Source organism: Helianthus annuus, chromosome 15 (genome assembly GCF_002127325.2).
Source record: "Helianthus annuus cultivar XRQ/B chromosome 15, HanXRQr2.0-SUNRISE, whole genome shotgun sequence".
In the NCBI taxonomy this organism is placed as follows: Eukaryota; Viridiplantae; Streptophyta; class Magnoliopsida; order Asterales; family Asteraceae; genus Helianthus; species Helianthus annuus.
In genome coordinates this window covers 25,520,344-25,592,432 of record NC_035447.2, presented here as the reverse complement: position 1 = coordinate 25,592,432, position 72,089 = coordinate 25,520,344, and the positions used below count along the sequence as shown (strand labels likewise).

The 72,089-nt window shown below is 37.2% G+C and overlaps 1 protein-coding gene across 3 annotated transcripts; it reads left to right on the top strand.

Moving 5' to 3' along the window:
• Window positions 1-59,509: 59,509 nt before the first annotated feature.
• LOC110911009 (transcription factor TCP5) lies at window positions 59,510-64,990 on the top strand. 3 transcript variants are annotated; one of them, XM_022155575.2, is made up of 2 exons: window positions 59,510-59,813; window positions 63,647-64,990. In XM_022155575.2, the coding sequence occupies exon 2, from the start codon at window positions 63,716-63,718 to the stop codon at window positions 64,757-64,759; it is 1,044 nt and encodes a 347-aa protein (XP_022011267.1). In that variant the 5' UTR covers window positions 59,510-59,813; window positions 63,647-63,715; the 3' UTR covers window positions 64,760-64,990. The 3 variants fall into 3 exon arrangements, with proteins under 3 accessions (XP_022011267.1, XP_022011268.1, XP_022011266.1); XM_022155576.2 differs by lacking the exon at window positions 59,510-59,813 and adding an exon at window positions 62,763-62,910; XM_022155574.2 differs by lacking the exon at window positions 59,510-59,813 and adding an exon at window positions 62,923-63,412.
• Window positions 64,991-72,089: the final 7,099 nt, after the last annotated feature.

Here is a 72,089-nt window from a genome sequence, read left to right as displayed (position 1 = left end):
TTGAAGGTATACGTCATAAGACGACAAAATATGTGAAAGTTCGGCAAAAAACTAGACGTATACGCGTCAAACCGAGGGAAACACGATAAAACTAAATTTGAAAGAATGCCATATACGATCGTATATGCCTATGTCGTATCGTATATCAGCTTAATACGCATTATATAGGCCTATACGATGCGTATTAAACTTTCAATTTTCTCAAAAATACCCCTGAATTTATCAGAAAACAGGGGCATTTCAGTAAATTCATCGATTAATACGCATCGTATAGGCCTGTACGATGCGTATTGAACTATAAATTTCTCAAAAATATTTTTCAAATCAAGGGTTCCATCATTACAACCACTTGTTTTCAACGGGGATGCAATGCAATGATTCTTCTCAATTGAATAGACAAACACTTGCTTCATAGGACTCACTTGAATCGTCTCGGAAGTACTGAACAACAAAAATAACAGCTTCGGTTTCATCAGCTGCATCGCTTACTGTGGAATGCATCCTTATTTTTGTAAGTCGCACAAACAAGCATGCCTTGAACGAGTCTAGAACACTCGTAATCCTCAACCGGCTTTGAAACCAGACGGAATCTATTAAGAAACTGTTCGACACAGACATGCATCAGGAAAGAAGCATATAATGATTCCTCTCAAATGAATAGACAGACACTTGCGTCATAGGATTCACTTGAATCGTCTCGGAAGTACTGAACAATAGAAATAACAGCTTCGGTTTCATCAGCTGCATCGTTTACCGTGGAATGCATCCTTATTTTTGTAAATCGCACAAACAAGCATGCCTTGAACGAGTCTAGAACACTCGTAATCCTCAATCAGCTTTGAAACCGGACAAAATCTATTAAGAAACTGTTCGACACAGACATGCATCGGGAAAGATGCATATAAAGAACCTTCAAAAGTTAGATATATTTTATTAGCTATTATACCTTGTTTAATAGCAAGATAAGAAGGATGAGACATCGGCAGTTAGCTCGAAGAAGTTTCTCTCGATCAGGTGTTCCAATAGATTCCCCCTTTAACAATATCCTGTTAATTGTTTCAGATGACATGCTTGGTAACAAAGACAAACTGTTAATGTTAGGTGTTTGAATAGATTCTCCCTTTTAACAATGTCCTGTTAATTGTTTCAGATGACATGCTTGGTAACAAAGAGGAACACTTTCTTCTGTTTTATTTTTTTCTACTTTTAGAAAGGTTTGACCACCTCTAATAGATTCTCCCTTTTAACAATGTCTTGTTTTTTTATAATTTTACAGACGATTTAGAGAAACAGAGAATACGTTACGAGATTCTTCGAGAATTAGAAAAGGAGAAAATACGGAACGTCAAGGGTGCTGGTCTTTTCTCCCACGTGTGATCCAAAGGTCGGTCTCGGATGGGCATAAGATCCGTGGGCCCTATTGTCGGATCTGTGACTCCATGGAAGATGTGATTAAGGTAAGCGTGCCGTATCATGTGTCATAAAACGGAACATAATCCCAGATTGTCTAAAGAAGCGCTTTTATCATGTGTCATATTAGAGTAGTATGAGTCTGAGTCCATTGTGGTTCGTGAATGTTTCGAAACATCATAGAAGACGTGCCGGGTTTGTATTTCGCATAGCCACCGTTTTCGCAGTAAAAAATGGTTGCGGTTTGCACATTCAATCTTCATTGCTTCATTATAATTAATAATGCGGTCTCGATTGAAGATGTAATTGCAAGACTGTTGGTCGGGCTTCCAATGGTTACACAGGGTGATAAACCACTAGTTTTTTTTTTAATTTTACAGACGATTTAGAGAAACAGAGAATACGTTACGAGATTGTTCGAGAATTAGAAAAGGAGAAGATCCGTGGGCCCTATTATCGGATCTGTGACTCCATGGAAGATGTGATTAAGGTAAGCGTGCCGTATCATGTGTCATGTGTCATAATACGGAACATAATCCAGATTGTCTAGAGAAGCGCTTTAATCATGTGTGATCCAGAGGTCGGTCTTGGGTGAGTTGTGGTTGATTTATAGGAGGAGATTATGAAACGAATATATGTTTATTCGAACTTAAAGGACAATACTGACAAGGGTGCTGGTCTTTTCTCCCACTGTGCAAACTTGAAAAATCTCACCATAACACATTGTAGACTGGTGGGCTTGAATGGTTTTAATATATTTCATCCTGGACTATCTAGTCTAATACTTGAAAATGGATATGGTCGTGTCAAGATCTTTATCTATCATGTCATCGACCAACTGCTCGAAATCCCTTTCGTTTCTCGGGTTCGCATTCGACACAACACAACAAAAAATTAACTTCAAAAAATCAGTGCCCTGATTGTCTAAAGAAGCGCTTTTATCATGTGTCATATTAGAGAAACATAATTTTACAGACGATTTAGAGAAACAGAGAATACATTACGAGATTCTTCGAGAATTAGAAAAGGAGAAAATACGGAACGACAAGGGTGCTGGTCTTTTCTCCCACGTATTTTATCAAATCAACTGTCACGTGTGATTATCAAATGACAACTTCAGGGGTCTAGTCCTAGCTAGTTTCTCCCACGTGATACGCATCTAATATGACACATGACAAAAGCGCTTCTTTAGACAATTTGTGATTATGTTCCGCAAATTGGGAATCACATATTCGTGTGTAAAAGCTTGGAAAGATGACCGAATAGAGATCTGTATACACCCTTGGTATTTGTTTACCACATGACACATGATAAAAGCGCTTCTTTAGACAATCTGGGATTATGTTCCATTTTAACACGCCGCTTAAATCTCAGTTATGTCTCATTGCATTATGACAATACTGACAGGGGTGCTGGTCTTTTCTCCCACTGTGCAAACTTGAAAAATCTCACCATAACACACTGTAGACTGGTGGGCTTGAATGGTATTAATATATTTCATCTTGGACTATCTAGTCTAATACTTGAAAATGGATATGATCGTGTCAAGATCTTTTATCTATCATGTCATCGACCAACTGCTCGAAATCCCTTTCGTTTCTCGGGTTCGCATTCGACACAACACAACAAAAAATAAACTTCAAAAAAACAGTGCCTTGATACGCATCGTATAGCCCTATACGATGCATATCAAGCCCGCCGCCAGACATAACCTGCACCTGTTAGCCTACCATGTCTTTTACTTTATTTCAATAGCATCGTATAGGCCTATATGATGCGTATTGAATTGAAAACGTGTGCGGATAGACAGGGGGTGTGCCATTAGAAAACCCCTTTATAAAATAAAATATGAGTTCTATTTTTGAAGAAAAATATGAGTCGGACCCGTTAGTTGTAATTGAAAGGGAAAAAAAACTTTATAGTAACCCTTAGATTAAAAGGTTTTATTTTGCCACTAGGTTAGATCAAAAGAAGAAAAAAAGGAACATGGCCAAGGAAAGTGAAGGAGACGGTGTAGGTTTTTGTTGATGGATCACAAGCCCTTGAATCTGCTTCTTCTCTTATGTCGATACTTCGTCACCTGTCGATTATTTCATCTCACTCGCGTATCCAAAGTCGATTCCATCTCACTGTATGTTTAGATGTTTACACATGTGTAGTTAGGCATAGATTTTCTAACATCTTTTTACTATTTTGATCAATGCTAATTAGATTTTGAAGCAACTGAGTGGCGAGTCCCTCATTTTTTTACAGAGTTAACTGTCATTTTCGTCCCTGAAGTTTGTTCAGTTATGAAAGGTCAGGACAAATTTCAAATTTGTGTTATTTATGTTCCTGATATTCTTGAAACATGTCAGTTCCGTCCAAAAAAATGAGTTAATTGTCATTTTCATCCCTGTGGTTTCTCTAGTTATTCAATTCAACCTTAGTTTTTTTGGACGGAATTAACATGTTTCTAGAATTTCAGGGACGGTAATGGTACAAATTTAAAATTTGGTATGAACTGACATAATTAAAGAAACCGTAGGAACGAAATTGATGTTGGTGCATATTTCGTACGTCTACCACTGTGCGAATAGTTAGATAGAGCGTGTGTTGAATATTGTATAGAATAGAGAAAGTTGGACAGGTTTTGTAAATGTCAAAGGTCAATTCGATCGGATGGCAATCCGATCGGATAGCAATCCGATCGGATGGACACATGGTAGGAAATGTCTATAAATAGGGGCATGGGGCTCCTGTTGGATAAGCTTTTGGTTCCCAGAGGGGACATGCTGTCCAACTGGTCTCGTGGTGCTGTAAACGTTGAATAATCAATAGAGACCAGATTATAAGTGACTGCTCGGTGTCGTATTCTGTTTCTACTCCTTTCTTAGTCGTAATAAATGCACCGAACACGTCGGATCTGGACCGAAGCTCCGTCAAACTCACCGGTTCCTGGAATCAGCAAATGACAGTTAACTTTCCAAGTAGAAGATCCATTTTACTTCTTTATTCCATTCTTTTTATTTTGATTTTCATGTTAAATAAAAGCATCGTTTATTATATTCCAGGTTGTTACTCATTTTTTTTAGAAGTTTAAATATATTGCCGAGACTCATGTAATAATCCAAGCGAAACATGTGAGTTAATTGTAGTATGTTTCCATTGTTTTTGTTTAAATTGTCGAATCCCTAAAAACGTGAGTCCGTCGATGGAGACTCGTCGGCATTCACTTCTACATCGGAATAGTTCCTGCAAAAAAGAACACTGTTAGCCTCGTTACAGAGGGCCCGTGGGGTTATCCGTGACCAAGCTCCGTCGTGAGAATAAGTTTCGTGCCAAGATTATAAATAAGGAACCACTACAATTAATTGGTCGAAATGTTGGTGTGGATCTTGAATTGAATGTTCGAATTCAATGCAGTTAAGAGAAAGTTCTCTAGTGTTTGTGTATCAAGGATGTTGATAACTTACCTTTTCCTGATCCTTTTCTAGGCATATAACACGAAGGGTAACTTATCGAGGTGGTCCACCATCTGCCAAGAACCGTTGGGTTATTTTCCAGACAACTCCGGGTCATTGTTAGGGACTTATTCCCTTTGCAAGATATAGCCACATCTTTCCATTTAATGAAAGTCTCCTTATCAAGCAACCTCACCTCCCATCACATCCGTTGTTTCTCACAGTGCCTATGCATGTCGGGCATGGGTGTGATCCTTAGTCAATTTGACTAGGTCGTTGCCTCATCTGGGAGAGAGTTACCTTGGGCTTGGGCCCAATTCGTGCAATAAAGGCAATGGGCTGCTTTTCAGTAAAAGGTAATGAGCCTAGACGAGGGGCCATTAGATGACCCTCGTTGTCAAGCCGTCCTTAGTCTTGGTCCACTTCATTCATGGGTGGGCCTGGGGTTAGTCCCATTCTTTGGGGATCTCATGGGACCCTTAGATGATTAACCGCTAAGTTGTTTCTTTTCCCCTTAAATGATGGATTTTTGTCAGATGTGCGATCCGACGATGGGGTTATCCCACCTCTACACGTGGGAGAGATCTATGGGGTTGCATTCAAAATATGATTGGACAGTTGTAACGCTCCACATATTTTTACTTTCCCAAATTAGCAAGTATTGTTGTACTTTCTTTTTGGACACTTGTACTTTTTGTATTCTATTTCGCATTAATTTGTAATCCGAGACAATTGATCATAATGAAAACGCAAGTCTTTTAATCATGTTCATGTTATTCACGTTAAACTTACGTACATACTTTTACTCATAATTCACATTTTGAACGCTATGTTATACATGATTCTTAATTTCACGTCACACATTGATGCGTGATACACGAAACCGATTAAAAGACATAAAATAAGCAAACTTGAAACTCGAAAGTAATGGGAAATGTCCATTCGCATGGATCTGCAGATCCGCACGGATGTGCGCATGTAACACCTCGAAAATTTGCGTCCAATAATGTATTGACACGTGTCATAGACTTTGCATATGCAAAAACAAACTTTAGAGGGACTAAAGTTGACAAACGGTGAAAACTATGGAACGTAAGGGTCCAAAGTGTCAACAATGGATAAATAGACTCTATAATAACCCTACATAATGTTTATAACCTTAAACGGATGGATCATGGATCGTACGAAGCGGAAATTGCACAAAAGTGAGGAATTTCAAACTATAGGGGCTAAAAGTGTCAACATGTTGAATTTATACCTCTGAGTGAACTTTTGGCAGACCCGAAGCTTTGTAATGCTAAAATATACTCACTAGAATATGTGGTAAAAATTTCATGAAGTTTCGTTATCGTATGAGGAAGTTATGGCCAAAACCGTACTTGAGGGGTTAAAAGCGTCAACGTCGAATTTCATGACTTTTCGGGTGAGCACAAAGTTATCCGAGGACATTACCATGTTGGTAAATGTCCCAAGGTTCTTAAAAACCAGATTTGAGGGTTTACGAGTCAAGATTCATAGCCAAAACCTTGCGTGCAAGGACAGGGACCAAAACTGCCAATAATTAACAAAGTTTGGCAGCTGCCAATAAACCCAGGTGCAGCAGATCGCGAGCAGGGGCTGTTTAGTCCATTTTTTTGAGTGTAAAACAGCTGTGAGCACCTCCATTTCTCACCAATAGATGGCCATGCATGTCTAGGACACTTGGTGCACTCTTACAACTCCTGAATTCACAATAAATCTGATCAATTCATCACTTTTTTGAGGACTTGTGTAACCACCAAGAACACATACAATTTTGCAAGAACTCTCAAGGCATTCCAGGAGCTTTCTGGCCGTCAAGGCAGCCTCCAAGTGCTTTCTAGACTTCATTAGGACCTTTGTAAGCATTCATATCATCCTCTAATTCGTTATAGCTTTGATTATTAGCAAAAAGTCAATCCGTTGTTCATATAGTTTGACTTTTCGATTAAACGAAATTGGCTCTGTCATTTCTCAAATTGAAATCACTTATAAGTTGGTATTTATGTGGGAAACAAACCCTCAAAAGGGTATTCTCCGATTCCCACTCTAAGCATGCTATTTGTCGAGTCAAAGATGTTCTTAAAAAGTCAACAGAAATCGTTTTTGCGGAATATAGCATAAATGGTAATGTAGATGACATGCAATCAGTTTGATCATCAAAAATAACTTATAATGAATATAAGAATGTTTTTTTTATCATAATCAACTCGACAATCTTTAGTATAAACACGAATCGGAACCGAAAGTCTTGTAAAACGACTTTTTCGTTGACTCTCGATTCGGATCCGTGCATGTATGTTTGAGATCTGTATTAGAGTTTATTTTTGACCATTTTTATTTTAGTTTAACTCTCTGGAATTTTTGCAACTTGAGTCTATGCTTAACCGATTTATATGCATGTTTCCGATTATGCTTAAAAGTTGACTATTTTGCCCTTTTTGATATAAAACGTGATTTTTGGAAAAGTGAAAGAGTAGAAATCTTTATTATTAATTTATAAACTTGCACCGAAAATTTCAGATCAGTTGGTGGTCCAGATTTTGAGTTATGGCCGATAGCGTAAAATTATATCTTTATGTTTAATAAACGGCGCATTTAGCGTATAACCTAATTGAGGCCACTTTTTGATATAAAACTTTTTACCCACTGATGTTATATAATATTTTGGGATTTTTGATGATTTTTATTTGATTTTTGGCTGATCGTATCATAGATCGCTAAGTCGATTCGGTTAATGCCGGTTTTGACCGTTTAAGCCATAAAATGAGTTTTATACATCCTTTTGACCCCAAACCTTTTTCTACTAATTTTATTTGTTAAATAAATTATTTTGAGCATTCTGGAAATATAAAAATCTCAGCTTTCTTTTGAAAACCCGGAAACGGCTCTAAATCGCATTTTTAAGCGTTTCTAGCGCATAGTAAGCGTTATACTCATATTAAACATATAAGACTTATACCTACTGATGTATTTAGCATATTTTCATATAATAACAGTAAGTATAAGATTTTGAACTTAGATTTCCAGTTTTGACATTTTTAGCCCTTGTGAAATTACTAAAATACCCTACGGTGCATAGTTTGATTTTAAATGATAAGTTTGGTATATGGGTCATACCCTACTGTTATAATATGCCAAATTAAGTTTATGTACTGTATAAATCAGACCCGAAACCCAGATTTCCAATTTAACTCTTTTATAACATTTTAAATGACCAAAATGCCATTCTAAGGCATAAATTGAGTTTAAAATTATTCGGGGCATAATAGAACATAACTTGCTGATATTATATCATATTTAAAGCATATTATCTCAGGGAACTTGCATATGACTCTTTTGGTTACCCGTAACGCCCTTTTTGCGTTCGGTTCGGTTTACGTAACTAGTTTGCGTAAATTGACCGAGACGGGTCAAACGTTATCATTTTTATCTCAAAATCCAGAATGTATTTAGTATACCCATATTATACAAGTATTCAAACTTGTCGGGTCTAAATCACATTCTATCCGGTCTTTCGCTAAATCGTGCGCTTGTACCGTATCGTCCTTAAAACTAACCGGTCTAAGCTAAAGCTTAAATAAAGACCCGTTAGGAATCTAATAGGTTATTATAAACCTTTGTTCCAGAATAGGAGGCCCAGTAAAAGCTATCTACACTTACCAATTGTGATTCATACTTACTCAGGTAAATACATTTTGACTTATTTTCCCTATACGGGCTTGGGGTACGGTATATAGAATACCGCTTGATCGAGCGTACAAATCTTGCACCCTTGGGTATGCAATTGGAATAATTTGATCGGCTCGTTTAAACAGTCTTGTTTTACTTAAAGCCTTTGGGGGGTTAATGACCGTGTCCCGGATATCCTTGGCATTATCTTACGAGATGGCCACGACCAGAGCACGGGGTGTAGGCGTACACCCGTCGTGTATAACTCTTTAATGTGGTGTGTCAATTAATCTTTAACCCGGACAAGATCCGGGCTACCGAACGTACGAGTAGCATGTAATTCGTTCACAAGTTTATATTGCATAATTATCCCAAGTTAATAAAAATATTTATGCCATGTGCATTTAAATCAATTTTCAATCATTTTCAAAATGAGTCAGTTGATTTGTATTTACCAGTGTAAACTGACGTATTTTCCCAAAAGGTTAAGTGCAGGTACTATACGTACTAGGCTGGCTGTTTCCTAAAGAGCGTCCACAATAGTCTCGCAAGCTCGGACGACAATAAACTGTTGAACAATATATCTTATTTTATTTGATCCGCCTGTGGATCCGTTTCAACTACTTGTGATATTTATTATTACATTTTAGTTAAAGTTGAAATGAATCTATTTCTGCTTCCGCTGTGCATTATTATATTGTGTTGTTTGTCTATGACGATGCCAACTACGTCACCATACCCCACACCCGGCCCACCGGTGACACGTGGAGATCGGGGTGTGACAGGTTGGTATCAGAGCCAGCGCTGAGTGAATTAAACACTAGTCTTTTGTGTTTAATCTCAGTTACACAATTGCACATTCCTCGATTTTCGAGTCTAGACAAAGAACTTAGGAAATGTTCAAAATTTCGTTTATTTTTATTTTTAGCATTGTCTCATATATATTTTTGTTGTGCAACTTGTTTGATTTTTGACAGGTTCAAAATGCCGCCACGCGTACGAGGAAGGGGACGAGGAGGATTCGCAACCTCCCATGATCACGAAGCAGGGCCTTCGCATAGGCGAACCCCATCAGCATCCCACAACACTGCTACCCACGACCTTTGGAGATCGTTCGCTGAACCCGCCAGGCACTCACTGAGTACCTCACCTTCCCTACCCCACTCATTTGGGCCTCACTCTGAAAATGGGCCCCACGACTCCCATGGATCATTCATTCCTCTACCCCAGTCACCTTATGACTACCCAGCACCCGTTTATCAGGGCCTGTACAACCCTGATGCCTATTTGGAAGAACCAGTGGGTCATAACCCACTGGGACCTGAAGACCACTTCTCTGGTGGCAATGAGATGGAGGTCGATGAGGACACCGATCCTTCCATGCCACCGTCCGGCACACCTAACCACCCCATTGAGATATCTGATGGGTCACCGTTCAGGGGATCACCTTACAATGGTGTTGACAGCTACGAGGAGAGGTTTAAGCAGCACGACTGGGTTTACACCCCTAGCTACCATAACTCCCCCATGCACCAGTCCTACCACAACTCTCCCGTGCAGCTCCAGCAGCAGTTTCAGCAGCAGCCTCAGCAGCAGGATCCTTCGGAGGGATTCTGGCGCGACGTGGTCACTCCGCCGCCGCCACCATCTCCAGTTTTGCCTCCTCCGCCTCAGAGGCAAAGGAGGAACGCCCGTATGTCTACGCGAGGAGGGATACGCATTGGCACCCCTCGACATTCAGGTAGCAGCCGCTACTCGCCGCTTCACGAGGAGTCAGAGATGGGAGAATCTCAGCATCCCGTCTCAGAGGTTACTTCTGCGCCTATTGCGCCACCGCCACCACAGAACTTTGGAGAGCCAATCCCTGCGTATGCTAGCACAGCACAGTTCAACCCTTTCGAGCCGACTTTTCCCCCAGGTTATGACTATACAGGGGATCCTTACTGGTTAGCTTCAGGCTACAACCCTCTCAATCAGGAGAGTGCTTTTGGAGGTCCCTGGGCTACGGGGCAATCGACTTTTGGATACTTACCGCATGGCTACCAGCAGCCGCAGCCTCCACAGCCACCGCAGTATCAGCCACCGCCGCCGGCGCCGATGATGTCGCCACCGCAAGTCCAGGAAATCCTGCAAGGGATAAACGATGTGCGACGTGAATTGCGTCATGAAATGCGGGAAGATCGCCGCCATAACCGCGGAATGTTTAAGAAGATGGTTGACTTGATCAAGGGTAAGGGTAAGAAGGATTATAAAATCCTTTGTTTGTTAGCTCATTTACTCATGTCCCTGCGAGGACATTTATTCCTGTATTCTACCCCTGCGTGGGTATATTTCTCTTGTTCTACCCCTGCGTGGGTATGTTGTTTCTGTTAACCCCTGCGTGGGTTTGTTTTGTCTGTTTGTTTGTTTTGTTTTGTTGTTATTTGGTTTAGCCCCTGCGTGGGCATGCTATTTGAGAAAAGTCCCGTTTAGGGCGAAGTTGTACTAGTTTACTTTATGTTAAATGGTTAATTTAAGTTTTTCATTTTATCTATGTGCATGAATATAATATTCAAATAAATGAAAAATATCAATTGTTATTTTGATTGCCATTTAATAAGAATCTTAAGAAGGTAAAACCTAGCTTGAATGTCTTATTAAAAGACCTGGCCAATATGGTAAAACCTGGTTAAAAAGATTCAATTCTCTGTTAACATCTGTAAACATGTTAACATTCTTGGCTAGCGTGATCTGTAAAATCACCCATGTCACCCTTTTAATAAATTATCTACAGATTATATCTGTATACAAGTCTGGTAATGACTTGATACCTACGGGTTATGACTATGTCATATAAAACAAAAAGGCAGTTGTGGTTTATGACTCCCTGCCAAGTAAAGGATTATCTGTTTAATTATACAAACTTTAATCCTATAAAAATCTAAATTTAAAATTTAGAAGTTGTCCGAAGTGACTAGGCCTATGGTGCCAATATATATATTTCATTCTATGATAAATGCTGTTGAAATGCTGAATGAAATTAAATAAATTAACTATTATGGTTATTAATACCATGGTTAATAAATCGTCAAGAACGATAATATTGTTAGGTTTCTAAATAGACCTTGTCCTTACTTTTATGTAGCTTAAAGCTACATGGCAAAATCGGAAGAAACAAACAGTCGTTCAGGGGAACACCCAGATGACGCGAAAATTCATGTAACTGGTGCTGAACTGCAAGCGCTAGTTGAAAACGCTGTTGCCAAGGCCATGGATCGGCAATTCAGAGAATCAAGCGGGACTCGGAGTAGGACCCGAACTGTATCGCATGTCAAGCCCAAGACTCATTCGGAGGCTCATAGTAAGCCGCCTTCTAAGAAAAATGAGCCGAAGAAGGATGATGAGGATAATCACTCCTCCAACCACAGCAGTATCCCGAAACAGGAGATCAAGCAGAAGCATGATACGCACAGTAAGTCCTGTACGTATAAATATTTCGTCTCATGCAAACCCAGAGATTTTACTGGGGAGAAAGGAGCGGTCGACTGTATGACCTGGTTAGATGAGATGGATACGGTTGTTGATATCAGCGGGTGTGCTGATCGGGACGTAGTAAAGTACGTGTCCCAGTCATTTAAAGGAGATGCTCTAGCATGGTGGAAATCGCTCCTACAAGCTGCCGGTAAGGCCACACTGTACGATATGTCATGGGATCAGTTTGTAGCCCTGATCAAAGAAAATTTCTGCCCGCAACACGAAGTCGAAAGGATCGAATCAGATTTCATATCCCTGGTAATGAAGAACCTCGATTGTCAGGCATATCTTACTACCTTCAACACTTTATCTCGATTAGTGCCGTATTTGGTGACCCCGGAGCCGCGAAGGATCGCCCGTTTCATTGGGGGTTTGGCACCAGAGATCAAGGCGAGCGTTAAGGCATCAAGGCCTACGACATTCAGATCAGTAGCTGATCTATCCCTCTCCCTCACTCAAGATGTAGTCAGATTGAGAGCTATTAAAAGCTCGGAGGAAAACAAGCGGAAACGTGAGGATGACACCTCACGAAGATCGGAGAAAAGACACCGAGGGAACAACGACCACAGGAAAGGGTCGGGATCCAAGAAGGGAGATCATCAGTCGGGTGAGAAACCCAGGTGCAAGGTTTGTAGGAAGCATCATTTTGGGAGATGCAGGCAGGAGTCTAGATCTCAATCTCAGCAGAAATTATGTGGGATTTGTAAGTCCCCGGATCATAAGGCGTTAGATTGTAAGAAGCTTAAGGATGCAACTTGCTTTGGTTGCAATGAGAAAGGGCACATCCGGCCAAATTGCCCAAAGAATGCCAAGAAAGCTGATGAAGGAAAGAAGACCAATGCGAGAGTCTTCAGAATGGACGCCAAGGAAGCAGTTCTAGATGACAACGTCATTACAGGTACTTTTCTTGTAAATGATGTTTTTGCTAGAGTTCTATTTGATTCAGGAGCTGATAAGTCATTTGTAGATGATAAGTTCTGTAAATTGTTAAACCTACCTGTTAAAACCTTAAGTTTGAAATATGAGGTGGAATTAGCCGATGGAACCATAGAAACCGCCTCGACTATCCTAGATGGGTGTGTTATATCCATTAGGAATCATTCTTTCCCGTTATCCTTGCTTCCCTTTAAGCTAGCTGGATTCGATATAGTGATAGGCATGGACTGGTTATCGCGTAACCAAGCCCAGATTGTGTGCAACAGAAAGCAAGTGGTAGTTAAGACTCCGTCTGGTGAGTCACTTACTATCCAAGGAGATACCCAGCATGGATTGCCTGAGCAAGTGTCCATGCTCAAGGCATCCAGATGTCTGCAGAAGGGTTGTGTCATTTATATGGCACAAGTTACTATTGATGAGCCAAAGCCGAAGATCGAAGACATCCCTGTCATCTCGGAATATCCTGAAGTATTCCCTGAAGAACTACCCGGTTTGCCACCGGATAGGCAAGTGGTGTTTCGGATAGATATCATTCCGGGTGCAGCGCCTGTAGCTAGAGCACCATATAGATTGGCACCAACGGAGATGAAGGAGTTGAGGACACAGTTGGATGAGCTTTTAGCTAAAGGTTTTATTAGACCTAGCTCATGTCCTTGGGGAGCGTCAATCTTGTTCGTTAAAAAGAAGGATGGATCGATGCGTCTGTGCATCGATTACCGTGAGCTTAATAAAGTCACTATTAAGAATAGATATCCGTTACCCAGGATCGACGATCTGTTCGATCAGTTGCAAGGAGCAAGCTACTTCTCAAAGATCGACTTGAGGTCAGGTTATCATCAGTTGAAGGTCAAGGATGAAGATGTGCACAAGACAGCGTTTAGGACTCGATATGGACATTATGAGTTCCTAGTGATGCCTTTTGGGCTCACTAACGCACCGGCCGCATTCATGGATCTCATGAATCGCGTCTGCAAGCCTTATTTGGATAAATTCGTCATCGTCTTTATTGACGACATCCTCATCTACTCGAAGAGCCAAGCTGACCATGAGAAACACCTTTGTTGCATTCTCAAACTTCTACATCAGGAGAAACTTTATGCCAAATTTTTGAAGTGCGAATTTTGGCTTCGAGAAGTCCAGTTTCTTGGACATGTGGTAAGCGAGCGTGGTATCCAAGTGGATCCCGCTAAAGTAGAAGCGGTCATGAATTGGCAGGAGCCGAAGACTCCCACCGAGATTCGCAGTTTCCTTGGATTGGCAGGATACTATAGGCGATTCATCGAGAACTTTTCAAGAATTGCTGCGCCCCTGACTTCGTTGACTCGTAAGAAAATTAAGTTTGATTGGGGCCCTAAGCAGCAAGAATCCTTCGACACTTTGAAGAAGAAGTTGAGCAATGCACCAGTGTTGACATTGCCTGATGGTATGGAAGAATTGGTGGTGTATTGCGATGCGTCACACACTGGTATGGGCTGTGTGCTCATGCAGAGAGACAAAGTCATTGCCTACGCTTCTCGACAGCTCAAGGTGCATGAGAAGAACTACACCACCCACGATTTGGAATTGGGTGCTGTTGTATTTGCTTTGAAGCTATGGAGACATTACTTGTATGGAACCAAGTGTATAATTTATTCGGATCACAAGAGTCTTCAACACTTGTTCAATCAGAAGGAATTGAACATGCGGCAAAGGCGATGGATGGAAACTCTAAACGATTATGACTGTGAGATAAGATACCATCCAGGCAAGGCAAACGTAGTTGCCGACGCCTTGAGCAGGAAGGAAAGGGTGAAACCGATCAGAATCAATGCCAAGCGCATTGAAATAAGAAATAATTTGAATGAAAGGGTGTTAGCTGCACTGAAGGAAGCTGTGTTGGAAGCTAATTATCCTGAGGAGAAGTTAGGAGTAACTGAGGAGCAGTTATCCTACGACAAAGATGGAATGCTAAGACTGAACGGACGAATATGGGTTCCACTTTATGGAGGACTTCGGGATGTTATCCTCCAGGAAGCCCACAGCTCTAAATATTCCGTTCATCCTGGAGCTGATAAGATGTACCAGGATCTAAAAGCAAACTACTGGTGGATTGGTTTGAAGAAGTCTGTAGCAGAGCATGTAGCGAAATGTTTGACTTGTGCTCAAGTGAAGGCTGAACATCAGAAGCCGTCAGGTTTGCTTCAACAACCTGAAATTCCCAAGTAGAAATGGGAAATGGTGACAATGGATTTCATCACCAAGTTACTAAAGACGAGAAAAGGGAATGATACTATATGGGTCATAGTAGATAGACTGACAAAGTCAGCTCATTTTCTACCCATCAAAGAGACGTATAGCTCCGATATGTTAGCTCAATTATACGTTGATAAGATTGTAGCGCTACATGGTATACCTGTATCTATTATCTCTGATAGAGATACTAGATATACGTCACATTTTTGGAAGAGTTTCCAACAATCATTGGGCACTCGTTTGAATTTTAGTACGGCTTATCATCCTCAGACCGATGGTCAGAGTGAGCGTACTATTCAAACTTTGGAAGACATGCTGCGTGCATGTGCGATCGACTTGGGTGGTAGTTGGGATAAGAACCTACCACTGATCGAATTCTCCTACAACAATAGCTACCATTCCAGCATAAAAGCTGCGCCTTTTGAGGCCTTATACGGTAGGAAGTGTAGATCGCCCATCTGTTGGGCAGAAGTTGGAGATGTCCAACTATCAGGACCAGAAATCATTTTTGAGACGACGGACAAGATCGTTCAGATTCGCGAACGTTTGAAAGCTGCCAGGGATAGGCAGAAGAGTTATGCGGATCCTAAGCGCAAAGATTTTCACTTTGATGTAGGTGATAAAGTGTTGCTTAAAGTATCACCTTGGAAGGGGGTAATGCGATTTGGTAAGAAAGGCAAGCTAAGCCCGAGATACATAGGACCTTTCGAGATCATCGAACGTGTCGGAGCAGTTGCTTATAAGTTAAACTTGCCTGAAGAACTTATCGCTATTCATAATGTGTTCCACATCTGTAATTTGAAGAAGTGTTTCGCTGACGAATCATTGGTTATACCGCATACAGATATACACATAGATGAGAGTTTGAAGTTCGTGGAAAAACCATTGTCGATCGAGGATCGACAGGTGAAGAAGCTTCGAAGGAAGTATTTACCTATTGTAAAGGTCAAATGGGATGCCCGTAGAGGTCCCGAATACACATGGGAAGTGGAATCCACGATGAAAGAGAAATACCCTCATTTGTTTCAGTAAATCTCGAGGTCGAGATTTCTTTTAAGGGGGTGAGGATGTAACACCTCAAAAATTTGCGTCCAATAATGTATTGACACGTGTCATAGACTTTGCATATGCAAAAACAAACTTTAGAGGGACTAAAGTTGACAAACGGTGAAAACTATGGAACGTAAGGGTCCAAAGTGTCAACAATGGATAAATAGACTCTATAATAACCCTACATAATGTTTATAACCTTAAACGGATGGATCATGGATCGTACGAAGCGGAAATTGCACAAAAGTGAGGAATTTCAAACTATAGGGGCTAAAAGTGTCAACATGTTGAATTTATACCTCTGAGTGAACTTTTGGCAGACCCGAAGCTTTGTAATGCTAAAATATACTCACTAGAATATGTGGTAAAAATTTCATGAAGTTTCGTTATCGTATGAGGAAGTTATGGCCAAAACCGTACTTGAGGGGTTAAAAGCGTCAACGTCGAATTTCATGACTTTTCGGGTGAGCGCAAAGTTATCCGAGGACATTACCATGTTGGTAAATGTCCCAAGGTTCTTAAAAACCAGATTTGAGGGTTTACGAGTCAAGATTCATAGCCAAAACCTCGCGTGCAAGGACAGGGACCAAAACTGCCAATAATTAACAAAGTTTGGCAGCTGCCAATAAACCCAGGTGCAGCAGATCGCGAGCAGGGGCTGTTTAGTCCATTTTTTTGAGTGTAAAACAGCTGTGAGCACCTCCATTTCTCACCAATAGATGGCCATGCATGTCTAGGACACCTGGTGCACTCTTACATCTCCTGAATTCACAACAAATCTGATCAATTCATCACTTTTTTGAGGACTTGTGTAACCACCAAGAACACATACAATTTTGCAAGAACTCTCAAGGCATTCCAGGAGCTTTCTGGTCGTCAAGGCAGCCTCCAAGTGCTTTCTAGACTTCATTAGGACCTTTGTAAGCATTCATATCATCCTCTAATTCGTTATAGCTTTGATTATTAGCAAAAATTCAATCCGTTGTTCATATAGTTTGACTTTTCGATTAAACGAAATTGGCTCTGTCATTTCTCAAATTGAAACCACTTATAAGTTGGTATTTATGTGGGAAACAAACCCTCAAAAGGGTATTCTCCGATTCCCACTCTAAGCATGCTATTTGTCGAGTCAAAGATGTTCTTAAAAAGTCAACAGAAATCGTTTTTGCGGAATATAGCATAAATGGTAATGTAGATGACATGCAATCAGTTTGATCATCAAAAATAACTTATAATGAATATAAGAATGTGTTTTATCATAATCAACTCGACAATCTTTAGTATAAACACGAATCGGAACCGAAAGTCTTGTAAAACGACTTTTTCGTTGACTCTCGATTCGGATCCGTGCATGCATGTTTGAGATCTGTATTAGAGTTTATTTTTGACCATTTTTATTTTAGTTTAACTCTCTGGAATTTTTGCAACTTGAGTCTATGCTTAACCGATTTATATGCATGTTTCCGATTATGCTTAAAAGTTGACTATTTTGCCCTTTTTGATATAAAACGTGATTTTTGGAAAAGTGAAGGAGTAGAAATCTTTATTATTAATTTATAAACTTGCACCGAAAATTTCAGATCAGTTGGTGTCCAGATTTTGAGTTATGGCCGATAGCGTAAAACTATATCTTTATGTTTAATAAACGGCGCATTTAGCGTATAACCTAATTGAGGCCACTTTTTGATATAAAAATTTTTACCCACTGATGTTATATAATATTTTGGGATTTTTGATGATTTTTATTTGATTTTTGGCTGATCGTATCATAGATCGCTAAGTCGATTCGGTTAATGCCGGTTTTGACCGTTTAAGCCATAAAATGAGTTTTATACATCCTTTTGACCCCAAACCTTTTCTACTAATTTTATTTGTTAAATAAATTATTTTGAGCATTCTGGAAATATAAAAATCTCAGCTTTCTTTTGAAAACCCGGAAACGGCTCTAAATCGCATTTTTAAGCGTTTCTAGCGCATAGTAAGCGTTATACTCATATTAAACATATAAGACTCATACCTACTGATGTATTTAGCATATTTTCATATAATAACAGTAAGTATAAGATTTTGAACTCAGATTTCCAGTTTTGACATTTTTAGCCCTTGTGAAATTACTAAAATACCCCTACGGTGCATAGTTTGATTTTAAATGATAAGTTTGGTATATGGGTCATACCCTACTGTTATAATATGCCAAATTAAGTATATGTACTGTATAAATCAGACCCGAAACCCAGATTTCCAATTTAACTCTTTTATAACATTTTAAATGACCAAAATGCCATTCTAAGGCATAAATTGAGTTTAAAATTATTCGGGGCATAATAGAACATAACTTGCTGATATTATATCATATTTAAAGCATATTATCTCAGGGAACTTGCATATGACTCTTTTGGTTACCCGTAACGCCCTTTTTGCGTTCGGTTCGGTTTACGTAACTAGTTTGCGTAAATTGACCGAGACGGGTCAAACGTTATCATTTTTATCTCAAAATCCAGAATGTATTTAGTATACCCATATTATACAAGTATTCAAACTTGTCGGGTCTAAATCACATTCTATCCGGTCTTTCGCTTAATCGTGCGCTTGTACCGTATCGTCCTTAAAACTAACCGGTCTAAGCTAAAGCTTAAATAAAGACCCGTTAGGAATCTAATAGGTTATTATAAACCTTTGTTCCAGAATAGGAGGCCCAGTAAAAGCTATCTACAGTTAGCAATTGTGATTCATACTTACTCAGGTAAATACATTTTGACTTATTTTCCCTATACGGGCTTGGGGTACGGTATATAGAATACCGCTTGATCGAGCGTACAAATCTTGCACCCTTGGGTATGCAATTGGAATAATTTGATCGGCTCGTTTAAACAGTCTTGTTTTACTTAAAGCCTTTGGGGGGTTAATGACCGTGTCCCGGATATCCTTGGCATTATCTTACGAGATGGCCACGACCAGAGCACGGGGTGTAGGCGTACACCCGTCGTGTATAACTCTTTAATGTGGTGTGTCAATTAATCTTTAACCCGGACAAGATCCGGGCTACCGAACGTACGAGTAGCATGTAATTCGTTCACAAGTTTATATTGCATAATTATCCCAAGTTAATAAAAATATTTATGCCATGTGCATTTAAATCAATTTTCAATCATTTTCAAAATGAGTCAGTTGATTTGTATTTACCAGTGTAAACTGACGTATTTTCCCAAAAGGTTAAGTGCAGGTACTATACGTACTAGGCTGGCTGTTTCCTAAAGAGCGTCCACAATAGTCTCGCAAGCTCGGACGACAATAAACTGTTGAACAATATATCTTATTTTATTTGATCCGCCTGTGGATCCGTTTCAACTACTTGTGATATTTATTATTACATTTTAATTAAAGTTGAAATGAATCTATTTCTGCTTCCGCTGTGCATTATTATATTGTGTTGTTTGTCTATGACGATGCCAACTACGTCACCATACCCCACACCGGGCCCACCGGTGACACGTGGAGATCGGGGTGTGACAGCGCATCCACACAAAAACTTCGGAAACCCTAATTTCCCCCCTAAGTCTATAAATAGGCACACTACTCCACTCCTCAATTCACCCATTCCTTCACAAACGCTCTTAAACTCTCCTTAGCGACCAGAAGCTTTTGTAAGGATTCTCCCTTCATTTTCATTCTCGTTCCATTTCATTTTATACATTTTAATCACAATCCATAAACTTTTTACAAAGATCTCTTGATTCAACCTATCTCGAAGATGGTTTCCATTAGTTTGCTTGGGCAAACTGCAGTTGGAGCATCACACATGCGAGATTGAATCAAAGTTCATAAACTTTAGACATTTCTACAACTTGTTCTTAACTTTCATCTTAATTTCCGTACAAACTTGACGAAATCTGGAACCCATCAGACCCTTAACTCGTTCCATAGTTAAGGGTTTGTATTAAGGTTAATTTCCCTCAAGAAATGATATGTTTTGGATGGATCAAACATACGTTCTTTAACAAACGGTTAGTTCGCACGGATCAAAATGCCACATTCACACGAATGGACATGTCCATCCGCACGAACGGACCATTTCACGTGATCTGTTTTTGATTTCATTTCTGTTTTTGCACCAGTTCATCTCGATTTGACTGTTTTACTTTCTGATTTGAACGATTTAAACAAATACTTCACTGTTTACAATTAAACCAGGTTATAACTGAACTTTACCAACATAACATTCGGTTCGCACGGACGGCCTATGCCCATCCGCACGAACGGACATTTTACATAACCTGAATCGGTTTTACTTTCTGTTTTAACATCAGCTACAACATTTGACCATTTTACTTACTGTTTTAAGTATTTACCTTACTGATCAAAACCAAACCAGTTTAATTTTTGAGTTTAACAGTCCGGTCCGTTTTAGCAGGAAACCCCATCCGCACGAATCGGCCATCCATGCTAAGGGGTTGTTACTTGTTTTAACACGTATAATTCCCATATCTTATGATCTGATCCAAATCTCTTCTACAACAGAATACTCACCCTACTGTTTACTCATTTCAACGTGACTTCGGTGTCCTCAACTTCATCAACAATTCTCGGTTTTCGTGGAACTCTACACAAAACTGTGAGTATACTCGATCCCATTTTCGTTTTAAACACTTTGGGTGCAACATGTATATTATACAAAAACACGCAACACTATGAGACTTGTTTATTCAAATCACACTCTATCCACATTTAAACATGAAAACATGTTATATTTGTTAATCTCATATGCTCTGTATACATTGTGTCTATATGCTCATTAACTTTGCAAGCCTACCTTAACAATTATAGCGCTATAGGATTAACGCACCACCCATATTCTTGAGGTATTGTTAAGTAAAACACATTACACCCCCTCCGTTTCGACGATGTTGGGTAATCACAATTGCGTTGGAAACTTTGATTTGCCATATAGTTTACACCCGTTCAGCATATTAGTAACTTGTATACATTATTCATGTTGAATATGAGCACAATTAAAACATTTTCATTATTATGCTATGTATCAAACTTGTATACTCGCCAATATATTTGTTGATCATTATTTAATACATGTTGCAGGTTGATAGACGATGTGATGAAGAAACAAGTTTATGGTGGACGCAGAGACACGCCTAAAATATAAACAATTATTCATGTCTTGTTCTTGTTTGCTACAATTTGATAATGTTTTGCTTTGTTGAACGATGTATGACATTTAGTAATTTATGAAATTTTGATTAATCTTACATTGTCACAATTTAGTGTTATGATGCTATGAACAATCATATTTTCGTCTCACTCCGATGTTTCCGCCATCGGTTGGGGTGTGAAAATAGTTACCGCCCTACTTCTCCTTATATCTTTTGATTTCCATCAAAATTTGTTCATATCTCTTTTTAGAAAAAAAGTCTCTCCCCTTTCTGATCTTGTTCTTAACCATGAATCGTAAAGGTCATTCAACCGTTCTCTCCGTCATAACTCTAGCAAAGTTGTAGACCTTTGTTTCCACCTACCACATTTCGCTAAATTGCTTCCTTGCTTACCTGGTCCTTCAAAGCCGACAACTTGTTCATCGGATCGTATGGTGATCTATACTTCTTCTTTCTCCTTAAACTGAGTTTGTTATCCCTTACCATCCTTTAAGATGGAGTTGTTCAAGCATTACCCGATTTACTTCTCCCAGGTTCATCCTTTGGCTTTTCTAAGGGTTGTTCATTTTGAACTTACCTTTGCCGCTTTTTCCGGGTGTAACACCTCGAAATTTTGTGTCCAATAATGTGTTGACACGTGTCATGAGTAACACGTGGCATTAAATACTAAATAAAGGACTAAAGTTGACAAACCTTGAAAGTATGTAAATTCGTGGATTAAAAATGTCAACGAGGGGTAAATATACTGTATAGTAACCCTAAATGATGCTCGTACCTTCAAACGAATAAATCATGGATCGTACGGAGCGAAACGCGGAAGAAAGTGAGAGATTACAAACTACAGGGGTTAATTGTGTCAACATGTTTAATTTATACCTCTGAGTGACCCTTTGACGAAACCGAGGCTTTGTAACAGTAAAATACGCTCACTAGAATATACGATATAAATTTCGCGAAGTTCCGTTTTAAAACGAGAAAGTTATGATCAAATTCGTATGCGGGGGATTAAAAGCGTCAACAATAAAAGTTAAGGCTTTTCGGATAGTAATTAAACTAACCGGGGACTTAACGATGCGGGTAAAAGTCACGAGGCCCTTAATTGTAAATAATCGAGGGCCAAATCGCAAAGTTACCCCTTCGAAACCGAAAGGTCAGGTTAATGATTACAAAAGATTTGAAAATCTTGGAAATCAACCCTTAGGCGGGCCGCGTTAAGGAAACAAGTAAGCTAATGCGGGCCGCGAGCCTCCTGCTGATCCGTTTACTGACATGAAGATTCAGGCGGCCCGCGTCCAAGTGACCTGATCCTCAATGCGGGTCGCGTACGACCTCCAGATGCAGAAAGTTTGGATAGATGCAATGTTTGAGCTTGTAAACGATCATTAATGCATTAATTGAAGCATGGGCGCCCTCTACATGTCCCCTAGCACCCAGGGACACCTGCTGATCATCCATGAACCATTGTAGGTTGAGTTGTAATGATCTTGAGCTAAATTTTTTCACTATAAAAGGCAAGGTAGTGTTCCATTGTTCAACACACCTCAAACCTGCCTTCTAGTTCCCTTTTGGAGCTCTAAAGCATTCTTCTAACATCACTAGTCGTGCACCAAGCTTCTGTAAGTATGCCAACCCTTTTATGGCTTAGTTTTTGCATAGTTTAACTTAAAAGTCAATCCGTCGTAATTAACGATTGACTTTACGATAAATCACAAATGGTCCAGTGGTTTGTCGAATCAAAGGTAGTTATATGTTGGTAATCATGTGGGCTTTAAACCCCAAAAGGGCACCCTCTGATTCCCACTCTAACTAGTCCGAATGTCGAGTCAAACGTGCTTAGAAAAAGTCAAAAGAAATGCTATTTTGCGATTTCATGCATAACCAGTAATGTAGATGGTGTGTAACCTGTTTAAACACTCATAAAACATGATAATAAGTATATTAACTAGTCTAAGCTTGTTTGATCCGACCATTTACTATTTTGACCTGGTTCGGAGCCGAAAGTCGCAAAACTTTGACTTTTGCTTTGACTTCAGTTCTGACCCGTTAAACTATGAATTAGATATGCCTTAGAACTCTCTTAGGACCAGGTTACATGATGGTATAACCCTCTGTGACCGGTTCGTTGTTTGTCCGAGTCTTTTACACATTTCCGTTAAATGCTTAAAAGTTGACCGTAATGCCCTTTTTAATTTAAAACAAGAATTTCGGACATGTGAAAGGACCATAACCTTGGTTACTAATTTCTAAGCATGTCCCTAAAATTTCACGTCAATCCGAGGTCCAGAATAGGAGTTATGCTAAATAGCGCAAATTACGGAAACTTTAGTAATTAAATAGCGCAATTAGCATAACGCCTATCTAAACCCAGATTTCGACACCAAACCTTTTACACACTAATGTAAAATAATATTTTGGGATTTTTAAGGATTTTTAATTACTTTTAACCTGCTCATAACCTGCGGTTATGGCAATGGTTCGGTAAATACCGAATATACCCTTTTCGGCCATAACTTGAGTTCTACAAGGTCTTTTGACCCGATTCCAGTTGCTACTGATTTTAAATAATAAATAAAGTATTTTGGACTTTATAAACTATTCGGGAAACTCAGATTTCTTGTAGAACTCAGAAACCTCTTTTATAATCTTTAAAAAAGACCGAAATACCCCTACGGGGCATAAAATGGATTTAAACTCGTTACGGGCATTATGGAAGGTATCCTACTGATACCACAACCTCCTTAAAGCATATTGACTTAGGAAACCAATGTAGGACTCTTACGGTTACCCGTTGCGCCTTTTGCGCGCACGGTTCGGCTTATGTAACTAGTTTACATAAATTAGCCGAAACGGGTCAAACCATACTGTTTTGACCCCAAAATCCAGAGTGTGGTTAGTATACCCATATAAAACAAGTCTTCAAACTTGTTGGGTCCAAATCACATTCCATTCCCGGTTTTCGCCTTTCACGCGATTAAACCGTAATTATCCTTTGAAACTGACCGGTCTAAGGTACGGCTAAATTAAAGACCCGTTAGGATTCTAATAGGTTATTTCAAACCTTCGTTCCAGAATAGGAGACCAGTAAAAGCTATTTGCAATTTATTCGATTAAGGATTTATACTTGCAAAGGTAAATATTTTTAACTTATTTTCCGTTATACGGGCTTGGGTTACGGTATATAGCATACCGCTTGATCGGGCATCAAATTCTCCACCGTTGAGTGGGTAATTGAATAAATTTGATCGGCTCGTTTAAACAGTCTTGTTACTTAATGCCTTTAGGGGGTTAATGACCATGTCCCGGATATCCCTGGCAGCATTTTACGAAATGGCCACGACCTAAGCGCGGAGTGTAGGCGTACACTCGTCAGTGCATAAATAGTTGATGTGGTGTGTCTATTAATCTTTAACCCGGACAAGATCCGGGCTACTGAACGCATAAGGAACATGTAATCCGTTAACAAGATTATAAATTTAAATAATTCTCCCAAGTTATTAAAGAGTTTATGCCTTGTGCATTCAAATCAATTTTAATAACAATTTTACAAAAGTGTCGGTTGAATGTATTTACCAGTGTAAACTGACGTATTTTCCCAAAAAGACTAAATGCAGGTACTAAGCGTAATTGGCTGGATATTCTCCTTAGCATCATAAAGAGTCTCGCAAGCTTAAGATGCCTACGTCTGTTGAACAATACTTATATTTCTATTTGATCCCCTGTGGATACCTTTCGACTATTCGTAATACATTGATATTACAAACAATGGTTGAAATATAATTATCTTTATGCTTCCGCTGTGCATTCATATATTGTGTGGTTTGACTATATTGTTGTCAACTACGTCACGGTAATCCCCCACTGGGCCCACCGGTGAGACACGTGGAAATCGGGGTGTGACACCGGGGCTCTGTCAGTTCCCTTGTTCTGGAGGTTTTATCGCTTACGTGCCGACAACAACTAGTTTACATTTGAGAACAAAAAGGACAGTGTTTCTTCCCCTTGCTACTCCTTCATGCCGACTTCCACATATCCAAAGGAGTGGAAGAACAGGTTTATCTTTGTTTCCCCTAACATGTTGCCTAAGTCTTTTGTCCCTCAAGACCCGTCCGCTATTGATGACGATACTCCTCCTATTTCATGGCTCCATCGTGAAGTTTGGGTACTTTCTATCAAAGTCTTGCCATGAAGATCTATCAACTGGATGCCGCATGGTCCCATATTCTGAACGTTAGGTACTATGCCATATCATATCATATCTTTTGCCGTGTGCATTGAACAATCCAAACGCGGAAGTCTAGGGGTTAAAGGAAAGTATCGTAACACCTTGCGAGTTACCTTCGTGCTTTTTGTGTCTTTATCGACCTATGGACTTTCATTACAAATGGGACAATTTTGCAACGACTGGTGTTTTTTCCAGAAGAAAGCACAATCATTTACGCACACGTATATTATCTCATACACCAAACCAATCTTCTTAAATGTCTTCTTAGCTACATAATGCATAGGGGGAATCTTGGTGCCTTTTGGCATTGAAACTTGCAACAACGCAAGTAGATGATCAAATGAAATATTAGTCCAATGGTGCATCTTCTTTAGATTCATAAGCTTTGCTAAAAAGTCAAGGGAAGAAAGCTTCGTACAACCAGGATATAATTATGTTTCAACTTCCTCTAGCAGGGCTTCAAAATCGTCATCAACACCGCTAGAATCTCCACCCGACATCTGTTGGTTATGGTCTATATCTTCTTCCATACACTCCCCCTAATGTCTTAAATAATGTTTTCCATACCCTCCTGTGGCACAACATTATCTACTTCTACAACTAGAGGCTAAGGTTTTTCGCCGTGATAGGACTACTTTATGTAATCTTTCCAAAAACCGATACGCCCCAAATGGAGTTTCATTTTTGTCATGGTTGTTAAGCAAGACATTTACATTTGGAACACGGACATCTAACTTCATTATAGTCGAGGATCACTCTTTTACACATCGCGATAAAACACTTGAGTCCTTGCTCGTAGTGAACTGATTGACGTGGAGAATCAATCCAGCTTTTATCGATAGGCATTATGCAGCTGAAAGATAATTTAATTTAGGGTTTACAAGACAAGGGTAGGCTGCTAAACCCACATTTTGAACACTTTATCTCATATATGATTGTGTAATACATGATTGTTTATTTAAGAAAAATTCGGCATCATTTCCTCTTAGCTCCCAAGTATATATGTAAGAATATATATACCTGAGGAGCAAAGAGAAAATGATAACCAAATCCTTCTTAAACAAACAATCATGTAATACACATTCACATCCTAAATGAGATAAAGTATTCAAAAAGCAGTCCCAAATTAAACGGGGACAACCCGAAATTAATTTCTAAATCAATTTCGGCCGGGTATTTCTAAGCTCATTATGTTTAAAATGAAGAATTCAATATCGGGTGTCGCAGCCCCCGACCCCAACCCTGGGAGCGGGCGCCGCGAGCCAACAGTCAGGTGGTATCGGTGTTTATTAGTTTGGCAGCGGAATTTAAACATCAAGACCATAGTTAGGAAATATTTATCAGAGTTTTAAACACCAAGCTTTTATAATAAACAAATGGGTTAAAACCCAAGTTTCATTCACAATACATTGATAGGGATAAACCCTAATTATTGAAAGTAAAATCTTCTTTTATTTAGGTAACTTTTATAGGCACTTCTTTAAGCCTTCAGTGCTCTCTAGCTGGCTTCTATTAGCTTCACATTAAGTTCCCTGAGACGCGTTTTAAAAAGGTTTTATCAGCAAGAAATACTATGTGTGCATCCCAGTTTAATCAAAACAACTTTTATAACTTTACAGTATTCAGAGCGATTACAATGTTTATATCTACCAATATACTCATTCAGTATTTGTCATGTTCACAGTTCCATGACTATGGTCATGTTACTCATTGGCTAACTCGTCGTCCAATAGTAACAGATTACAAGTAATGTATACAAAACCCCACATACCGGCAACAATTGTAGAATACATAGACTCAATCACTGTTAAGTATAATTGAAAACATTTGAGGTTTTAAAAAAAATAGTTTGGTAGAAAAAGAGAATGACTCACATTGTTGACTTAGGTAATACTATAGCTTCCACTTGGTGTTTCTGATTATTATCTATTAAAATAAACAATGCACACGTATTAGTAAGATAACCCAAATCACATTAGCCTTACAACACAAGACAGAACTCCAACGAACTGAGTCAGACAGAGCCTTGACATGCGTTACGGAGCCCTAGATCAATCGGGTAGGGTAACGAATACGTGATCGGGGGTTATAATACTTACAACGAGGCTGAGCTTCGCGTTTTAGGGGTATTATACCCGTTAATATTTGCACTATATGTCTGAGAGAGAAAAGAAATTTGAGCGATGGACAACTGAGGCCTTCGACCTCCATTTATAGGCTGATTAGGGGGTGGCTCGCGCCCCGCGACCCACTGGGGTCAGCCCTTCGCGGCTTGCGAGAAACCCTAGGTAGTGTTTAGCTCTGGTGAATCAACGTAGTAAATCTAACACGCATGGGGACATATGGCTGCATGGGGTTCCGGCAACCTAGGGACTGTCACGCCTCGCGAAGCACACGGCCTAGGAGGTCGCGGCCCGCGAGCGACTAATATCATTTGTTTTATTTGATTTTTGTTGAAATTAAGATTATACGGTTATTATTTTGCATCTACAGGGTATATTAGGAGCGTTTAGGGGTAATTCTGAAGGTTGTTATATCCTCCCCACCTTGTTTTAAATCCCGTCCTCGAGATCTACTGGAACAGGTGTGGATATCTCCGTTGCATTTCTGTCTCGAACTCCCAAGTGTATTCTGATCCTCTCTTGGAATCCCATTTCATTTTGACCAGAACTAATCTCTTATGTTTGAGATTCTTGATCTTTCTATCTTCAATCTGTAGTGGTTTTTCTATAAACTTAAGTTTTTCATTTACCTCTATGTCCTGAAGTGGTATTACTAATGATTTGTCTACTAAGCACTTCTTGAGATTACATACATGAAATACATCATTTATTCCTGTCATTTCCTCTGGCAGTTGTAGCTTGTAAGCTACTGGTCCTATTCTTTTGATAATCTCAAAACGTCCAACATACCTTGGGCATAGCTTTCCTCTTTAACGAATCTGACCACTCCTTTCCATGGAGAAACTTTTAACAATACCTTATCTCCAACTTGAAATTCCAATGGTTTTCGTCTGTTATCTGCATAACTCTTTGGACGATCTCTTGCTGCTTTTAGTCTTTCCTTGACTTGAATAATCTTTTCCGTTGTTTCTTTCACTATCTCTGGTCCAGATAGTTGCTTTTCTCCAATTTCTGCCCAACAGACTGGAGTTCGGCACTTTCGTCCATAAAGTGCTTCAAACGGTGCAGCATTAATGCTGGTATGATAGTTGTTATTGTAAGAGAATTCTATTAATGGTAAATGATCATCCCAATTTCCTCCGAAATCAATTACACAGGCTCTAAGCATATCCTCCATTGTCTGAATTGTCCTTTCGCTTTGTCCGTCCGTTTGAGGATGATAAGCTGTACTTAGATTTAACCTGGTTCCCATTGCTTTTTACAAACTTGTCCAAAAATGAGATGTAAATCGACTATCTCTATCAGACACAATAGATAAAGGAATTCCATGCAATGAAACTATCTCATTTACATATAATTTGGCTAATTGTTCCATATTGAAAGTTTTCTTCATCGGTAAGAAATGAGCAGATTTGGTTAATCTGTCAACAATCACCCAGATTGTATCATTATCTTTTCATGTTTTGGGTAATTTGGTAACAAAGTCCATTGTTATCAATTCCCATTTCCAGATTGGCATCTCTAATTGCTGCAATAACCCTGAAGGTTTCTGATGTTCAGCTTTAACCTGTGAACAGGTTAGACATTTAGCAACATAGGTTGCTATATCATTTTTCATTCCTATCCACCAAAAATTATTCCTTAAATCTTGACACATCTTATCACTACCGGGATGAATCGTGTATTTAGACTTATGGGCTTTTTCTAAAATTTGATTTCTTAGGTTTCCTTGAATAGGTATCCAGATCATTTTCTTATGGAATCTCCAAATTCCATCTGTTCCTTTTTCTAATTCCTTAATCATTTCTTTTAAACCTTCCGCATCATCCTTGATTGCTGTTTCTTGTATCTTTTTAATATTCTCATTTAAATCTATCTGCAGATTTAATCTGAGAGAGCATACTCGTTTTGGCTTTTCATGATACTTTCGTCTTAAAGCATCAGCTACTACATTAGCTTTTCCTGCATGATACTGGATATCACAATCATAATCACTAAGAATTTTCATCCAACGTCTTTATTCCTTTTGCCCAAAATAATATCTTAAACTCTTATGATCTATGAAGACAACAAACTTACTACCGTAAAGATAGTGTCTCCAAATCTTAAGGGCAAAAATTATGGCTCCTAACTCTAGATCATGGGTTGTATAATTCTCTTCATGTTTCTTAAGCTGTCTAGAGGCATAGGCTATAACCTTTTTACGTTGCATCAGCACACATCCGTATCATAACTTAGATATGTCACAATAGACTATAAAGTCTTCAGTTCCTTCTGGTAACGCGAGTATGGGTGCGTTGGTTAACCTTTGCTTTAAAATCCTAAAGGCTTCTTCCTGTTTTGGTCCCCATTAAAACTTAACTGATTTGCAGGCCAGTTTGTTAATGGAATAACTATTCTAGAAAAATCTTGAATAAAACGTCTATAATATCCTACCAATCCAAGAAAACTTCTCACTTCCATTGGTGACTCAGGGACCTTCCATTTGGTAAACGCCTCGATCTTTGTGGGATCCACATGAATTCCTTCGTGATTAACCAGATATCCAAGGAATTGTACTTCTTGTAACCAGAACTCGCATTTCGAAAATTTAGCCTAAAGCTTTTCTTTTCTCAATAACGTCATAAGTGTATGCAGGTGCTCTGCATGTTCCTCTTTACTCTTGGAGTAAATTAGAATATAATCTATAAAGACAATCATGAATTTATCCAGGTATAGCCTACATATCATGCTCATCATTTCCATAAATGCGGCTGGGGCATTAGTTAAACCAATTGGCATGACTGTCAATTCATAATGACCGTACCTTGTTCTAAAAGCAGTTTTAGGAATGTCCTCTTCCTGTACTTTCAATTGATGATATCCTGAGCGTAAATCTATTCTCTAAAAGAGTTGAGCTCCTTGAAGTTGATCGATTAGGTCATCGATTCTTCGTAGTGGGTACCGATTTTTAATCGTAACCTTGTTCAATTCTCGGTAAACAATGCACATGCGCATGATCCGACTTTCTTCTGTCGCAGCCCCCGACCCCAACCCTGGGAGCGGGCGCCGCGAGCCAACAGTCAGGTGGTATCGGTGTTTATTAGTTTGGCAGCGGAATTTAAACATCAGGACCATAGTTAGGAAATATTTATCAGAGTTTTAAACACCAAGCTTTTATAATAAACCCATGGGTTAAAACCCAAGTTTCATTCACAATACATTGATAGGGATAAACCCTAATTATTGAAAGTAAAATCTTCTTTTATTTAGGTAACTTTTATAGGCACTTCTTTAAGCCTTCAGTGCTCTCTAGCTGGCTTCTATTAGCTTCACATTAAGTTCCCTGAGACGCGTTTTAAAAAGGTTTTATCAGCAAGAAATACTATGTGTGCATCCCAGTTTAATCAAAACAACTTTTATAACTTTACAGTATTCAGAGCGATTACAATGTTTATATCTACCAATATACTCATTCAGTATTTGTCATGTTCACAGTTCCATGACTATGGTCATGTTACTCATTGGCTAACTCGTCGTCCAATAGTAACAGATTACAAGTAATGTATACAAAACCCCACATACCGGCAGCAATTGTAGAATACATAGACTCAATCACTGTTAAGTATAATTGAAAACATTTGAGGTTTTAAAAAAAATAGTTTGGTAGAAAAAGAGAATGACTCACATTGTTGACTTAGGTAATACTATAGCTTCCACTTGGTGTTCCTGATTATTATCTATTAAAATAAACAATGCACACGTATTAGTAAGATAACCCAAATCACATTAGCCTTACAACACAAGACAGAACTCCAACGAACTGAGTCAGACAGAGCCTTGACATGCGTTACGGAGCCCTAGATCAATCGAGTAGGGTAACGAATACGTGATCGGGGGTTATAATACTTACAACGAGGCTGAGCTTCGCGTTTTAGGGGTATTATACCCGTTAATATTTGCACTATATGTCTGAGAGAGAAAAGAAATTTGAGCGATGGACAATTGAGGCCTTCGACCTCCATTTATAGGCTGATTAGGGGTGGCTCGCGCCCCGCGACCCACTGGGGTCAGCCCTTCGCGGCTTGCGAGAAACCCTAGGTAGTGTTTAGCTCTGGTGAATCAACGTAGTAAATCTAACACGCATGGGCACATATGGCTGCATGGGGTTCCGGCAACCTAGGGACTGTCGCGCCTCGCGAAGCACACAACCTAGGAGATCGCGGCCCGCGAGCGACTAATATCATTTGTTTTATTTGATTTTTGTTGAAATTAAGATTATACGGTTATTATTTTGCATCTACAGGGTATATTAGGAGCGTTTAGGGGTAATTCTGAAGGTTGTTATATCCTCCCCACCTTGTTTTAAATCCCGTCCTCGAGATCTACTGGAACAGGTGTGGATATCTCCGTTGCATTTCTGTCTCGAACTCCCAAGTGTATTCTGATCCTCTCTTGGAATCCCATTTCATTTTGACCAGAACTAATCTCTTATGTTTGAGATTCTTGATCTTTCTATCTTCAATCTGTAGTGGTTTTTCTATAAACTTAAGTTTTTCATTTACCTCTATGTCCTGAAGTGGTATTACTAATGATTTGTCTACTAAGCACTTCTTGAGATTACATACATGAAATACATCATTTATTCCTGTCATTTCCTCTGGCAGTTGTAGCTTGTAAGCTACTGGTCCTATTCTTTTGATAATCTCAAAACGTCCAACATACCTTGGGCATAGCTTTCCTCTTTAACGAATCTGACCACTCCTTTCCATGGAGAAACTTTTAACAATACCTTATCTCCAACTTGAAATTCCAATGGTTTTCGTCTGTTATCTGCATAACTCTTTGGACGATCTCTTGCTGCTTTTAGTCTTTCCTTGACTTGAATAATCTTTTCCGTTGTTTCTTTCACTATCTCTGGTCCAGATAGTTGCTTTTCTCCAATTTCTGCCCAACAGACTGGAGTTCGGCACTTTCGTCCATAAAGTGCTTCAAACGGTGCAGCATTAATGCTGGTATGATAGTTGTTATTGTAAGAGAATTCTATTAATGGTAAATGATCATCCCAATTTCCTCCGAAATCAATTACACAGGCTCTAAGCATATCCTCCATTGTCTGAATTGTCCTTTCGCTTTGTCCGTCCGTTTGAGGATGATAAGCTGTACTTAGATTTAACCTGGTTCCCATTGCTTTTTACAAACTTGTCCAAAAATGAGATGTAAATCGACTATCTCTATCAGACACAATAGATAAAGGAATTCCATGCAATGAAACTATCTCATTTACGTATAATTTGGCTAATTGTTCCATATTGAAAGTTTTCTTCATCGGTAAGAAATGAGCAGATTTGGTTAATCTGTCAACAATCACCCAGATTGTATCATTATCTTTTCATGTTTTGGGTAATTTGGTAACAAAGTCCATTGTTATCAATTCCCATTTCCAGATTGGCATCTCTAATTGCTGCAATAACCCTGAAGGTTTCTGATGTTCAGCTTTAACCTGTGAACAGGTTAGACATTTAGCAACATAGGTTGCTATATCATTTTTCATTCCTATCCACCAAAAATTCTTCCTTAAATCTTGACACATCTTATCACTACCGGGATGAATCGTGTATTTAGACTTATGGGCTTTTTCTAAAATTTGATTTCTTAGGTTTCCTTGAATAGGTATCCAGATCATTTTCTTATGGAATCTCCAAATTCCATCTGTTCCTTTTTCTAATTCCTTAATCATTTCTTTTAAACCTTCCGCATCATCCTTGATTGCTGTTTCTTGTATCTTTTTAATATTCTCATTTAAATCTATCTGCAGATTTAATCTGAGAGAGCATACTCGTTTTGGCTTTTCATGATACTTTCGTCTTAAAGCATCAGCTACTACATTAGCTTTTCCTGCATGATACTGGATATCACAATCATAATCACTAAGAATTTTCATCCAACGTCTTTATTCCTTTTGCCCAAAATAATATCTTAAACTCTTATGATCTATGAAGACAACAAACTTACTACCGTAAAGATAGTGTCTCCAAATCTTAAGGGCAAAAATTATCGCTCCTAACTCTAGATCATGGGTTGTATAATTCTCTTCATGTTTCTTAAGCTGTCTAGAGGCATAGGCTATAACCTTTTTACGTTGCATCAGCACACATCCGTATCCTAACTTAGATATGTCACAATAGACTATAAAGTCTTCAGTTCCTTCTGGTAACGCGAGTATGGGTGCGTTGGTTAACCTTTGCTTTAAAATCCTAAAGGCTTCTTCCTGTTTTGGTCCCCATTAAAACTTAACTGATTTGCAGGTCAGTTTGTTAATGGAATAGCTATTCTAGAAAAATCTTGAATAAAACGTCTATAATATCCTACCAATCCAAGAAAACTTCTCACTTCCATTGGTGACTCAGGGACCTTCCATTTGGTAAACGCCTCGATCTTTGTGGGATCCACATGAATTCCTTCGTGATTAACCAGATATCCAAGGAATTGTACTTCTTGTAACCAGAACTCGCATTTCGAAAATTTAGCCTAAAGCTTTTCTTTTCTCAATAACGTCATAAGTGTATGCAGGTGCTCTGCATGTTCCTCTTTACTCTTGGAGTAAATTAGAATATAATCTATAAAGACAATCATGAATTTATCCAGGTATAGCCTACATATCATGCTCATCATGTCCATAAATGCGGCTGGGGCATTAGTTAAACCAATTGGCATGACTGTCAATTCTTAATGACCGTACCTTGTTCTAAAAGCAGTTTTAGGAATGTCCTCTTCCTGTACTTTCAATTGATGATATCCTGAGCGTAAATCTATTCTCTAAAAGAGTTGAGCTCCTTGAAGTTGATCGATTAGGTCATCGATTCTTCATAGGGGGTACCGATTTTTAATCGTAACCTTGTTCAATTCTCGGTAAACAATGCACATACGCATGATCCAACTTTCTTCTGTCGCAGCCCCCGACCCCTACCCCGGGAGTGGGTGCCGCGAGCCAATAGTCAGGTGGTATCGGTGTTTATTAATTTGGTAGCGAAATTTAAACACCAGGACCGAAGTTAGAAAATATTTATCAGAGTTTAAAACACCAAGCTTTTATAATAAACCCATGGGTTAAAACCCAAGTTTCATTCACAATACATTGATAGGGATAAACCCTAATTATTGAAAGTAAAATCTTCTTTTATTTAGGTAACTTTTATAGCCACTTCTTTAAGCCTTCAGTGCTCTCTAGCTGGCTTCTATTAGCTTCACATTAAGTTCCTTGAGACGCGTTTTAAAAAGGTTTTATCAGCAAGAAATACTATGTGTGCATCCCAGTTTAATCAAAACAACTTTTATAACTTTACAGTATTCAGAGCGATTACAATGTTTATATCTACCAATATACTCATTCAGTATTTGTCATGTTCACAGTTCCATGACTATGGTCATGTTACTCATTGGCTAACTCGTCGTCCAATAGTAACAGATTACAAGTAATGTATACAAAACCCCACATACCGGCAGCAATTGTAGAATACATAGACTCAATCACTGTTAAGTATAATTGAAAACATTTGAGGTTTTAAAAAAAAATAGTTTGGTAGAAAAAGAGAATGACTCACATTGTTGACTTAGGTAATACTATAGCTTCCACTTGGTGTTCCTGATTATTATCTATTAAAATAAACAATGCACACGTATTAGTAAGATAACCCAAATCACATTAGCCTTACAACACAAGACAGAACTCCAACGAACTGAGTCAGACAGAGCCTTGACATGCGTTACGGAGCCCTAGATCAATCGGGTAGGGTAACGAATACGTGATCGGGGGTTATAATACTTACAACGAGGCTGAGCTTCGCGTTTTAGGGGTATTATACCCGTTAATATTTGCACTATATGTCTGAGAGAGAAAAGAAATTTGAGCGATGGACAACTGAGGCCTTCGACCTCCATTTATAGGCTGATTAGGGGGTGGCTCGCGCCCCGCGACCCACTGGGGTCAGCCCTTCGCGGCTTGCGAGAAACCCTAGGTAGTGTTTAGCTCTGGTGAATCAACGTAGTAAATCTAACACGCATGGGGACATATGGCTGCATGGGGTTCCGGCAACCTAGGGACTGTCGCGCCTCGCGAAGCACACGGCCTAGGAGGTCGCGGCTCGCGAGCGACTAATATCATTTGTTTTATTTGATTTTTGTTGAAATTAAGATTATACGGTTATTATTTTGCATCTACAAGGTATATTAGGAGCGTTTAGGGGTAATTCTGAAGGTTGTTATATCCTCCCCACCTTGTTTTAAATCCCGTCCTCGAGATCTACTGGAACAGGTGTGGATATCTCCGTTGCATTTCTGTCTCGAACTCCCAAGTGTATTCTGATCCTCTCTTGGAATCCCATTTCATTTTGACCAGAACTAATCTCTTATGTTTGAGATTCTTGATCTTTCTATCTTCAATCTGTAGTGGTTTTTCTATAAACTTAAGTTTTTCATTTACCTCTATGTCCTGAAGTGGTATTACTAATGATTTGTCTACTAAGCACTTCTTGAGATTACATACATGAAATACATCATTTATTCCTGTCATTTCCTCTGGCAGTTGTAGCTTGTAAGCTACTGGTCCTATTCTTTTGATAATCTCAAAACGTCCAACATACCTTGGGCATAGCTTTCCTCTTTAACGAATCTGACCACTCCTTTCCATGGAGAAACTTTTAACAATACCTTATCTCCAACTTGAAATTCCAATGGTTTTCGTCTGTTATCTGCATAACTCTTTGGACGATCTCTTGCTGCTTTTAGTCTTTCCTTGACTTGAATAATCTTTTCCGTTGTTTCTTTCACTATCTCTGGTCCAGATAGTTGCTTTTCTCCAATTTCTGCCCAACAGACTGGAGTTCGGCACTTTCGTCCATAAAGTGCTTCAAACGGTGCAGCATTAATGCTGGTATGATAGTTGTTATTGTAAGAGAATTCTATTAATGGTAAATGATCATCCCAATTTCCTCCGAAATCAATTACACAGGCTCTAAGCATATCCTCCATTGTCTGAATTGTCCTTTCGCTTTGTCCGTCCGTTTGAGGATGATAAGCTGTACTTAGATTTAACCTGGTTCCCATTGCTTTTTACAAACTTGTCCAAAAATGAGATGTAAATCGACTATCTCTATCAGACACAATAGATAAAGGAATTCCATGCAATGAAACTATCTCATTTACGTATAATTTGGCTAATTGTTCCATATTGAAAGTTTTCTTCATCGGTAAGAAATGAGCAGATTTGGTTAATCTGTCAACAATCACCCAGATTGTATCATTATCTTTTCATGTTTTGGGTAATTTGGTAACAAAGTCCATTGTTATCAATTCCCATTTCCAGATTGGCATCTCTAATTGCTGCAATAACCCTGAAGGTTTCTGATGTTCAGCTTTAACCTGTGAACAGGTTAGACATTTAGCAACATAGGTTGCTATATCATTTTTCATTCCTATCCACCAAAAATTCTTCCTTAAATCTTGACACATCTTATCACTACCGGGATGAATCGTGTATTTAGACTTATGGGCTTTTTCTAAAATTTGATTTCTTAGGTTTCCTTGAATAGGTATCCAGATCATTTTCTTATGGAATCTCCAAATTCCATCTGTTCCTTTTTCTAATTCCTTAATCATTTCTTTTAAACCTTCCGCATCATCCTTGATTGCTGTTTCTTGTATCTTTTTAATATTCTCATTTAAATCTATCTGCAGATTTAATCTGAGAGAGCATACTCGTTTTGGCTTTTCATGATACTTTCGTCTTAAAGCATCAGCTACTACATTAGCTTTTCCTGCATGATACTGGATATCACAATCATAATCACTAAGAATTTTCATCCAACGTCTTTATTCCTTTTGCCCAAAATAATATCTTAAACTCTTATGATCTATGAAGACAACAAACTTACTACCGTAAAGATAGTGTCTCCAAATCTTAAGGGCAAAAATTATGGCTCCTAACTCTAGATCATGGGTTGTATAATTCTCTTCATGTTTCTTAAGCTGTCTAGAGGCATAGGCTATAACCTTTTTACGTTGCATCAGCACACATCCGTATCCTAACTTAGATATGTCACAATAGACTATAAAGTCTTCAGTTCCTTCTGGTAACGCGAGTATGGGTGCGTTGGTTAACCTTTGCTTTAAAATCCTAAAGGCTTCTTCCTGTTTTGGTCCCCATTAAAACTTAACTGATTTGCAGGTCAGTTTGTTAATGGAATAGCTATTCTAGAAAAATCTTGAATAAAACGTCTATAATATCCTACCAATCCAAGAAAACTTCTCACTTCCATTGGTGACTCAGGGACCTTCCATTTGGTAAACGCCTCGACCTTTGTGGGATCCACATGAATTCCTTCGTGATTAACCAGATATCCAAGGAATTGTACTTCTTGTAACCAGAACTCGCATTTCGAAAATTTAGCCTAAAGCTTTTCTTTTCTCAATAACGTCATAAGTGTATGCAGGTGCTCTGCATGTTCCTCTTTACTCTTGGAGTAAATTAGAATATAATCTATAAAGACAATCATGAATTTATCCAGGTATAGCCTACATATCATGCTCATCATGTCCATAAATGCGGCTGGGGCATTAGTTAAACCAATTGGCATGACTGTCAATTCATAATGACCGTACCTTGTTCTAAAAGCAGTTTTAGGAATGTCCTCTTCCTGTACTTTCAATTGATGATATCCTGAGCGTAAATCTATTCTCTAAAAGAGTTGAGCTCCTTGAAGTTGATCGATTAGGTCATCGATTCTTCGTAGTGGGTACCGATTTCTAATCGTAACCTTGTTCAATTCTCGGTAAACAATGCACATACGCATGATCCAACTTTCTTCTGTCGCAGCCCCCGACCCCTACCCCGGGAGTGGGTGCCGCGAGCCAATAGTCAGGTGGTATCGGTGTTTATTAATTTGGTAGCGAAATTTAAACATCAGGACCGAAGTTAGAAAATATTTATCAGAGTTTAAAACACCAAGCTTTTATAATAAACCCATGGGTTAAAACCCAAGTTTCATTCACAATACATTGATAGGGATAAACCCTAATTATTGAAAGTAAAATCTTCTTTTATTTAGGTAACTTTTATAGCCACTTCTTTAAGCCTTCAGTGCTCTCTAGCTGGATTCTATTAGCTTCACATTAAGTTCCCTGAGACGCGTTTTAAAAAAGGTTTTATCAGCAAGAAATACTATGTGTGCATCCCAGTTTAATCAAAACAACTTTTATAACTTTACAGTATTCAGAGCGATTACAATGTTTATATCTACCAATATACTCATTCAGTATTTGTCATGTTCACAGTTCCATGACTATGGTCATGTTACTCATTGGCTAACTCGTCGTCCAATAGTAACAGATTACAAGTAATGTATACAAAACCCCACATACCGGCAACAATTGTAGAATACATAGACTCAATCACTGTTAAGTATAATTGAAAACATTTGAGGTTTTAAAAAAAATAGTTTGGTAGAAAAAGAGAATGACTCACATTGTTGACTTAGGTAATACTATAGCTTCCACTTGGTGTTCCTGATTATTATCTATTAAAATAAACAATGCACACGTATTAGTAAGATAACCCAAATCACATTAGCCTTACAACACAAGACAGAACTCCAACGAACTGAGTCAGACAGAGCCTTGACATGCGTTACGGAGCCCTAGATCAATCGGGTAGGGTAACGAATACGTGATCGGGGGTTATAATACTTACAACGAGGCTGAGCTTCGTGTTTTAGGGGTATTATACCCGTTAATATTTGCACTATATGTCTGAGAGAGAAAAGAAATTTGAGCGATGGACAACTGAGGCCTTCGACCTCCATTTATAGGCTGATTAGGGGGTGGCTCGCGCCCCGCGACCCACTGGGGTCAGCCCTTCGCGGCTTGCGAGAAACCCTAGGTAGTGTTTAGCTCTGGTGAATCAACGTAGTAAATCTAACACGCATGGGGACATATGGCTGCATGGGGTTCCGGCAACCTAGGGACTGTCGCGCCTCGCGAAGCACACGGCCTAGGAGGTCGCGGCTCGCGAGCGACTAATATCATTTGTTTTATTTGATTTTTGTTGAAATTAAGATTATACGGTTATTATTTTGCATCTACAGGGTATATTAGGAGCGTTTAGGGGTAATTCTGAAGGTTGTTATATCCTCCCCACCTTGTTTTAAATCCCGTCCTCGAGATCTACTGGAACAGGTGTGGATATCTCCGTTGCATTTCTGTCTCGAACACCCAAGTGTATTCTGATCCTCTCTTGGAATCCCATTTCATTTTGACCAGAACTAATCTCTTATGTTTGAGATTCTTGATCTTTCTATCTTCAATCTGTAGTGGTTTTTCTATAAACTTAAGTTTTTCATTTACCTCTATGTCCTGAAGTGGTATTACTAATGATTTGTCTACTAAGCACTTCTTGAGATTACATACATGAAATACATCATTTATTCCTGTCATTTCCTCTGGCAGTTGTAGCTTGTAAGCTACTGGTCCTATTCTTTTGATAATCTCAAAACGTCCAACATACCTTGGGCATAGCTTTCCTCTTTAACGAATCTGACCACTCCTTTCCATGGAGAAACTTTTAACAATACGTTATCTCCAACTTGAAATTCCAATGGTTTTCGTCTGTTATCTGCATAACTCTTTGGACGATCTCTTGCTGCTTTTAGTCTTTCCTTGACTTGAATAATCTTTTCCGTTGTTTCTTTCACTATCTCTGGTCCAGATAGTTGCTTTTCTCCAATTTCTGCCCAACAGACTGGAGTTCGGCACTTTCGTCCATAAAGTGCTTCAAACGGTGCAGCATTAATGCTGGTATGATAGTTGTTATTGTAAGAGAATTCTATTAATGGTAAATGATCATCCCAATTTCCTCCGAAATCAATTACACAGGCTCTAAGCATATCCTCCATTGTCTGAATTGTCCTTTCGCTTTGTCCGTCCGTTTGAGGATGATAAGCTGTACTTAGATTTAACCTGGTTCCCATTGCTTTTTACAAACTTGTCCAAAAATGAGATGTAAATCGACTATCTCTATCAGACACAATAGATAAAGGAATTCCATGCAATGAAACTATCTCATTTACGTATAATTTGGCTAATTGTTCCATATTGAAAGTTTTCTTCATCGGTAAGAAATGAGCAGATTTGGTTAATCTGTCAACAATCACCCAGATTGTATCATTATCTTTTCATGTTTTAGGTAATTTGGTAACAAAGTCCATTGTTATCAATTCCCATTTCCAGATTGGCATCTCTAATTGCTGCAATAACCCTGAAGGTTTCTGATGTTCAGCTTTAACCTGTGAACAGGTTAGACATTTAGCAACATAGGTTGCTATATCATTTTTCATTCCTATCCACCAAAAATTCTTCCTTAAATATTGACACATCTTATCACTACCGGGATGAATCGTGTATTTAGACTTATGGGCTTTTTCTAAAATTTGATTTCTTAGGTTTCCTTGAATAGGTATCCAGATCATTTTCTTATGGAATCTCCAAATTCCATCTGTTCCTTTTTCTAATTCCTTAATCATTTCTTTTAAACCTTCCGCATCATCCTTGATTGCTGTTTCTTGTATCTTTTTAATATTCTCATTTAAATCTATCTGCAGATTTAATCTGAGAGAGCATACTCGTTTTGGCTTTTCATGACACTTTCGTCTTAAAGCATCAGCTACTACATTAGCTTTTCCTGCATGATACTGGATATCACAATCATAATCACTAAGAATTTTCATCCAACGTCTTTATTCCTTTTGCCCAAAATAATATCTTAAACTCTTATGATCTATGAAGACAACAAACTTACTACCGTAAAGATAGTGTCTCCAAATCTTAAGGGCAAAAATTATGGCTCCTAACTCTAGATCATGGGTTGTATAATTCTCTTCATGTTTCTTAAGCTGTGTAGAGGCATAGGCTATAACCTTTTTACGTTGCATCAGCACACATCCGTATCCTAACTTAGATATGTCACAATAGACTATAAAGTCTTCAGTTCCTTCTGGTAACGCGAGTATGGGTGCGTTGGTTAACCTTTGCTTTAAAATCCTAAAGGCTTCTTCCTGTTTTGGTCCCCATTAAAACTTAACTGATTTGCAGGTCAGTTTGTTAATGGAATAGCTATTCTAGAAAAATCTTGAATAAAACGTCTATAATATCCTACCAATCCAAGAAAACTTCTCACTTCCATTGGTGACTCAGGGACCTTCCATTTGGTAAACGCCTCGATCTTTGTGGGATCCACATGAATTCCTTCGTGATTAACCAGATATCCAAGGAATTGTACTTCTTGTAACCAGAACTCGCATTTCGAAAATTTAGCCTAAAGCTTTTCTTTTCTCAATAACGTCATAAGTGTATGCAGGTGCTCTGCATGTTCCTCTTTACTCTTGGAGTAAATTAGAATATAATCTATAAAGACAATCATGAATTTCTCCAGGTATAGCCTACATATCATGCTCATCATGTCCATAAATGCGGCTGGGGCATTAGTTAAACCAATTGGCATGACTGTCAATTCATAATGACCGTACCTTGTTCTAAAAGCAGTTTTAGGAATGTCCTCTTCCTGTACTTTCAATTGATGATATCCTGAGCGTAAATCTATTCTCTAAAAGAGTTGAGCTCCTTGAAGTTGATCGATTAGGTCATCGATTCTTCGTAGTGGGTACCGATTTTTAATCGTAACCTTGTTCAATTCTCGGTAAACAATGCACATACGCATGATCCAACTTTCTTCTGTCGCAGCCCCCGACCCCTACCCCGGGAGTGGGTGCCGCGAGCCAATAGTCAGGTGGTATCGGTGTTTATTAATTTGGTAGCGAAATTTAAACATCGGGACCGAAGTTAGAAAATATTTATCAGAGTTTAAAACACCAAGCTTTTATAATAAACCCATGGGTTAAAACCCAAGTTTCATTCACAATACATTGATAGGGATAAACCCTAATTATTGAAAGTAAAATCTTCTTTTATTTAGGTAACTTTTATAGCCATTTTTTAAGCCTTCAGTGCTCTCCACCTGGCTTCTATTAGCTTTACATTAAGTTATCTGAAACGCGTTTTAAAAAGGTTTTATTAGCAAGAAATACCGGCGAGTGCATCCCAGTTTAATCAAAACAACTTTTATTACTTTACAGTATTCAGAGCGATTACAATGTTTATATCTACCAATATACTCACTCAGTATTTGTAATGTTCACAGTTCCATGACTGTGGTCATGTTACTCATTGGCTAACTCGTCGTCCAATAGTAACGGATTACAAGTAATGTATACAAAACCCCACATACCGACATCAATTGTAGAATACATAGACTCAATCACTGTTAAGTATAATTGAAAACATTTGAGGTTTTAAAAAAAACAGTTTGGTAGAAAAAGAGAATGACTCACATTGTTGACTTAGGTAATACTATAGCTTCATGTTGGTGTTCCTGATTATTATCTATTAATATAAACAATGAACACGTGTTAGTAAGATAACCCAAATCACATTAGCCTTACAACACGAGACAGAACTCCAACGAACTGAGTCAAGCAGAGCCTTGACATGCGTTACGGAGCCCTAGATCAATCGGGCAAGGTAACGAATACGTGATCGGGGTTATAATACTAATAAGTAGGAAGAGCTTCGCATTTTAGGGATATTATACCCGTTAATATTTGCACTATATGTCTGAGAGTGAAAAGAAATTTGAGCGACGGATAACTGAGGCCTTCGACCTCCATTTATAGGCTGATCAGGGGGTGGCTCGCGCCCCGCAACCCACTAGGGTCAACCCTTCGCGGCTCGCGAGAAACCCTAGGTAGGGTTTAGCTCTGGTGAATCAACGTAGTAGACCTAACACGCATGGGGACACGTGGCTGCATGGGGTTCCGACAACCCAGGGACTGTCGCGCCCTGCGAAGCAAACGACCTAGGAGGTCGCGGCCCGCGAGCGACTAATATTATTTGTTTTATTTGATTTTTGTTGAAATTAAGATTATACGGTTATTATTTTGCGTCTACGGGGTATATTAGGAGCGTTTAGGGGTAATTCTGAGGGTTGTTATATCAGACACGTATTTCTAAGCTCGTTATGTTCTAAGTGATGGTTTATATTTTGTTATGTTTTAAATGATGATTTCAATTTCGCTCTGATATGTTTAAAGCTCGTTATGTTTTAAATAATGATTTCAATTTCGAGCGGGTATTTTCTATGTTTGTTATGTTGTAAATAATACTATCAATTTCAATCGGGTATTTTCTATGTTCGTTATATTGTAAATGATGATTTCAGTTTCGAGCGAGTATTTTTTAAACTAATATAATAACTTTTAAGCAATGACATATCAAGTACATAATATAACAATATATATAATTTTGAAACTTAAACACACACACACACACACACACATATATATATACTAATTTATTTTCAAATCTAAACATAAACACGTATATTTATCAAACTTAAATATACTACATACTAACATACTAATTTATACATACTATAAACTTTTAAGCAATGGCATATCAATTTCACATACATACTAACATATACACATTTACATACAAACATACATCCTTATACACACATTTACATTCCTACACAATTCCAAAATTACACAATTTTTTCAACATTTACATACACATTTACATACAAACAATCACACATTTTCACCAACTAGACATAATTTATACATTCTTACAAACACCTACATACACACATACATAGACTCACATACACACATTATAACCAAATACAAATAATTTATACTTACAAGCTAACATACACACATACATACTAATATACACATATTTTCACCAAATACACATAATTTATACATACTTACAAGCTAACATACACATGTACATACTAACATACATCTACATACACACATATGTTGACTTACATACACACATTTTCACCAAGTAAACATAAATTATACATTTTCACATACATTTACTAACACATACACATTTATAAACAACATACATCCTTAAAAATCAAGAAATTAACAAAATGTATAACAAAATCAAGAACAAAATCAACTTAAACAAAGAATACTAACCGATTTGGAGTAGATCTTGGTGAAATTGATGAAGAATGGCCGAAATTCTCTAGCATACACACATACATACACCCAAAATCAAGAAATTAACAAAATGTATAACAAAATCAAGAACAAAATCAACTTAAACAAAGAATACTAACCGATTTGGAGTAGATCTTAGTGAAACTGATGAAGAATGGCCGATTTTAGGGGTAAACCCGTGAGAGAGATGAAGAGTTTGGTGGGAAAATGGGGAAAGAGGGGAGAAATCCCGCTTTTAGCTGTGCAGTCTGCGTAAAGGTAATAGGGGTGACACACGTCGCTACTATTGCCCTAATGTGTCGCCGATATTGAGTGTGCTAAACCTAAACCGTTAGATCAAGATAACAAATGGATGGCTGGGGTTTAATATGGGACACCACATTTCGGATCGACTAATAGCGGCGACATATGGTCTGTCATCGTTAATGGTGTCACTGCTATTACCCATTATTCTTGTAGTGCACCACCGTCATCGTCAACCCTATTATAAAAAATAAAAAAAACAATTGCTTTAGGTCCACTTATTAACGGGGCCTCTAATGATTTTTTAGGGTTTTTGTTTGCGATAAAAGTAAAAAACTTGACATCTTCAATTTGTGATTTATGAATTCGGAAGATGACTGGGGGCCTAAATGAAGAAGGCATATACATAGGTTCCCCCTTCATCGTACTTTTCTAATTATGTAAAACTAAGCTGAAAAGAGATATTAAGAAAGTATTGCTTTGAATCCGGTCTTATCTTTATATTTTTCTTGTATTTGTTTAATCACATGATATCAAAAACTCTTTTGGTGTTCAATCAATTTTCCTGATGAAAATTTGGGGTTTCTCAAACACTAATATCGACAATTGACTTAGTAAACAAGTGTAATGAAGTCGGAGGTTAAACTTAGCTTGTCGATCATCGTTATAGACAAAAAATGCCTCGAATTTCAGTTTCGCTTTTGACCCTTCAAATTAGTTGGGCTCCTGACCACCATGCACATACATTTTTTTAACACCAAATCACAGATTTTCTAGGAAAAATACACCACACTTTCAAATTACCACTTACCATCGGATGTCCCTTTGGGAAATGCATTTACATGCAAGCGGCATAAGTTGTTAAATAAATATCAAGATGGCTTGATGGGGGAAGTTATATTGTACATATTCCTAAAATATATTTGTTAATGACGCTAGAAATAACCAAAATATGAAGACCCTCTCTCTTCACTAGTCATACCTTTAATCTATTTAGCAAAGTACCAAAAATTGCATAAAATACTCAATAAACATTTTGCAACTGATTTTAAGTGATATCAAAAATTCTTTTGGTGTTCAATCATTTCTCCTGATGAAAATTTGGGGTTTCTCAAACACTAATATCGGCATTTGACTTAGTAAACAAGTGTGATGAAGTCGGAGGTTAAACCTAGCTTGTCGATCATCGTTATAGATAAAAAAATGCCCCAAGTTTTAGTTTCGCTTTCAACCCTTCAAATCAATTGGGCTCCGGACCACTATGCACATACATTTTTTTAACACCAAGTTCTAGATTTTCTAGGAAAAATATACCACACCTTCAACTTACCACTTACCACTTACCACTTACCATCAGATGTCCCTTTGGAACATGCATATTCATTAGGTTCAATTTTTAATATATAGGTAAATTTATAGATAAGTACAATATAATATAGGTTGTTACACTACAAGAAACGGGTACCTTTAGCAGCGCCATGTGTCGCCGCTAAAAGCCCTTCTTGTCGCCGCTATAGGTTTTAGCGGCGACATGTCGCCGCTAAAAGGTCGCCGGTATAGATCGGCCGTTATTTCCCTTTTTGTCTCCGCTAATGACACCCTCGCCGCTATTGCCCTTTAGACTTTTAGCGACGACATGTCGCCGCTAAAGGGTCGCCGATATTAATGTTGGTCGGTAATGGCTAAGGATCAATAGCGGCGACACGTGTCGCCGCTAAAAGTCATTTTTTGGTACAGCAGCTGAATACAGCTGCATCGTGCTTGCGGTGTAACACCTCGTAAATTTATGTCCAAGAATATATCGACACGTGTCATGAGCTTAAAACGTGTAAAGAATTGCTTTAGAGGGACTAAAGTTGACAAACAAAGAAAGTATGTGAATAAAAGGGTTCAAAATGTCAACAATGGATAAATATACTTTTCAATAACCCTACATGATGTTTATACCCTTAAACGAATGAATTATGGATCATACGAAGCAAATTGTGGAAGAAAGTGAGAGATTACAAACTATAGGGGTTAAATGTGTCAACATGTTTAAAGTATACCTCTGAGTGACCTTTTAGCGAACCCGAAGCTTTGTAACGGTAAATTATACTCACTAGAATAAGTGATAAAAATTTCACAAGGTTTCGATAAAGTATGAGAAAGTAATGATAACATTCGTATACGAGGGTTAAAAGCGTCAACATTGAAATTTATGACTTTTCGGCTGAACATAAAGTTAACCAAGGACTTAACAAAATTTGGTTAAGTCTAAAGGTCCTTAAAAATCAAGTTAGAGGGTTAAAAGTGCAAATTTGGAAGTTTAAACCATGTTTAAAAGGACTAGGGGCCAAAATGCCACTACAACAAAAATGGCTTTTTAGGACCTTTTCTGTGGGACGCTTGTAAAAGAGGGTCCTAAAAAACTATTTAATAGGACTAATGACTTTTGGGGTCCTTTCATAATATACTCTACTAAACTGGTGTCCTAAAAAACTAGTTAATAGGATGGATGATTTTTTAGGGTCCTATTATCATATAATTTAATAGGACACTTAAAATGTAGATCCTAATAAAGTACTTTATAAGACATTTAATTGTTAGGGTCCCATTATGTTGTACTGTATTAGGACACTTGATCATCTGAGGTCCTATTATAACATAACTTAATAGGACACGTGGTAGTTAAGTCATAAATGTTCAGTGTTATAGGACCTTTTCTAGTCGAAGTCATATTAGAACTTAACTTAATAGGACACTTAACACTTCGGTCTTATAACTTTAAACTTTATAGGATGCTTAATCATTGTGGTGTTATTATAATACACCGTAATAGGACACTTGATATTTGAGTCATAAAACATTAGTTTTATAGGACGCTTATTTGCTAGAGTTCTATTATAACATAACATAATAGGACACTTGACACTAGGGTCTTATAACTTTAACCTTTATAGGACGCTTAATCATTATGGTGTTATTATAATACACCGTAATAGGACACTTGATATTTGACTCGTAAAACATATGTATTATAGGACGTTTATTCGCTAGAGTTTTATAATAACACTAGGTTACTGACCCGCTTAATCATGGCCGGTGATTGGTGGTGGTGAGTGGTGGTGGTGGTGGTGGTGAGAGGTGGTGGTGAGTGGTGGTGGTGGCCGGTGAGTGGTGGTGGTGGTGGCCGGTGAGTGGTCGTGGTGAGTGGTGGTGGTGGTGAGTAGTGGTGGTGGCCGGTGAGTGGTAGTGGTGAGTGGTGAGTAGTGGTGGTGGCCGGTGAGTGGTGGTGGTGAGTAGTTGTGGTGGCCGGTGGTAGTGGTGGTGGTCGGTGAGTGGGGGTGGTAGTGGTGTTGGTGAGAGGTGGTGGTGCTGGTGGTGCTTGTGAGAGATGGCGGTGAGAGGTGGTGGTGGCCGATGAGTGGTGGTGGTGGTAGTGGCTGGTGAGTGGTGGTGGTGGTGGTGAGTAGTGGTGGTGGCCGGTGGTGGTGGTGGTGAGAGGTGATGGTGAGTGGTGGTGGTGGTGGCCGGCGGTGGTGGTGGCCGGTGTTGGTGGCCGGCAGTGGTGGTGACCGGTGAGTGGTGGTGGTGGTGGCCGGTGAGTGGTGGTGGTTGTGGTGAGTAGTGGTGGTGGCCGGTGAGTGGTGGTGGTGAGTAGTGGTGGTCGCCGGTGAGTGGTGGCCGGTGGTGGTGGTGGTGAGTAGTGGTGGTAGCGACTGGTGGTGGTTATGAGTAGTGGTGGTGGCCGGTGATGGTGGCCGCCGGTGGTGGTGGTGGTGAGTGGTGAGAGGTGATGGTGAGTGGTGGTGGTGGTGATGGCCGGCGGTGGTGGTGGCCGGTGGTGAGGGCAGTTTTTTTAGGTTTAGACGTTTTTGTGCCTAGGTGTGCATCTTTGGCTTCTTTGACCACAAAGGTTGTAAGTGGATCAAACTCTCAAAACGCATTAGTATTTTAGTTGCTTCTAGACTTTGTTGATTATGAGGATTGTCTTAGTGAATTTAGGTAATCTTTTTGGTGTTTGGATTGTTGTAAGATTAAATTTTCCAATGGTTTTTGGTTAGAAATCTTGTTAACATCTACTGAATTGATATCAAATGCCCCCCATGAACAAGTTTATAGAAAAATAATATGTGAAGCAGAGGTTGTGCACAAAGACAACAAGAACAAGCAATTAATATACACAAAACCAAACGAAAAATTAAGTTCTTATGTAGGTCTCTATGTGACAACTCGAACCCTTGACCCTGACCTCGTCGAGAGAAGGGTATTTTAGTATCGTTATTATTACTATTTTTTATTATTTATTAAATAATAAACCGCAAGGAGAGAAATGTGCCATTTAACTGATAACCCGAGCTAAGCATAAGTAATTTAACACACACCGGTATATGTATTTACCGCTATATTTATTTAATAATTTAAACGGGCAAGTTCGTTAAACGATACATAATATTTTACGGATCCATACGCACATACCCAAACCCAACCCAACTCACCCCTCATTTTGATCAACATAAAACCCTAAATACTCTCATCTCTTCAGCCGCACACATGACTCCTTCCCCTTTCCCTCTTTCTTGATCAGAAATTCCGGCGACCGGAGCCGTGATTCCAACGCCCCCTCTTTTGTCCGCCAACACTGCACCCCAAACACCACCTTCCCCACCTTGTTCCACACCCACAACAGTGAAGCCATTCCATCCTACACACAAACATCCAGAACGTGCAGAGAACAAGAGAGAGAGGATTGCTAGAGAGAGAGAGAGAAACGACGGAGATGAGAGAAGCCGGAGCCAGTGACGACGGAGGCGGTGGTGCCAACGGCGACGATGGCCGTCGGGCCACGGCGGTGATGGACAGGCTTCGGATTAGGGCCCGACTCGCACAACGTGTTGTTCTGGTTAGAGTTGCAGCGGTAGAATTAACGGCGGTGTGCCGTTTTCCGGCAAGATAATGGCTGACGGGATTGATGGTGGTTCTATCGGGTGGCGGTTGCGACGATGTCGACGGGCTCTCGGATGACGGCAGAGCGGTGATGGTTCTCGAGTCTCAGTCCAAATGAAATCAGTGGAGGAGGAACCCCAGGACAGCCGCATACCCTTTCCTTGCTTCGTAACCCCATGGTCAGTGAATGTTCTAAAACTGTTTTGCATTCTTTTGTGCTTCTTGACTTTGTAAATGACTGTGAAAGTTGCAATGAACTAGTGTATGCATTGTGCAAACGATCTGATTTAGAATTGATTGATTGGAATAATGAATGTTGTTTAGAATACATAACAATAAAATTTTAGATAATGAACTGTTATTAAAAGTCTGATGATTGTTGACCGATTGGCTGTTCTAAATTCCTTATGGTTCTTGGTCGATTTTGGTTTTTGACTTGGTTACATGATAAGAATTGATACAACAGTGGGTTTATTTGGCTTAAAATCTACGGTTTGTTTAGAATGCTGATGATAGGGTTTATTAGTGGAGGATGCTTGATCGACTTTTTAGATTTTGTTATAGGTCATACTTAATCTGATAGTTTTGGGTCGAGTGTTACATAGTAATTAAGACATCATGTTTTGGAGATAATCAGATGATTATATGCTAAGACTCGGTATAATGTTAACGTGGTAAATGATTCGGTGTGGTAATTAATTCCATGACGGGTTAGTCGTAACATGCTCAGAATGTGCAACAATAATCGGTAAATATTATATAAGTTCAGGAATTTGAATTTGGAACTGTAGTTTATAATTGTAGATTAACTCTGATAATTTAATTATTAAATCCCAATCCGTTAATAATTTATTACGTATTATGATCATTATAATAAACTACAACATGCCTTCAAGTGTTTATTATAATGATCCTACTAATAAAGAGGGAATAGTATTATTTAAATCATAATAGGATTAATACTATTATAAATTATTAAATGGTATCATTATCAAATAATAAAACTTAGGTGTTTATAATTTGCATGATGGTCTGTATTTGGGTTGTTACTTGAATTGTTCACCGTTAATAAAGCAAATTAGGAGTTGGTGTTAGAAATATTTGAATGGTGTTTTGATTGGACGGAATTTGACAAACATAGTTTGAATAGAGTGAGTTGTCGCACACTCAAAGTGTACAACCCCTAGTGCCCATCATACAAGGACCTGACCCGACCTGTTTGCCAGGTTTACTTATAAGCACTGATTCTGATATGATTTGGGCATTATTGTGTACAAGATTGTAAACGTGGGATTATTAAAAACCAATTTTTCTTAGTTTTTCTATAAAAATGTTAGCCTGCTTGTGAAAAACTTTATTAATTTTTTTGTAAAATGATTTTTTGCACTATTATGACTAGAGTTTAATAAATATTTGTTGAAAACTAAAATCTAGGTCAGAGATGAAGTTTTTCTCAAAAGCATTCTAAACTCTACCAAGACTGTAGCAAGAGGAAGGGTCCAACGCTTGGATCCAAATGATCTAGTTGGTGGTAGAGAGATTGGACCACAATGGTGTGAGGTAAACGTTCAAGTACCAATAAAAAAAGATGAAAACTTGGTAAAACTATATGGTTTATTTTCTACAATTCAAGATTGTATTGGTGCATATCGCATGGCCCTATCCATTCATCTCGGTATGTATTTGTTAAACTTGTGATACAAATAATTTTAATATCATGGAACTTAATACTTATACATGGATGGTTTATTTGTAGGTAGTACATGAGGATTGAGGACGCACGATGACTCAAGATTTTATGCTTCTTATTTCTTTAATTGTTTTAAATTCTTTGTTAAATGTTAAGATTTTATGTTAGATAATGTTAGAACTTATTTATGGTTAGTGTTTTTGTTATGAACATGCTTATTTAAAATATAATGAAGTTTTATTTCTTTCACTAGTTGATGTTATACAATAACTATTAGGATGTTATATGTTGATGGTCTGTTTTTAAAATTGGTTTTATAATCTTATTTGGGATATTAGAACCATTTTCTTGATATTAAATTAGCTACAACGTTACATCATAAGGGTCCTATAATTAATTTTTAAGGACGCTTGTAAAAGTAGGTAATCCCATATTAGAACATTGTAAAAGTGTCCTAATATGTTCTTTTTAGGACGCTATTTAAGTTGTCTATAGACATATTATGCGACCATAAAATTGGTTTCATAATCTTATTTGCTATATTAGGACCCTTTTCTTGGTACTAAATTAGCTATAATGTAACATCATAAGGGTCCTATTAATTAATTTCTAAGGACGCTTGTAAGTGTATCAAAAAATTAAAAGTATGTAAGCACATGTTAGAACATCGTAAAAGTGTCCTAATATGTTTTTATTAGGACACTATTTTGGTTGTTCAAAGACATATTACGCGACCATAAAATTGGTTTCATTATCTTATTTGAGATGTTAGGACGCTTTTTTAGTTCCGAGACTTATTACGACCCCTTTACATGAAACGCTTTTACCGTTGGTCCTATTAAATGAAAGGTCCTATAAAATAGCATTTTAGGACGCTTTTGCGTGTACTAAAAACCCAGTTTTCTTGTAGTGTGCAATTTGCTGAAACTTGTTGACGTGAAGCTGGGCCTCATACCGGCCGTGTAAGCCCCCTGGGGACTCTTACACGGGCCGCCTGGGACTGCCAGCGACAGAAAACACCTGCAGATGTCTGTTTCAGCCTGTTAACCGACTTAAGGGCCTGTAAAATGATACCAGGGGCTGTGCAAATGGATTTACATGCAATAGGGACAATTGTGATGATCAGGAATCATTCATAGACTTGCATGGCATCATCTAAATCAATTGAATTCACTATCAAAGTTGCATCATTTGAGCACACTCACTTGAAAACTTTCACAAACTCATTTATGGAGATTGCTGGAGCTCAAGGACATTTTCTAGAAGTCATTAGTCGTGCTTAGGACTATTGTAAGCTTCCTTAACCCTTCTTAATTCAGTTTTACTTAGTTTATTAGCTTAAAGTCAAACTGTCGTAATTAAGGTTTGACTTCGTAATTAATCATAATTTGTCCAGTCAAATCTCGAATTGAAAGTATCTATGAGTTGGTAATTATGTGGGTAATAAACCCTTAAAAGGGCACCCTCTGATTCCCACTCTAACTAGGTCAATTGTCGGGTCAAAGCTAATTATAAAAAGTCAACAGAAAGCTAATTTTTAAATAAATGCATAATGAACAATGTAGAAGCCATGCAACCTGTTTTATCACTAATATAACTTGGTAATTAATGTAAGAACATGTCTAAACATGTTCAACCCGACAATTTTCAGTTTAAGCTCGGTTCGGAACCGAAAACCGCAAAAGTAGACTTTTGCTTTGACTTTCAATTCTGACCCATTAGAGCATAGTTTAGAAATGCCTTAGAGCTTTATTAGGACCAAGTTTTATGTTAGTATAACCCTCTGTGATTATACAATTTGGTTCATTAGTTATCCGATTCATTTGCATGTTTCCGTTATATGCTTAATTGTTGACCATTATGCCCTTTTGACCTTAAAATTATATTTTTGAAAATGTGAAAGAATAGATACCCTTATTGCTGAAAGATAAACATGTCCCTAAATTTTCACATTAGTTTGAGGTCTAGATTAGGAGTTATGCTCAATAGCGTAATTAGAAAGCTTTTTAGTAATTAAACGGCATAATTAGCATATAGCCTATCTAAACCCAAATTTTTATACCAAACTTTTTACCTACTAATATAAAATAATATTTGGGATTTTTGAAGATTTTTATTTAATTTTAGGCTGAGCATAACATAGGGTTCTAAGCTTTATTCGGTAATTGTCGGTTTTGCCCTTTTGGCCTATAAAATGAGTTTTTCAAAACATTTTGACACCAAACCTTTTGCTACTGATTTTATATAATAAATAAAGTATTTTAAGCTTTCTGGAATAATAAAAATATCAGCTTTTCTTATAAAACCCGGAAATCACTTAAAATCGCCTTTTTAAGCGTTTTTAACGCATAGTATAAGTTAAAACTATTTTAAACATATAAGGTATGATGCCTACTGATATTTTAAGTAAATTTTTATACTTTAACAGTAAACAAAAGTTTTGAACTCAGAATGTAAATTTTTACCTTTTAAGCTTATGTGAAATTACCAAAATGCCCCTACGGTGCATAGTTTGGTTATAAAAGATAAATTTCACATATATGTAGTACCCTACTGTTACGATTTATAAAAATGAATATTTTTACTGATTATATCAAACCTAAAACTCAGATTTATAATTAATCTCTTTTATGAGCTTTAAAATGACCAAAATACCCCTACGGGGCATAATTTGAGTTTAAATTCATTTTGGGCATAATGGAAGGTATCCTACTGATATCACAACATATTTAAGGCATATTAACTTAGGAAACCTGTTCTTGACTCTTTGGGTTACCCGTTACGCACTTTTCGCGTTAGGATCGGTTTATGTAACTAGTCTGCATAAATAGTCGAAACGGGTCAAACCTTATCATTTTTATCTCAAAATCCAGAATGTGTTTAGTTTACCCATATTAAACAAGTATCCAAGCTTGTCGGGTTTAAACCACATTCTAATCCGGTCTTCGCTTAATCATGCGTTTTGAACCGTATCTTCTTTTAAAACTAACCGGTCTAAGTTTAGGCTTAATTAAAGACCCGTTAGGAATCTAATAGGTTATCAAACCTTCGTTCCAGATTAGGAGCCCGGTAAAAGCTACGTGCACTTGCTATTTGTGATTATTACTTACTCAGGTAAATACTTTTAACTTATTTTTCCCTATACGAGCTTGGGATACGGTATTATAATAATACCGCTTGGTCGGGTGTGTAGTCATTTAAATCGTATTGTGATTAATGTATTTACATAACCTGTTTTAATCTGTATTATTTGGTGTATGGCCTTTGGGGGTTAAATGACCATGTCCCGGATATCCTTGGCATCATTCAAAAAAATGACCACGACCTAAGCATGGGATGTAGGCATACACCTGACAGTTGCATATGTAAAAAAATTGGTAATCCACTTAAAGGAATCAACCTTGTGGGAATTATACCTGTGGTGTGTCAATTAATCTTAACCGGCTCTTTTAACCGGTACTAGTGGACGACAAATAAGTAAAACTGTATACAAGATTATTTTTAAATAATTGTCCCAAGTTATAAAAGTTATTTTTGCCTAAGTGCATTCAAACTAATTTTCTTAAACTCTTTTCAAAATGAGTCAGTTAAATTGTATTTACCAGTGTAAATTGTCGTATTTTCTAAAAAGGCTAAGTGCATGTACTAGACGAAATAGGCTGGCTACTCCTGGCATCATTAATCAAGTTTTGAAAGCTCTAGATGTTAAAGTCTGTTGAACAATAATCATTTTATCTTTCGATCCGCCTGTGGATCCGTTACAGTCCGTTGTGATACTTTGATATTACTATTTACTCAGTTTGTAATGTGATTCATCTTTTGCTTCCGCTATGCATTTAAAATTGTGTTGTTTGACTATGACGTTATCAACTACGTCACGATACTCCCCACCGGGCCCACCGGTAATACGTGGAAATATCGGGGTGTGACATGCGGTAAAAGTACCGCTTCATAAGCACACTCTTAATTCCACCCTTCAAGTTTTTCGCTTCTAAATCACGTCCCACTACATCAAAGTTAAAATCTTCCTATTAAATAAAAAAGTTAAAATATTATATATAAACTAAGTTTAATGACCCGTCAAACGACTGCAAAATCGCAGCCGTTTAACGACGCATTTGCAGCCGTAAACAGGCCTTTAAACGATGGCAAACGCAGCCGCAAACGACAGTGATTTTGCAGCCATTTAACAACACGTTTGCAGCCGTTTAATGGTCTGTTTATGGTTGCAAACGCGTCGTTAAACGGCTGCGATTTCGCAGTCGTTTAACGGCGCATTTGCAGCCGTAAATGGGCCTTTAAACGGCGGCAAACACAGCTGCAAACGGTGCCATGGTTATTAAGCCAGAATTTTTACATAGGATACACGGACATCTAACTTCATCGTGGTTTTTTATCACTCTTTCACACATCTCGATGAAAGACTCGAGTCCTTGCTTGTAGTGAAGTGAATGACGTAGGGAATCAATCCAGCTTTTATTGATAGGCATTATGCAACTGAAAGAAAATCTAATTTAGGATTAACAAGACAAGGTAGGCTGCTAAACCCACCTTTTAAACACTTTATCTTACATGTGAATGTGTATTACATGATTGTTTGTTTAAGAAAAATTGGTAACATTTCCTCTTAGCTCACAAGTATATATATAATGATATATATACCCGAGGAGCAAAGAGAAAATGATAACCGAATCCTTCTTAAACAAACAATCATGTAATAAACATTCACATCCTAAATGAGATAGAATATTCAAAAAGCAGTCCCAAGTTAAACGGGGAAAACCCAAAATTAATTTTTAAATCAATTTTGGGCGGGTATTTTTAAGCTCTCGTTATGTTTTAAATGATGAATTCAAACACGGGCTCAATTTTTTAAGCTTGTTATGTTCTTAATGATTGTTTTAAATTTTGGGCGGCACGTTATGTTTTAAATCATGATTTCAATTTCGATCGGGTATTTTCTTAGCTCGTTATGTTTAAAATGATGACTTCAATATCGGGTGCGATTTTTTAAGCTTGTAATAATGTTCATAATGATTTAAATTTCGGGCGGGTATTTTCTTAGCTCCTTTTGTTTTAGATGATGATTTCAATTTTGGCGGGTATTTTCTATGTTTGTTATGTTTTAAATGATGATTTTAGTTTAAGGAGGGTATTTCCAAACTAATATATATATTTGTCAAACTTAAATATAAATGTTTTCTAAACTAAACACAAACATACAAATTATCAAACTTAAACATTTTTTTTTTCAAACCTACACATAAACATTCAAATTATCAACTTAAATATATTTTTTTTCTCAAACCTAAACATAAACATAGAAATTATCAACTTAAACATATTTTTTTTGAGTAAACTGCAAATTTGGTCCCTATGGTTTGGTCACTTTTGCCACTTTAGTCCAAAACTCAAACTTTTTGCATCTGGTCCCTGTGGTTTCAGTTTTATTGCCATTTTGGTCCAAAAATGAAATCAGGTCATATTTATCTTATAAAATCCTGCTATTTTGTCCTTTTCCGCAGGGGCAAAATGGTCATTTCATTTTTATAAATAAATACCAGATTTTATAAGACAAATATTACCTGATTTGCCCCTGAGGAAAAGGACAAAATTGCAGGATTTTATAAGATAAATATGACCTGATTTTATTTTTGGACCAAAATGGCAATAAAACTGAAACCACAGGGACCCAGATGCAAAAAGTTTGAGTTTTGGACTAAAGTGACAAAAATGACCAAACCTCAGGTACCAAAATGGCAGTTTACTCTATTTTTTTTTCAAACATAACCATAAACATACAAATCATGAAACTTTAACATAATTTATGCACATTAACACATACTTTATACATACTTACATACACACATTTACATACTTTATACACACATATTAACATACTACCAACACACATACATACTTATAAGACACATTTACATACTTACACGTACACATAGATACTTACAAGCTCACATTTTGACAAAAACCACAAAATTGATACATACTTACATACACATTTGCATACTTTATACAAACATACATACTAACATACACATTTTTCACCAATTGCAAACATTTACATGCACAACTGTTCATCATTTACATACACCTACATACATACATTCATAGACTTACATACACCTACATACACAAATACCTAGATTTCCATATACTCATTTTCACCAAATACACCTACATTATACATTTTCACAAACATTTACTAACATATACATATTTACATACAAACATACATTCTTACATACACATTTACATACCTAAACCAAATACAATTTCTAAACTTTGAAAAAAATACATATAAAACTAACCGTAATTTCAAGTTTCAAGTAGATGTAGACCGCGGAGACGAGGTGATGACCGGAGAAGTAATGGGGGTGACCGGAAAAGTGATAGTGGTGATCCATTTCTCTACCATAAACACAAAAATACACAAAAATTAAAGACTATAACATGTATATAACAAAATAGAGAAGGAATTTAACAAAAAATAAACTTAAACTAACCGATTTGGGGCAAACTTGAGCTTTTCCATCGGTAGAGGGAAGGAGGGACACGTAGTTTTAGGGACACGGAGTTTTCCCCCAGCCGTTAGATCGTGATAAGATTTGAGTGGCTGGGGTTTAATGAGGGACACAGAGTTTTAGGGGAGACAAGGCGTCGCCGCTAATGCCCTATCTTTGTTGCCGCTATTGTTTGTTAAATCCCCAACCGTTAGATCAGGATAAGGATCAATGGCTGGGGTTTGGTTTCAGACACCGAAACGCGGATCAACCAATAGCGACGACATTTAGCCTATCGCCACTATTGCCTGTCATCACTAATGGTATATAACTCTTGTAGTGATATACATGCACGCGGCATAAGTTGTTAAATAAATATCAAGATGGCTTGATGGGGGAAGTTATATTGTGAATATTCCTAGAATATAATTGTTAGTTACGCTGAAATAACCCAAATATGAAGACCCTCTCTGTTCACTAGCCATGCCTTTAAACTTTTTAGCAAAGCACCAAAAATTGCATAAAATACTCAATAAACATTTTGCAAGTGATGATTTTAAGCGAGATACAAAAAATATTGTTCTTATTTGATTAGGTTGGAATCTTTAAAAAAAGTACAGTGCAGTTTTTATGTTAAAGTTCCCCAATTTATATATCTGACATTTCAATTAAAACAATTATAATACGTGACCACATGACAAGAGGGTGTCAAGTTCTGATGTACGACATAAGTTTCATAACCTCTCTTATAAAATTTCTTAAGTGTGTAAAGCATATATTAGCAAGCCATCGTACAATATAAATATATATCAAGAATTAATTTGGTTTCTCGAAACAACCTTAAGATTATAAACTCCACCCATAAAAAACTATGGGTTGTTCAATCTAAACACGCTTGTATCAAAAAGATTCCACATTTTAATCTTTTATCACATGTAGGTCTTATTCTCAAAAGATGTTAGAGACTTAAAGTTAATAAATACATTTTTGAAAATATTCATAAGTCCAAAAGAAAATAAATGGTTAGCAAGTGTTTGTTCTAACTCGAATAAAAGTCATGTACAACTCTTTAGATTCGGTCATAGATTGTTTCTACAAACTAATTGATAGAAGGCACAATCTTTTTGCAGCTTCTAATCATTAGATACGGTCAAATATATGAAGCCAAAATCAATTTCTTTTGTTTGCTCTTCCATATCTCTTACTATATAAATACATGTATATATCTTCATCAATGCACTTATACAGACCACGAAAGACACTTGTAAACATCCAAAAGCCTTGTGGGTGTAAAAATTTATTATATACTTCTTGCTCCAAAAAGTTTATAGCTATATATATATATATATATATATATATATAGAGGCGTGTGTATACAAAAACAGAGAGAGAGAGAGAGATGAATAATTAAGGTGCATGCAAATCTCTGTGGAAAGAAAGAAAGAAAGCAGAAGTGGTCCAAGGCTAGGTGCATGTTTTAAAGAAGAGAGGAAGAAGATAGATAAGCATATGCAAGTAATTTGGTCCCTCACCCATAATTCTAAAGGGTACTCTCTCTCTTCCTACTGTTGCTTTCATACACCTCAAGATGACTCCCTCCTTTTGTAACTATTATCTTCGTACCCAAAACTACATATATAAATTTCATTTAATCATCAAATTGACTTTTCTTTTCTTCATTTATTGCTCTTTTGTTGATAATTAACACCATAATGTATCTCTTTAAATAAATTAAATGTGTTAATGATAACATAAGTATAGTAAATTTAAGGTATGTATGACTACATGGTCGATATAAAATATTGTTTTAATCATTTTTACGGTAACATCACGACTTTGGTTTAAAAGGCCTGAGATACACCAAGGAGATATATGGTCTCTGGAACCGAGTTGAAAGGCGTAGGCATACACACATCACGTACACAAGGCACGCAGAACTTGCATAATATTTTTGACAAGTATGATAGGTCTCTATATCCTTAAGTATCCATATATAGACCATAGTTATTAAAGGCGCGAAGCACACTCAAGGCGCATAGGCCTTGCCTGGGTCCTAGGCGCATAGGCCTTGCCTGGGTCCTAGGCGCAAAGCGCAAAAAAAGCGAGGGCCTGAGAAAAATTAAGCTCATAATGAAAAAAAGTAAAAAATATATTATGTATTAGAAAAGAATACTATTCTTCAAATAAAATAAACAAAAGCTATTATATAAAACTATATATCATCTATTTAGAACCAAAAGTTCTAAAAATATTAGTGTATATTAGTGTAGAAAAGTAGAAGTCCATATATAAAAGTAGAAAATCTTGTCGGAATTTAGAGAACTTGGCCGGAATCTAGGAATCTCGCCGGAATGTGCGCCTGAACCATCACCTGGAGAATTAAAGCACAAATTCCTCCACTTAAAGCGCAACTGTCTCGCCTCGCCTGAAAAATTGGCCTAGGCGCAAGAGGCGATGGCTTTTAACAACTATGATATAGACATAAATAACTTCTATATACGATTTACTATACAAATGACCTCTACATACAAACTAGAAAACTATATGTACAATCTCTCGATATACATAATGTGTTCATGTACAAGAGGCATGTCTGTACCTAAAGGCACTTTTACCTAAGTATCATATGGGCACCCGTCGCCTCACACTGTTTTTATAAACTAAGATCCTTACACACACTATCATAACTCGAGAAATGCGAGAACCAATCTAAAACATTTTTTTTATTATTAAGAACAAATGAAAATTGAAATGTAAGAGATTAAATGATTTCGTTCTCTAATCAGTTACATTTTATAATTTTTCTATCTTTCTCTTTCTTGTAACAATTTCGAATACATGCATAAATTCGAGAATTATAGTGAATATCCACTTGTGTAGATGTTTATTATATATGAATATATATATATATATATAAATTCGTCTATAGATGTTTATAATATATGAAACAATATACATTTTTAAATCTATAAAATTGTTTAGTTTATGTGTTTTTCAATTCAGAATTATAAATTAAATAATTTTATCCTTACAAAAAGTTATAAACCTTCATAGATTTTATTGTGTTGTCGATCAAATATATTTTTCTTTTGTTTTCTCGTCTTAATTACCCTTAAAGGAAATTGTTTTATTAATAATGTAAACTGGTTTAAATTACTTCACTAAACTTAGAACAAAACACGTAAATCATGAATTCATAAATGACCTAGACCATAAAAATTTGAAACTATATGTGAAAATGTGAAAGTTTAATACATAATTTTCTATAACTAAAAATGTCTAGTTTTAAAAATCTTGTTTTATTTAAGTGTTTTAAATTTGTTTTTATTTAATTTACTTAAGTTAACTAATTAATAATAACTAGGATTGCGACCCGCCGCAATGCGGCGGGGGTTCTTTAGTTATAACTAAGTGGATCGAGGACCCGCATGTTATGTTAAACCTGTCAAACGTGGAAAAATAGACGATGTAAAAACGTTCACCCACACACGCACGTTGCGTCGTGTTAACTCGCAAAATTTAGAATGAAACGTAAAAATGTTAAACCAAAGACACAGCTGCGATGTGTTAAGTCACAAAATTAAGAACCAAAGATAAAGCAAAAAATTTGCGAAAAATGAAAATTATAAATGACCAAAGTTGAAAGTAAAAAAGTTATAAGGATAGATTGCAAAAGATAAAAAGTTTTGGGTTAAAAGTAAAAAACAAATAGTTTTGGGTTAAAAGTAATTTATGAAATATTTTGGGTGAAAAGTAAAAAAAAAACATTTTTTTTTGGAAAACCCCCAAAGCCTACGTTACGACAACAATATGCATAACCATTTTTTCTTTGAAAACCCCCAAAGCACACCCCGCGTTGCGGCAGGACATAAAACGGTGTCAAATAGTACTAATGTCACACAACCGTCATCGACCACCAACACTGACTCGACCTAGGATATGCGTGTTGCGACGAACCTGTCAAACATGAAAAATAGAGGTAAAAATGTTGAACCACACATGCACATTGTGTCGTATAAACTCGAAAAATTTAGAACTATACGTAAAACAAAATTTTGCATGAAAAGCATAAGTGAAAAAAGTTGCGAAGCTAAATTGCAAATAATGAAAAGTTTTGGGTTAAAACTAAAAAACAAATTATGTAGGGTTAAAAATGAAAAAGGTAATAACCTTGAGGTTAAAAGTAAAAAAATCAAGTTTTTTTTGAAAAACTCACAAAGCACAAGTTACAACTAATAATGCACAAAAAACTTGTAAACTTATATATGGAATAATATATACCATATGTATACAAGAAATACATTCTTCCAAATACAGTGCGCATGCCCATCATTATCCAACTATTTTTTTCTCCATGTGATCTACAAAATTTGATTAGAAAAATACCCTGGCTATTGTAACTGCCGATAAAGCACTACCCACAACTTTTCAATATGTGCAGAATGGTCCCCATATATCATTATTATGCTCTTTCTTTCACTATTTTATCCTAACAAACCCTAGAACCTCTTTCTTTCTTCTGTGAAAGAATGTCACTTAACCTCAAGAAGAGAATATATATTGGGTATCTTGTTAATCATCAACCCAATCATAATTTGAGCTTACAAGACCTATTGAATTCCAAAAATAACAATATTGTTCAAGGTAATTCATAGGTATCATAGTTAGTGTCTCTCTTTTCCTACAAACTCTTCTATATTTTCCGTATTTTGTCATCAACGTCTTAATGGGTATTTCTTTAATAACATGATCGCGTGACGAAAGTAATCTTCAATAAGATCTTGACAGCTATACATGATTTCGATGAAAGGTACGACACGTGGGAGACTATGAGTCATTACTTTATTCTTTACTAAAAACTCATTCCTATTGGCCATGGTTGGTTGGGTTCCAACATTTTCAAGCTCTCATTACTCATATTTTTTCATGAAACACCTCTGCAATCATGCCCTCCACAATTAAGCTTTCTCTTTTAAACATTCTAGAGTTATAAACAAGTACGTGTGAAGTTGAGAACTTTTAGCCTTAGATTCAGCTAATTTGCTTCAAAACAAGCTTGTTCTTGACTAGAGCAACAATCTAGTGAAGTACTAGTTCAAGAAAAATAGCCGATTCATGGTTAACCGTACCTGAAACCAGTGTCGATGTAAGTTTTCCTTTTGTGTCTACCTGATTCAAGTACTTTCTAGTGATAATTTATGCATATTTTCAATTTCATTTTCTTATTCTATGTATTTGTGCAAGAACAATAAAGAAAAACCATTTAGCACCCATAGTACTTGATTTTTTAGGTACTTGGTATTTCATCCTAATTAGGGTTAAAAGTTTCAAAATTTGATGCTTTTCTGAATAAATTTATGAACTTCATCTACTTTTACAGACCCCCTTGTACCAGGAAGATCTGAATCAAATACAGGAGTAGCTTTTGCTCAGTTATGAGTCAAGTAAGATGAATATTTCAAATTTAAGAGAATCAGACTACGAATCGAAACCAGATGGCGCTAACGATCGAAGCAAGATTGTTCTTAAACCCAACTTGACTACATCATCATGGTCTAGATTGAAGGATCCAAGAATTGTTCGAGTTTCTAGAGCTTTTGGTGGCAAAGATCGACATAGTAAAGTCTGTACGGTTAGAGGGTTAAGAGACAGGAGGGTCAGGCTTTCAGTCCCAACCGCGATCCAGTTGTACGATCTTCAAGACCGATTAGGACTAAACCAACCTAGTAAAGTTGTTGATTGGTTACTTGAAGCAGCCAAAAATGAAATTGATGAGCTCCCTCCTCTTCAAATCCCACCTGGATTAAGCTTTGGACAAAACCTCCAAGCATTGATAAATGCTTCTTCACAAGAACGAACAGAAGGTGCGAAAACAAGTGCTAGTTGTCTCAATTGGGATGATTATTGGAATCCAGATAAATCTAAAGCGATTTCAAAAGAAACTAGTGGTAACTATGAAGAAAATGATGGTGAACATGCAAGAAATAAGCAAGATCATCATGGTACATTTGTTCAATCTAGTAATTTCTTTGAGAGAAACCCTAATTCTTCAAGTCTACCAGGTTTGTTAAACAATGTTGTCCCAAACAGTTCTTTTCTCAAATGGGATCCTTCTAGTTTGTCATTATCCCGGTTCGGGAGCTATGGATCAGTGGCACCTCATCAACAAGACGGCAGTGTTCATAACTTCAATATGAATGTGGCCGCGTCCTTACCTTCCGTTCCCTCTGGATCTCAGGTTCTCCTCTATCCTCCACCACCAACACAAACACAAACACAAACACAAACACAATTATATTTCCCTTCACACGATCATAACTCGGGTGAGTTTGAGCCGAAACAACCAGATTTCCAAATGGTGAGTTCTTCTTCAAATTCTAATTTCACACCACCTCTATATACAATAAACCAAGGGATGCGACCATTTCATTTGAGCATGAACCCTAAGTTTTTTTCTTCACAAGATAATGGTGGACATGAACCAAACAAATGAGGGTACACTTTCTTCTTGATGTTCATATTCTCGAAGGCGATAAGCATACGTGGATGTGCTTATTCGGATCACAAATAAGAAGACACAACGGTATGTTCTTGAGTTTATTGCGTGATAACAATAACTTAAACCTTGAGTTTAATTTTTAGTTTTGGATTAAAGTGTTGGTTTCTTTCATCATGTTAATTGTTAAACTCAGATTTACATATGTATACTTATATATAATTTATATATTGATATGTGAAATAATTTTGTACCGGTTCATCCCATTCGATGTTTTTTTTTTCGTTCCCCTTGTAATGATTGGGTTCACATTATTTTGCAAAAACTTATATTTGCTGGGTCTTTAATTCATTTTATTGTACTATTCTTTTGCAAAATTGTGAAATAAAAAAAACATTACAATATGTAAAAATGAATATTTGTAAGGAAAAAAAACGATGATATTATATAGTTTACGAGAAGAGAATGTCTGTATAGCATTTACCGAACCATACGTCATAAAACCAGTTCCAATGCACTTTCTCCTAAAATCTCACAATCATTTCTAATACAGTTTTATTTGGTAATCCTTAACATTTGGATATTACACCATCGATTTATTATAACATTTGGATATTACACCATCGATTTATTATAATATTATTATCTGGATGATAATATATCTTACATAATTAGAGTTGTTACGTGTACTTAGTCTACTAAAAATTCTGCCATGTTTTTTTTTAATGATGAGAATCTTTAACTTGTTGTGAGAGATATCTTACACCCTCCTAAAGAGAGGGCTCCAACCCTACTCTGCCTATTGTTGTTAAGCGTAAATGCGATATGAATAATTGGTTAATTTGGTTTATAATCATGTTGGAGTTGGGAAGCAATCCTTTAATTTAACATTGTTATGATGTTACACATTCAAGGGACATATGAAACATCATACATCATCGGTGACGAATTAGAAATATCATATTATTTAGTAGAACTGAGTAAAAATTTCAATATTATTTCGTAGAAACTGAGTAAAAATTTCAAAGTTCATGTTCACATTGAATAGGAGCTAAAAATGCCAGGTCAAGAAATTAAAGGCACTCATTGTTACGGTGGAAAATCTCAACATAATCTCAACATTCGGTGAAGATTTAGAACATTATACATTCAGAACATAAAAAAGTAAAGAATTTATACTAAAGCCTTGGAGTGTACTATAACTTTATAGGTGTTAAAGATAACATAACAAGTTAAAATGTTTTTCAAACCACTATCTCCCCATCTTAAGGGGTGTTAAAATTCCATTAGTTAACATGTTAAATTAGAACAAAAAATAAGAAATCAATGCTATTTATTATCAATGTTTATTTTAGCTAAGAACTAATAAAATGGTATTATTATTATTATTATTATTATTATTATTATTATTATTATTATTATTATTATTATTATTATTATTATTATTTTTATTATTTAATTTAAATATTTAATACTAAAATAATTAAAAAATGGTGGGTGAGGTAAAGTTAACAAGGTTAAACCATTTCTTTAAGATGAGGTGGAGTAAAAGGGGAAAAACGGGTGACGTCACGCTTATATGGAATTAAGAGGGTTAAGTTATACCTCATGGTCTAAGTGTATAAACTAAATCAAGTTACTAAAGTATCTCTAATATCCCCCACAAACGAAACGGTGGTGGTCGGAGACAAAGCATAACATGAAAGTATTCAAATTGCAGCTGATGTATACTTTTTGTAAATATATCCACCACCTAAAGCTTGGTCGGAATAAACCTACTGTATAATTTCCCCGAGGACACAAGCTCCATGATAAAGTGATAATCCATATCAATATGTTTTCCTCACTTATGAGAGATTGGATTCTGAGTAAGAAAGAGGACACTTCGATTAATACATAACAGCGTGCGATAACCAAGTGGTAAAGTATGATGTTCTTGTAATAAATGAGTAATCCAGACAATTTCAACTGTGTTGTTAGCCAAGTCTCGATTCTCAGATTCACAGCTAGAACGAGAAACAATGGGTTGTTTCTTGGCACTACATGAGATAAGATTCCTACCCAGAAAGATGGAGTAGCCATTAGTACGTGGATCGATGGTTCTCAATATACTGAGCATAATCAACATATGAATACCAAAGAATAATAGTGTTATTTGGTTTGAGAAACAGAAGACCAAAAACAAGCGTGCCTTTAACATAACGAAGAATCTACTTGACAGACTGGCAATGAGAAACAACTAGTGCCTAAAGAAACTGACTAACATGATTTACTGCATTAAAAGTTCTGGATAAGTGGTGGTCAAATATTGCAAGGCAACAACCATGGAATGATAAAGGGTTGGATCCTTAAAAGGATCACCTGTTGTGGAGAACATCTCATGAGGAACTAGAGGCATGTAAACGGGTTTGGAATCAAGAAGGTCTGCCTGTCCCAGTATGTTACGATCATACTTTAATTGACTAAGAAATTGACAATCCTTAGTGTATGTGATTTCAAGACAAAGAAAATAATTAAGATCTCCAAGATCTTTGATGGTAAACTCATTGTTTAACTTGGAGAAAATTGAAATAAAATTTTCTTGGTTATTGGTTAAATTAAGTCCTCAACATAAACCGACAAGTACATTAAGCAAGAACCTTGTTTAAAAACAAATAAGGAAGCGTCAGCTCGACTAGAGGTAAATCCACTAAGGAAAAATTGCTTAACCTGTGAAATCACGCAGGTGATGGTTTTTCAAGACCATATAAAACTTTATTTAACCGATAAACATGATATGGAACTATGAGCTGCAAAACCAGGTGGTTACTCCAAGCAAACAGGTTCATTCAAATGGCCAAGCAAAAAAAAGCGTTATCCAGATCAAGCTAACGAAGTTTCCATTTACTAATAACGACAAGGGATAAAACAATTCTTGTAAGTGCAGTATTCTATGACGAACACTTTGGAGAGAGGGTTTTTTTTAAACAACACTTAGAATGTTTTATAAATTCTAAGTGTTTAGATGTTCAGGGTTTAACAAATCCGAATATAGTTTAGTCAATTAGGAGTTAGTATATCCTGAAGGCTATTCCGGATTTAGGTATGTGTGTTGTGTTGACCTAATATCATATCAGGTCAATCAGTATTTAGAGTTAAATCCGGATAGCCTATGTATTTAGGAGAACGTTTTCTACATATAAATAAGTGTGTTAGGGTAGAATTCTATAAACTTTTGGGCATTTTGTAAGTGTTTCTATAAACTCTTGCAAAATCCAATACAGGTGCAATTTTGGATGAATTTATGCTTTCTCCACTTCTTCTATATATATATTGTTCTACATGACTTGATGTATTCCGCACATCAAGAATTGGCGATTTAAGTTGTTTTAGTTGTATTGTGAAGACCTAAGGACCTTATTATAATTCTTATTGTAGATACATTGACCACTAGACTTAAGGTATGGGAGTAGTCCAATCTCGAGATTTGGGTGAAACCCTGCGCCACAAGTCGAGCTTTATAGCGTTCAGCAATTCCATTAGAATTATATGAGGTGTGAAAAAAACCATTAAGAACCAACGATATCACGTGTGGTTGGTCGAGGCACCAAGGACATGTGGCATTTTGTTGAAGAGGCAACATTTCTCATGCAATGTCACCATTCACTTAGGATTTTTAGCGATAGACTTAAACCCTTTCGGTTCAGTTGTAGAAAACAACGCCGAATAAAGTTTATGAGATTCTTGATGAGCCAAATTTGCTTGACGACGAGGTTTAATTATATCGGCCTTATCTTGAGTAGCACAAGTTGTAGTCGAGACTTGAGGCGGTCTCAAAGGAGGCTCTGAGACCACAAAAAACCGATGAAGTTTCTCTAGTTCATCCACTGGTTGACCAATAACAGTTAACTAGTCACATACAATATTTAAACTTTCAACGATAATTAACAAAAGATAAAGTACCTTCAACCATTTGACAAAGCTAATCACGTAGATTATGAAGTCTTTCAACAGATGAGTTGACAATGTGGAATCAAGATTAACCCATATTTGACGAGCCGTAGAAAGAGCTAGAATTTCAAAAACTCCCTCTTCCGTTAGACGTGAATGAAGAATGATGATATCACATTGATCAACAGACATCCATGAAGTGTAGAGAGGATTTGAGACTTCTTTGCCTTCTTGAACAAACATATGCATAGAGGTTGTAAATGACCCGGCAAAATGAAGAATGATGATATCACATTGATCAACAGACATCCATGAAAATTGTGGTACCATTTGGTTTTTTGTAACACCTCGTAAAATCATGTCCAATGAGGTATTGACACGTGTAATAAACCCTGATGAAGTCAAACAGTGAAATTTAGGGACTAAATTTTTCGAAAAATCGAAAACTTGATTTTGAAAGGACTGGAAGTGTTAGCATACCTAAAATAAGTTTCTAAATAACCTCTCACGATGGTGATATTCACAAATGTGCCACTTGATGGTAAAATGTAGCCGTTTGCGTAATTAATTGAAAGTTTGCGCAATAAAGGGTTAAAAGCGTCAACATGTTAATTCTTACCTCTGAGTGACCTTTTAACCAACCGGGAGCTTCATGATATTTAATTATACTCTCGGGAATGCCAAGTAATGGCCAACTAAGGTTTTTATGCCTATAAGTAAAGTTACGCGCAACTTTGCAAGTTAGAGGGACTAAAAGCGTCAATATGTTTAATTATACCTCTGAATGGCCTTTTAGCGAACCCGAAGCATCGTGATGTTTAATAATACTGTCAAGGATGCCTAATATGGATTAGATGAGGCTTCAATGCAATTAAATGATGAGATGCGCAAGTTTGCGCAATAGAGGGGCCTAAAGCGTTAACTTTTGAATCTACGCCATTCGGTGACCATTTAAGTGAACGAGAGCATAGTAATATTTAAATATATGCTTGAGAATGATTATTATGGGCCATGGAAGGCTTAGATGTCATTAAACGGCATTTCGCGCTACTTTGCGCAATTAAGGGACTAATTGCGTCAAACTGCAAAAGGAGGTCGAATCGTATGGTAACGGACCTTCCGGAATATGTCCACAAGTTAAACATACCCTATTTATCCTTTATATAGCTTAGATATAGGCTTAGAGGTGTTCGGTGCGCAAAAATAAACTTTTATGTCATGCAGGGACTAAAAGTGTCAAAAAGTGCACAAGTTTGCACTTTTGCGCATATCTCGCGTTCTGAATATCCCCGGACACCCAAAAAGTTATGTAAGCATTAAAATATTTTATTTTAGTGTGTGGCATGATAAAATTCCATTCGTCGCGTAATTTGGATCGTTTTTAGCGTCCGTCCGTGTTTCGTCGTAATTAGCCGAACAACGGGACCGTACGACCAAACGAACCGACATCCGGCATATTTTTGAGCATGTTTCATGTTCCCTATGCTTAGGCATCTTTTTAGAGCCTTAAAAATGGTTTAACGGGCCTTAGATGGATCAGAAATGGCAATTATCAAGTGAAGGGGCCTAATATGTAAATAAATGAAACTTTGCTGTACTGTGCAGGTCCCTTACGGACCGTATACTGGACCATATGGTCCGTATACTAATGCCCAGCAGCAGAAAGTTGAAAACCAGCTTTGGTTTTGCACTTGTCTCTCATTTCTTCAATCCAGGGGCTGCCCATTGTTTTGTAAACCATGGGTAATAGGTGTATGGCTCAGATTTGATCACGGTTTACGAGAAACGATCCTAACGGTTCTCAAAATCCTATAAATACCCACCTTGATCTTTCCCCAAACTCACACCTTGATCTTGAATCCTCTAAGTTGGAGACCTTGCTCTTCATACCTGAGAATTTAGGATCAACCCTCCTTGCTTGGACCCTTTGTAAGTGTCCTTTCATGCTTAGTTTAATTTTTAGCGGTTGTAACAGAAAGTCAAGCGTCTTCGATAAACGCTTTGACTTTTAAACGGTTAAGCTATGGTTCACAACGAACATGGCTACGTGACCGTAATTAGGTAGGTAATTAACCCTCAAAGGGGCGCCTCCTAATTACCACGTTTACTTAGTTTAATTGTCGGGTCAAATGAAAGTCAAACGGGTTATTTCTAAATGAAATGCATAACTATTAAATTAAAGTCATAAAATCAGTTTTGCCACTTTGATAACTTGGTAAATATTAGTTGAACATGTTTAAACATGATTCAACCCGACAATTCTAAGTATAGGCTCGGTTCGGAGCCAAAAGTCGCGAAAGTTGACTTTTGCTTTGACTTTCAGTTCTGACCCGAATTAGACTTATTTAGATATGCCTTAGGATTCCTTTAGGATCATGTTATAGGTTAGTTTAACCCTCTGAGGTTATACAACCTGAATCCTTAGTTATCCTATTCATTTGCAAGTTTCCGTTATGTGCCGAATTGTTGACCGTTATGCCCTTTTGACCTTAAAACAATATTTTTGAAAATGTGAGAGAATAGAAACCTTCACTACTGAATTATAAACTTGTCCATAAAATTTGACATCAGTCTGAGGTCTAGATTAGGAGTTATGCTCAATAGCGTAATTAGAAGCTTCTTTAGTAATTAATTAGCGTAAATTGCATATAGCCTATCTAAACCCAAATTTTCATACAAAACTTTGTACCTACTGTATTAAAATAATATTTTGGGATTTTTAGAAATTTTTATTTAATTTTAGGCTGAGCATAACTTAGTGTTCTAAGCTTAATTCGGCTAATGCCGGTTTTGCCCTTTTGGGCTATAAAATGAGTTTTATATATCCGATTGACCTCAAACCTTTTTCTACTGATCTAATATGTTAAATAAATTAGTTTGAGCCTTCCGGAATTTTAAAAATATCAGCTTTCTATATAAAACCCGGAAATGGCTCCAAATCGCCTTTTTAAGCGTTTTTAACGCATAAGTATGTGCTAGAACCTATTTAAGCATATGAGGTTGAAACCTAATGATGTATTCAGTAAAATTTTATATTTTAAACAGTAGGAGAATATCTTAAGATCAGAATTCCAGTATTGACCTTTTAAGCATATGTGAAATTACCAAAACGCACCTACGGAGTCTAGGAGGATTAAGATTGATAAATTTCACATAAGGACTTATACCCTACTGTTATAACTTGGTAAAATGAGTAGGTTTACTGATTTAATCAGACCTGTAACTCAGGTTATTTAGACCCTCTTACACCCTTTAAAATGACCAAAATGCCCTTATGAGGCATAAATTGGGTTTAAAACCATTTTGGGCATAATGGAAGGTATCCTTCTGATATCACAACATGTTTAAGGCATATCAACTTAGGAAACTTGTATTTGACTCTTATGGTTACTCGTTA

Excerpts from the sequence above, each read along its gene's own strand:
- LOC110911009 (XM_022155575.2), top strand. The coding sequence starts at position 63,716 with ATGAATATTTCAAATTTAAGAGAATCAGACTACGAATCGAAACCAGAT.